Here is a 72,089-nt window from a genome sequence, read left to right as displayed (position 1 = left end):
CTGGAATGGTTGACCGCCCATAACCGTTTGTACAGTAAGGAACCCAACTAACAATTTTAGCTGCAGATTAGCTTATACAGCCGAAAATTGGCTTATACAGCTAATTTTTGCCTGTATAAGCTAGTCTGCAGCTAAAATTGTTTGTTGGGAAGACAACCCAAGTAACCAAAAGTTCCGCATTCAACACTTCCAAGTTCCATAAAGTTCAAATAAAGTTCCGACAGAACATTCAAGTTCCATAAAGTTCGAATAAAGTTCTGACAGAACTTTCAAGTTACATAAAGTTCAAATAAAGTTCCGACAGAACTTTCAAGTTCCATAAAGTTCAAATAAAGTTCCGACAGAACTTTCAAGCCACATGAAGCAATCCGCACAAATCTTTTTTTGTAACAAAATTTAATGTACGTAAATATGAACTAATCAGTGGCCCGAATAAATCATAATTCTTATATTTATGCAACATTCTATCAAAAAAAAATTAAAAGTAATTTCCTGGATTTGAACTCGTGTATTCGGCATGTGATCTGCGTCACAAGTGTGAAGGAATACCATGCGGGCAAACAGCAATTTAAATTCACCAAGGTGTTGTGTTTCGTATTCAAGTCAGTCAGCTGGCTCAGAAAACTCCAGCAATAGGCGGGACAACAGCTCACTTTAATATATTTCAGATGACGTAGTGGTTCGTGCTGAGACTCTCACGCAGAAGGACTGGGTTTAATTCTTCAAACAGTTCCATTACTACTACTAATGCTGATAAATCAATACACATTAATACCTGCCTTTAGAAATAACTTTCATAAAAGTGCGAACTAAATATAGAATTGGTGTAGAGGACAAAAACCTTTTTAAGTTTATTTTCTAAAAGTTCCGTTCAAGTTCCGCCAGAGGCTGCTTAGAATGCTCTTCAATTATGGTGCCGGAACTTTCATGTTCTTATAACGACTTAAAAATGAGGCTGCTTAGAATTCTATAGACCACCTTCAACCAAGGTGCTTAAGCCATAAATAGCCTTTTATCAGAACTTTTGGTTACTTGGGAATCCCCCAAACGCACCCCAGGCGTGGCCAATCGAGTCGTATTGGGCCATATTGTCCCAGTCGGTGTACGAATATGGTTGGGAAGCCACCACAGCTCAACAACTCAAATCCCGTATCATCAGATGCGCCAAAAAAGTGGACCTAAAGGTAGTCCAGACCATAATGGCGAGGGTTCCGGGAATCTTGAGGAAGATTGAAGTTGAAGGGCCAATAAATGCAATGAATTAAAAAATAAACTTTCGTACCAAACGTGATTTTGATTAGTCCCGCTACTTATGACTCACCCGTTATCCTACAAAAGGTGAAACCTATTCCACTCGATTACTGATTTTTTTCCCCTGTAAGAATGAGTACATTTCTTTCAGTTTATTCAGCAAGAACAGGAGTGAAATAAAGGTCATATGCATCAATAGATTCGCGTTTTCTTTGGCTCTGAAATGCTCATTAGAGATTGTATACACCTTTTGATTTTGTCGAACCTTTTTTTTTATCTAGTTCGTTTATTTGGAAGGCTCAATCGCGTTAGCTTTACGGAGCCGATAATTCATTGTTCACTGTGTGTAACAAAATTCACTTAATTCTATGTCTAGAAGGAGTTGGGCCGATTACTCGCGGCTTACTCGAGGTTAGAAGGGTACATTTTCGAAGGATAGGATTAGGGGAGGAGCTTGGGGTAGGGTTTCGTTGTCTCATCAGAGCGTTGTCGCCAGTATGAACGGTAGTGCTGTTCTAGCTTCGTCGGGAGTTCGACCGGCTATGGTGGGTGACCAGTGGGCGACGACAAGACAAACAAAAACTAATAAAGAGAGACAAAAGACAAAAGGAATTAAATTCTTATACTAGACATTTGAAGAAAAACATAAACGGACTGCATATAGCAGAGATCACGGGTTGCCAACACGTCTCTGATAGGAACATAGGGTTGTCTTCCTTGGGCCTCGAGGGTATTCAAAAGTCGCTCTCTGGCGGCGTCATTATCCGTACATTGCCAAACTGCGTGTTCGATGTCATCGTAACCGTTTCCACACCGACAGGTGTTGCTGTCCACGAGGTTTATTCTATTGAGATGTGCATCTAGCGAGTAGTGGTTGGACATAAGTCTACTCATCACGCGAATGAAGTCACGACTTAAGCCCAAGCCTTTAAACCACGCTCTCGAAGAAACATTAGGAATAATTGAATGTAACCACCGTCCAAGATTTCCAGTGTCCCAATCGGTTTGCCAACTCGAAAAGGTACTCTGACGCACTAAATGGTAAAATTCATCGTGTGAAATTTGCCTGTCATACAATTCGCCTTCCTGCGCGCCCACCTTTGCGAGAGAGTCCGCCTTCTCATTGCCTGGGATTGAGCAATGTGAGGGGACCCATACAAAGGTAATCATATATGATCTTTCGACCAGCACACACATCTGCTCCCTTACCTTTGAAAGGAAATAAGATGAGTGCCTACCTTGTTTCATCGACCGAATAGCCTCAATCGAACTGAGACTATCCGTGAAGATGAAATAATGGTCTGCGGGCATGTTGGAAATCATCCCCAATGCGAAGTTGATTGCTGCCAGCTCAGCAACAAAAACGGAACAAGGTTCCTGAAGTTTGCGGAAGGCGCTAGAGTTTTCATTGAAGACACCGAAGCCAGTGGATCCATTGAGACGGGACCCGTCTGTAAAATATCTTTTCATGCAATTGACTTGTTGGTACTTTTCAGTAAAAATACGCGGAATAATAATAGGTCGAAGTTGATCGGGAATCCCATGAGTTGCTTGTTGCATGGTCAGATCATATTCAATTGAGGAACTGCGATTGGTGAAGTGAACACGGTCTGGAGTATAACAAGGAAGACACATATCTGATGATATGTAGTGGTGGTAGATTCTCATAAATCGAGATTGTGTGTTCAGCCCAAGAATTTCTTCAAAATTAGCAATTATAAGTGTGTTCGTCACTCCGCATTTTATAAGTATTCTGAGAGAGAGCTCCCAGAAACGGTTCTGGAGGGGTGTTACTCCTGCCAGAACCTCGAGACTCATGTTATGCGTTGAGTGCATACAGCCTAGAGCAATACGCAGACAACGATATTGAATTCGTTCCAATTTTATTAGGCGACTTTTTCTTGCCGAGAGAAAGCAGAAAGAGCCGTACTATAGAACAGAGAGAATAGTTGTTTTATAAAGCGTTATGAGGTCTCCCGGATGAGCACCCCACCATGTGCCGCAAATTGAACGGAGAAAGTTGATCCTCTGCTGGCATTTTTGCTTCAAATACGTAATATGGGCATTCCAAGTGCACTTTGAATCAAACCAGACCCCAAAGTACTTGAAAGACAATGATTGGGTAATGTTTCTGCCCAAAAGATTAAGCTGCATTTGGGCTGGGTACCGCTTTAGAGTAAACACTACCAGTTCAGTTTTCTGCGGCGAGAATTCGATCCCTAGATTCATAGCCCAAGAAGACAAGTTATCTAAAGAAATTTTGCAATGGTCCTTGCAAGTCCACGGCATGTGGACCTCTTACGGAGACCACACCGTCATCTGCAAGTTGTCTTAGCGTGCATTGTTCTGCCAAACAGTTGTCGATATCTTTGACATAAAAGTTATAAAGAAGAGGGCTGAGACATAAGCCTTGGGGCAGGCCCATGTAACTAATTCTGGAAGTTGTCAGTTTTCCAAGAGAAAAGTTCATTTGCTTTTCTGACAACAAATTGTACAAGAAATTATTTAAAATTCCAGAAAATCCACATCTGTGCAGATTGTCTGACAGAATTTCAATGGAAACTGAATCAAAAGCCCCCTTAATGTCCAAGAATACTGAAGCCAATTGCTCCTTGTGTGCAAAGGCCAGTTGAATATCTGTGGAAAGCAGCGCTAGACAATCGTTTGTTCCTTTGTTCTTGCGGAACCCAAACTGTGTATTTGATAGCAAGTTATTTGTTTCGACCCACTGATCGAGTCTCCGAAGGATCATTTTCTCCAACAATTTCCTAATGCACGAAAGCATAGCAATCGGACGGTATGAGTTATGGTCAGACGCTGATTTGCCAGGTTTTTTAATGGCTATTACTTTGACCTGTCTCCATTCAGGCGGTACAATGTTGTTTTCTAGCAAGGAATTGAATAAATCTAGCAAGCGTCTTTTAGCGATATCTGGGAGATTTTTCAGAAGATTGAATTTAATCATATCGCTTCCCGGTGAGGAGTTGTTCGATGAAAGAAGAGCCATAGAGAAATCCAGCATTGAGAATGGTCTATCCAGAGAGCCGCCGCTAGGAGACGCTTCTCGAAGAATATTTTGTGCTGGAACTGAGTCCGGACAGACCTTTTTAGCGAAATCGAATATCCATCGGTTGGAGTATTCTTCACTCTCATTGAAAGATGAGCGGTTACGCATGTTGCGAGCCACCCTCCACAAGGTGTTCATTGAGGTTTCTCGTGAGAGTCCCTCGACAAAATTGCGCCAATAACCGCGTTTTTTTGCTTTGATTAATTGTTTCAGCTTTGTCTCAACTTTGAATATTCCTCGAAGTAAGTGGAGGTTTTGTGTCTACGAAAAGCTTTGAAAGCATCAGATTTTTCTACATACAATTTTGTGCATTCTTCGTCCCAACCAGGTGTGGCTGGTCTCCTTTTAAAGGGTGCACTTTGAACTTTTCTTTTTTGTGCTTCCAGTGAGCTTTTGTAAATCAAATCGGCTAGGAATCGATATTCTTCCAATGGTGGAAGCGCATCTATTGATTCGACACCGATTGTCACCGCCGTTGCATATTTCTGCCAGTCGATGTTCCTTGTAAGATCAAATGGAACCCGAGATGGTTCTGCAGAGTGAGGGCCACACTTTATTGAAATGATGATTGGCAAATGATCGCTACCATGGGGATCATTAATAACCTTCCACTGACAATCCAATGATAGCGATCTTGAACACAAAGATAGGTCGAGTCGGCTTTCTCGAGCCGGAGGTTTTGCTATACGTGTCGCTTCACCAGTGTTCAAAATAGTCAAATTGAAATCGTCGCATAAATCGTAAAAAATAGCCGCTCTATTGTCGTCATATAGATCGCCCCACCCAGTACCATGGGAGTTCATATCACCCAGAATTAATACTGGGGATGGAAGAATCGAAACTAGATTCCAGAGTTGACTACGGCTAATGGAGGTTCTTGGTGGAACGTACACTGAAGCTATGCAAAGATCTTTGTTCTTCACATTTATTTGGCAAGCAACGATTTCGACGCCGGATAGAGCAGGAAGGGAAATTTTGTAGAAAGGGTAGCACTTTTTGATCCCTAAAAGTACTCCTCCATAAGAATCGTCTCTATCCAGGCGTATATATTAAAATCGTGGAAGTTGAGTTTTTTATCGGAAGAAAGCCATGTTTCACAGAGAGCAAATATATCACAATCAGAATTGTGAAGTTAAAATTTGAACGAGTCTAGTTTAGGCACTAGACTACGGCAGTTCCACTGTAGTACCGTGATAATATCTTCAACCTCGTTCCACGAATTATCCATCGAAAGATATGATTGATGCAAGGAGGGGCCATGAAACAGTCAATTGCTTAAGATATGATTCTAATGTTGGAAGCAAGGCAGAAACTAAGCTTCTTAGAGGGTCTTGTATGTTGAACATGTTTAATATGAATTCCACAATGTCCGAAAAAGCTAGCAAACCTCGTTCGGGCTTGGATTTCTTTTGAGAAGTTTGAGGAGCAGCTTTTTTATTTTTTTTTATCTTTGTTGGGCAATGGCGGAAAATTCTTGCTGCATCCAGGGATTGGATCAACAGGAGCCTTCGGTTTTGTTTTTTCATCCCCATTACCCTGGGAATTTGGCAATCGTCTGGAGGTGACTTTAATTTTCTTACGGTGCACTTTCGGGGAGGGGCATTTTCTTTTTGAGGAACCGTCCATTTTTGAAGTCAGAGTCCGATTCTTCAACTGACAAAACCGAAAATTGGTTTGCATCTTGGACGGCTGATGCAGCCTTCAACATTTGAGCATATGTCTGCTTGGAGCGTCCAGAGATTGAACGCTGCACTTTATCGGAGTACTGTTTGTACATCGGGCACTCCTGCAAGGGGTGAGGATTCTCGCCACAGTAAGCGCATTTTACTGATTCTTTGTGGCAAGAATCCTCTTTGTGGTTTTCACCACATTTGCCACAACGAGTTTTGTTGCCGCAATGGCTGGCCTTTTGCAGTTGGTACAATTATATACCCTCTGTACAAACAGTCGCACCGGAAAAAAGCACCATCAATTTTAACAAAGTTCGTCGAACCTCTTAACGGAATCCCTTTATAAAGAGCTGTTGTGGTTTTGAACACTTTGCACTGATGAAGTCTGCCAGTAGTAGACGAAATACGAGTAAAGACGGCTCATTAATGAAAGTAGACACCTGTTTTCTCAAAGGAAAATATTTATTTTCGAACAAATTCATAAGTTTAATTTATATAAATAAAAATCAACATACATATGACCGATTTCCCGTGAGTTTGAATGTTTACTTCTCACCGCCCATTAGCTTCTGCACAACTTTCTTCTTAACTTTTCGTTGTGCTGCAGACCAAATTTTCTTGAAGTAGTCAACGGAGCTTGCATCTCTTCCATCTTTCTTAAGTTGCCGTATAATTATTGCCTAGTATCTTTCGATAGGACGCAGTTCAGGGCAGTTTAAGGGATTTTGGAACTTTTCGGCAAAATCGATTTTTTTCCTTTTTGGACATCTCCAACGTAGCAGAAGCATAGTGAGCAGATGTCAGATCCGGCCAAAAAAAATGGAGGATCCGTATGCATTCGGTAGATGGGTAGAAGCCGTTTTTTTTATGCATCCTTTTCTGTAATTTTCACCATTGATTGTGCCCGTTGTGAAATACGAAGAACTCTTCAAGCCACAGAAGCAAATGGCTTGCCACACCAAAACCTTTTTTCCAAATTTTTCGGTTCGGATGTATCGCACATCATCATGTCCTCTGCTCAGCGTTGAAAAATTGCGGCCCGGGAAGTGTACTGCACACTTAGAAATTCCTCATTTTTCACGTGACGGAATCCATCTTTGACATAAAGGATGAGACGTAAACAAACATGTCATGTAAAATTAAGTGCTCCGAGACTGAAAAGTTCGTTACTCGATGAAAAAAACGTTTGATTGAGCTGAATTTCGCGTCTACTATGACTCAATTTTATGACAAAATTGACGCTCGTATATGTCAGTCTCAGAGCACCTAAATTTACATGATTTTTTCTAAGTGTGCACGGTTTATGCGATTTCATAAGGCGTACTGCTGCCTGCTCCTTTTTACCGGTCCGATGCCCCCTTTTTGCGCCCAGATTTCGGTAAATCTTCAAGAGAACACGTTTCTTCAAACTTTTTAACAATTTTGAATACTGTAGATTTACTGCACTTCACGCTTTTTACCAATGCTTGAAACGACAACTTTTCGGAAAACCATTTGTGCAGAATTAATCTGCGGGTTGATAAGCTGATCCGAAACATCGTTTGAAATTTCTCACTTTTTTCAAGTGTGTTGCCAAAATAAACAACGTTTTTACACACTGAGTGAAAATTCACAATTTCTCGTTACGTTTTAACCCATTGATTAACAGGTGTCCACTTTCTTTAATGAAGCAATTATAACGGAATTAAAAGGAAATAAATCAATACACCCAAAAACTCTTCATTGTATAAACGTTGTCTAACTTCCTGCTTGTATAGCTGAAGGTTAGTCTAATAATAAACTGAATGTCAGAATCTTGCACCAAAATCGACACTATTATTCGGCTAATTGTATATGCCTGAGTAACTTGCTTATTAGTAGACATCTAACTGAAAACTTTCTAGCTCTATTGTTCCATTTCATTGAATTTCTTAAGAATGTGCTGAATAATGCTAATCATAGTTATCTTATAAGGTCCTATTCTACTATGCGTTCATGTCTAGTAGCATACTTGAGCGGTTCCATATCATTAAAGCAACGAGTAATTTTCATCTTTTTTGATTTGCATGAAACCTTGCATACAAGTTTTTGGGGAAGAAAAACGCCGTTTTGCATACTTGGTTCGCCATTTTGAATCTAGCCTTACTTATGAGAAGGGCCTATGAAAAATGCACATGATATCTTCAAAAAATTGTATCTCGGAAACGGTTTGTCCGATTGGTTTGGTGTCTTGGGCGAAGTTTTAGACAATTGTTGGTGTTATATGGAAAAAATATGCACGGTAAAAAGAAAAGTTTGGTATTTGTGTTTTGAACTAAAATATAAATTTTCCCTTTAAAGTGACATGTCAATAATTTTTTTATTATCCTTATGTTATAGCTGACTGAAAATGCTATCTAGTGCACAGTAGGTTGTTCTGGAGAAAAATAGGTTACAATGAAAATAATTGTTTTTTAAAAAAATACAATTTTCAAAAAAGCTATTAAGAAAAGTCAAAAAAGTTTGTCACCCTAATTTTATGAAAGTACATCAAATTTGCAATTAAAAAGTACTTCGGTAACATTTTTCTAAGATGCACCGTTTAGAAGATATTACTGATTTAATATTGTTTTTTTTTTATAACTTAATAAGTTTTGGCCCTTTTCGGATGTACTCCGTGTTTTTCCAGTTTCAAAAGTATTTTTTTCGGAAAGATTGAAAAATTTTGAGTTAAAATGACACTGACAGCTTAAAGATTCGAGTGAAATTCTCTGCCTTAAAAGTATTTTGAAAAACAAGTTACAACATCCCACTATCAGGAACAATGATTTCTTCAAATGAATTTTGGTGCGTTGTGCTGAAAATGTGCATTCAACTCTTGCATATCGCCTAACAGTTTAATCCATTTAAACTGGATGTGTTTATACTGTGCATATTTTCTCTCTATTGCCGAACATCGCCACAGACATCAAACCGATGAGACAACTCGATTTCGAGATACACCTTTTTGAGAACTGCAAATGTAAGCTCCTCAATTAGCAAGATTCAAAAGAGCGAATTAAGCTTATTTTTCAGGGATGGTGATTGTGCGCAATAAAAAATAACATTATATGTTGGATATCATCAGTTTATTTTTATTCCTGTATTTTTATAAAATTATTGTTTACCTTGAGATGAATCAAATACATTATCTCTTTCCTTTCTTGCATCTGATGCCATATTTCTACTGGTTTTAAATTCGTCTACAATTTTTTGTACTGACCATGATTTTGGCAACAATGATAAAATTGATAGTTTTTCTTGCCTTGTGGCTGAATTTAAAAATTTAATTTTCATATTTTATATGACTTCATCAAACTCGTTTTTAGCGTCTAATTTAAAAAGATTTCTTCGTACACCTTCGACGATTTCAGCGCACTTTTTTTCAGGATAGTGAACATTTTTAACCTTACCTAAATCTATAGGCGAAACACGAATAGCTGCTATTCCTCGGTTGAATATTTCGACGCCTACAGGCATCGTGAAGTTTTCATTTGATTTAATTGTGCTTAGCGTTGACTCTGATGGTATCGTGACCAAACTTTCAACAGTTGGCATCCTTGAGCCGCCGGCTACGCTTTGTTCCTCGTTTTGGGTAAGGTGAGCTCTTGAATCAATATGTAGACGGCAAGACGAATAAACACGAAAATCCTTGGTGTTCAGTGTGGATACCTTGGAAAATCCAATTGATTTTAGTTTTTGGATGATACCATCCGTGAGATATCGCAGCTCTTTCGAACACTGAATGTCTTTGAATGGGCGAATACATCTTATTTTACTCATTTTGTAATATGTAACATAGAAAATATTTTCCAATTGTTAGTTTTGTACGAAAATATCACAAAACATACAATTAAAATGTGTATTTAAAACTTACCTTTGCACCAAAACGTGTTACACTTTCCTATACAATTATTATGTTATCAAACAACACTGGATCTCGTTCAAAAACACAGGATTATGAGCTGAAATTACTATAATCACTATGCTACTAGCAACCTTTCTGCATTTACTGTTTGGTTTTCCCTAGTAGATACTGGATGAATTCAGAGTCAGACATTATTATACAGCTCACGGGTAGAAATCATAGAATGCTGGGTAAAGACTGTTGGAAGATAGGTAGAGTTGAACGCTCAGGTATCGTCGAACCTTCAGGTACGAGTTTGGAGAGTTGGAGCGAGGTAGATTTGCTGGCGTAGGTATATTGTTATTGAAGAAGATTGTAAATTGTATATACCTGGAATGAATAAAGAGTGCGGCGGTTGTTGATTGAGATATCAGTCGGCAGCCCTCTAGTTTGATGGAAGGTGACTACTGCGTTCTTTTTATTTATTATTAAGGAACGGTCAACGACGGAGCTAGCCTCGTTATGGCCAGCGTGGCCATGGTGGACTAGTTCCAACAAAGACCATGTTTACAATCACCAACTGTACGTAGTACAGCTAACTGGTATCTGATTACCTGTATCTAATACTTGTTAGCACGTTTTCAGCACAACGCACCAAAAATCATTTGAAGAAATCATTGTTCCTGATAGTGGGATTTTGTAACTTGTTTTTCAAAATACTTTTAAGGCAGAGAATTTCACTCGAATCTTTAAGCTGTCAGTGTCATTTTAACTCAAAATTTTTCAATCTTTTCGAAAAAAATACTTTTGAAACTGAAAAAACACGGAGTACATCCGAAAAGGGCCAAAACTTATTAAGTTATAAAAAAAAAACAATATTAAATCAGTAATATCTTCTAAACGGTGCATCTTAGAAAAATGTTACCAGAGTACTTTTTGTTTGCAAATTTGATGTACTTTCATAAAATTAGGGTGACAAACTTTTTTGACTTTTCTTAATAGCTTTTTTGAAAATTGTATTTTTTTAAAAAACAATTTTTTTCATTGTAACCTATTTTTCTCCAAAACAACCTACTGTGCACTAAATAGCATTTTCAGTCAGCTATAACATAAATATAATAGAAAAATTATTGACATGTCACTTTAAAGGGAAAATTTATATTTTAGTTCAAAACACAAATACCAAACTTTTCTTTTTACCGTGCATATTTTTTCCATATAACACCAACAATTGTCTAAAACTTCGCCCAAGACACCAAATCAATCGGACAAACCGTTTCCGAGATACCATTTTTTGAAGATATCATGTGCATTTTTCATAGGCCCTTCTCATAAGTAAGGCTAGATTCAAAATGGCGAACCAAGTATGCAAAACGGCGTTTTTCTTCCCCAAAAACTTGTATGCAAGGTTTCATGCAAATCAAAAAATACAAAAAATAAAAACTGGAAAAATTTCCCACTTGTTCGTGGAACCGCTCACTTAGTAAAAACTTTATAAACGTTGCATGAATTCATCATTTCACAACACTAGATCAGCTTAATAACAAGACCAGGCTGAGTAGCTTAGTGGATACCATTTCTGCTTACTGAGCAGAAGGCCGTGTGAGTTCAATCCCAGTCACCTTGCCTAGCTCTACCTCCATCCGATGTAAATAAACAATTGGAATTTGGTTTTTGATCTAATTTCCGTCATATTAAGCACAACCCACGCTTTATCTCTCTTTTATGAACGGGTTTTAACAATAAATTAAATGTTTCATAAATTTATCATAAATGACTTCTAAATTTCTTCCTTTTTCCATAAGTACCGTTGAATTTGATAGAGAGCCACATATTGTTGAGATATTGTTAAAAATCTAACACTGCTTCTTGATTCCAAATTCATCCTACGAGTTTCAATTCCGTCCAAACGCATTGAGACGCCATTGGATATTCTTCGTCCTACGGATGAAGGTAGAAAAATCGAGTTCGCTAGAACCACTTCTTATGTTTTGAGGAGATGAGTGTAAATATTCACACAATACGCTCTAATAGGCTTTGTGTTGTAGCTGGTGAACTATCGCATCAGTACAAACGTATTACTGATTTGTACATGGTGAAATCATTGATTATACTAATGTTTTCTGCTCGATAGAACGGAAATGGACGATTACGACGAAGTAGCGCTCTACCCTTCTTAAGAACTGATTATTGGCATCGCAAATGTCCATAATGACTCGTGGACTGGTTGGGATTAGGCCGAATAACGGGACAACAATCGGTTCCGTAGGATGTCCTGGTTTCTGAAGGAAAATATCCAATGACACATTTCACTGTTTTCACTATCGGATTTCAGCATCATCACAGATACAAAGTTAAAATTGAGATCGGAGCACTTTTGCTGTCATCTATGTTTTTGTATTTATTTTCTAAGCTCTCCATACAACCAAACATTAATGCTGAATAACTGGAACATCAAAAGTGCATACCAAACTATTATAAAGCTAACACACAGCTAAAAGCCATATAACCGCTTTTTGGAAGCATTATTACAGCACTCGGGGTCTTGCTCAAGATGTGTGCTTTTATAGCGGTTTATAGGGTTCCATGAAGCTATTTTTTTCGAATCGAGAAATGTGTTCCATGAGCATGTGTACTATTATTTAGACTCTATTCAGTGATTTCGTTGTAGAAGAAGATGCCGATAATTTTACGTCAGTTAACAGGTGTTGGTGTAGCGAAGTCGGTAGTGTCAAGATTTTCCAATACGATCGTCACGAGTTCGATGCCAGGGGCTCCCTTAGCTCAGGCGGTTAATGCGCAGCTACAAAGCAAGACGATGCTTGATGTGGCTGGGTTCGAATCCCGGTCCGGTCTATGAATTTTTTTCGTGTTGGAAAATTTCTCGACTTCCCTGGACAATAGAGTATGATTGTACTTGCCTCAAAATTATACTAATGCAAAAATGGTACAGGCATCGACAGCTCTCAATTAATTACTGTGGAAGTGCATCTAGAACACTAAGTTGAGAGCACGCAATAAGCTAAAATGCGATAAGCAATAAGCTTGAAATGAGAAGAAGTAGAAGAAGGGGAAGGTAATAATTTAGACTGTTGTCAGTTTAAAATTAATTGTAATGATGGACTTTTCAACGTTTGAAGCAGTTGCTGATTTGATTGCTTATGTGAGTGTGTTGGTGAGTGACCCCAACAGCTTCCGTTTAATTTTGCCAGCTTTGTTTGTAACTCACACAGTTGCGCCTGCTAAGACGAACTTGGAATGAGTGGGCATTGTTTTCATTTTCGTCTGTCGGGTCGCTTTTTCTCATCATCGTACTGCAGAAGTCTTCACTGTTTCCGTTGTGCTTTTCAGCATCAACAGCGAGTGTTACGTTTTGCCTGTGAGCAACGACCATTACTGGTGATTGTTGTTTGCCATGCCTCTATCTCTCACTGCGTGACATAACGTTCTGTCAGCGATAGTCAGTTGATGCGTTGACGAGTGTCGCGTGAGTGTCATGATATTTTGCATCACTGGTTGTAGTTGAACAGATTCTCAAGATTTGTGTGAGCAAAGCTTGAACAGAAGTGGTAATAACAAATAGTACAGTTATTATTCAGTATTCAGCTTAATAAAATCATCATAAAGGCATTTTTTCAATTAGAAATTGTTACTTGGGATGCTCCGGAAAAGCGATAAATTAGGTTTTGTTTTTTGATTCTTCACTCCAGGTGCTTTATACACCACAGTTAGCGTAATATGTATACACAGTTTTTATACTGTTTAAAATTGTAGCTTTTGCATAAACTCTCCAATATACTTATAATGATCACCTGAGTAAAGATGAGTGCAGGCATCGTATATCTTGATAGATGTGACCCTTGAAATTGTTGTTAAATTGAGCTATGTTGGCCGTCCTCAGTCAACACACGATGTTCCTTATATTAAGATTTGTCTCAGGGAGCATTTGTCACCATTGTCCACCCAGTAATCCACAGATCACAGAAATCAGTGGTCTACATTGGCACGATGCGTGGGTAGATCACCTTTTCGCGGTACGTTGCGGGATGTAAGATCTACCATCGATTCCTAGTCCTGACTACTTCAAACTAGGGGCACAGGATTTTTCAGTAATTAAAGGAACACATCTTAGTCCTTGTTACTTTTTATGCCTTGTTGATAGTGACAAGACTCGGCTTTGTCCACCGAGGATGATCTTAAAACAAGGAAAAAATGAGTGAGTTAGTCTTTATCTATGTGATTCCTAATCTTCTATTCGTTGTTCCCTAGTTTGAAGTGGTTAAGACTAGGGTTCTGATGCATGGTCATTATCGGTGTCATTCCTTAATTTGTTGCTAAGGAATCCAATATTGACTGACAAAGAGCCGCGCCTTTGGAGGGTGTTTCAACACTCCGAAGGGTATAAATAGCGGGACCTTTCAATTGAGTCGGATCCTTGCGATGCAGGCAAGAATGACAACTGTAAAACAATCGAATACTTCATCATTTATCAATAGTGACGAAGTAATACGACATGCACTAAACTAAGGACACGGGATATACTACAATAGATCAAATTACTGGTCGCAGTGGTGTTAGGTTTCGAACAGAAAAAAAATAATTGGTACGATTACAGATTCAGGATGAGATTTTTTCATAGTTACTGGCTTGTTTAACTCTTCGGGCACTGAACCATTTTATATACCTCGGAGCCCCAAACCTAAAATGAAGTCGACATTTTTTGGAGGTCGCTCACTGTTTTTGCAATATTTCCGTCATTTTTTAATCGATTTTCGATGTTTTGGTTTTTTTTGAAAGGGTATTAGTTTGCCTTTATTATGTTATAATCGATTATGTCATATAGTTCCGTGGCCACATCGTAAATTCCGGATTAATTTCTGTCGAATCGGTAGACAAGCCGTTTCAACAAGTTAGAAGTGATTGATTTATCCCATCGCAATTTTTCCTGGTAGCCTACAAAATTATCTAATAGATTGCACTATAGTCATTTTTCTATTTGAACTACTGACCAAGTACTAGCCGTAGGAGTATGATCCATGGGACTTTCAAAGGAATATTTATCTTTTAAAGTTGGACATGTCGTGCGATGCATGTTTCGCACAAACCCGATGAAATATAAATAATGTAGACTATAAGATATAATTTTGATCAATCTGGTAATGCATTAACATGTCGCAGATTACATAGGGAAGAGCACTACTTCCGCACAGGACCCATTTTCGTCGCCCCCGCCGTGTCTCGGATGTCCCTCAACTCGTTGAGCTGATTTTCCGTTTAAGTATAACTAGATTATGTTGAACATCACGTTCAAGAAATTAGCTCAACTGGTTGAGGAACAGTCGAGAGGTAGCGGTGAACGACGCAAATGGGTCCTATGCCTAAAGTGCACCCCACACGACAGTTTTTATTGACAATAATCATATTGTCAATACATATTATATTGACGTGAATATATCGATATTGACAATATTTATGTATTCACATCATCAATAATATTGTCAATACTTAGAAGTATTGACAATATTTATTACCGTGTGGGGTTCGCTTAAGCAGTGCTCTTCCTTACTTATTAAAAAAAATGTCTCTACATATATGCATTCCTACCCATACAGCGCAACCAAAAAGGTTTATCAACGAGGAGTTTTTACATGCAATTTCAGAACAAAGAAGAAAACAGCAAATTATTTAAGGCGATTCCTTGTAGAGTCCACAAATGGCCGCCACGTAGGCTTTACAAGCAATTCCACTAAAAATTTTCACGTTCACAAATCTCGGAAATTAATGCCTCATTTCACCTGAAATTACTACTTCGTGTATGCTGCAGTGCAAGAAACGAGAAGTAACAGTTTCATTGTAGTACGTGTCGTGGAAGCTGATATTTGTGCACTTAAAGTTTCGAAGTGGTTACAAAAAAAAGGATCTCACAACAAATCACCTTAATAGAAAGGTGTCCTTGAAAACCCCCTTTCCTCGCTCTACGTTATTCGTAAGACGCAATATGTAGGGGACAACAGTCCAAAATGCACCCCGGGGCAAAACGCCCGATGCGATTTTTCATGGTATTCCCGTTTTAATTCATTAATTTGACAAGCCACAAGGCTAGTTTAGTACTTAAACTAGCATTTCGGCACAAAAAATCCCAGAATTAAGAGTGGAATAGCTATGAAAAATCAAATCGGGCGTTTTGCCCCGGGGTGCATTTTGGGCTGTTGTCCCCTATGCATGCATAGCAGTGGGTGCAACTTTGTTCCTAACGCGTTCTTCGGGGTACTGCCTTCCCCCGAAGAACGCGGTAGGAACAAAGTTGCACCCACCGCTTTCATTCAGTTGTTTTGTAACCAACCGATCTGATTTTTTGTATGTGATTAGTCTAGGGTGGGCACTGATCACATACAAAAAAAAATCAGATCGGTTGGTTACAAAACAACTGAATGAAAGCGGTGGGTGCAATTTTGTTCCTACCGCGTCCTTCGGGGGGATACAGTATACAGTAGCTATGGTTTATTATATGTGTAAGCACGCTGCACAAGAAATTAGTACGCATTTCGAACTTGTTCAAACAAGACGTTGCCGACCTAGCAAGTGCTTCATTCATTTTTTCACAATGGATTCAGACACTGCAGCTGAGGAAGATTTTGAAATCGGCATCAATTCCGATATCGATTTATCTGACGTGGATAGTGTATGGGAGGAAGAACAAGAGGATCCAAAAGAAAATGACATTGTTAGCGCGGAAGAAGAGTTGGAGGATATAGCACTGAGCCATTCACAAGCGTGGTACGAATCAAAAACAGGTAAGTTTTAAGGCTACGTCATCGCAAATCGAATGAATTGAGAAAAAGTTTATCAAATGTTGTTGGACAGGATTCATATGGACGAAAACACCAGCATCCTCTGAAATATTTCGTGTTCGACCTCCCAATAAAGGATTGAGTGCTTATAGTCAGCATGTTACATCTATCATGGATTGTTTTAAATTATTTATTTCTGATGGAATAATTCAAAAAATTATTCGCTATACGAATGAACATGGACGCGACGATCCCAAAGAGAAAGACTGGAAGGAATTAACGGAAAAAGAGGTCTGGGCATTTTTTGGATTATTGATGATAGCTGGTGTACAGAAACAACGAAAAACACCAATAAAAACGCTTTGGACTACTGAATATTTTCTCCGCCAAGCATTTTTTCCGACAGTTATGTCCAGAAGTAGGTTTCAAGCCATTATGAGACATCTGCGATTTGATTGTCGCACTGATCGTAGTTTATTGCTCAAAAATAATGATCAGCTAGCGGCGATTCGGTTGGTTTATGATGAGTTTGTCAGCAATTGTATAAAAAGCTACAATCCATCCCAAATCAGCACAATCGATGAAAGGCTAGTTCCATTCAAAGGAGGATGTAAATTTGGAGTTTACATGAAAAACAAACCTGGTCGGCATGGATTGAAAGTATGGGTTGCAGCAGATTCAGAAAATGCCTACGCCTGCAATCTACAAGTTTACTTCCCAGGTAATAGGTGTTCCTACTTTTGTAACATATATTGAAACTTTCTGGTCTTGTTATAGGGTCACATTTATTGTCAAAGACAACTCAAGGAAGCAGTAAACAGTTGCCGAGTGAAGTAGGAAGCACAACCAAATTGAAGAAAAAGTGTATCCGATCAAAGAAAACCGTCAAAGTTCTAAAAAAACCTAAAATACGAGAAGAGAACCAAGGTCGTCGAGTTGTTATGGACTTGGTACAACCTTTTCTGGATCAGGGAAGAGAAGTAGTAGTTGACAACTTTTTTTCCTCAGTAGATTTGGCAGAAAAACTACTTGAGAGGAAAACTTACTTGACAGGAACTCTGCGTAAAAATAAAAGAGAAATCCCGTTAGCATTTTTGCCTTCAAAATCTCGCAAAGAGCATTCATCTTTAATTGGGCACAAAAAACGGTTAACATTAACCTCATACGTACCCAAAAAGCACAAAGCTGTTCTTGTGCTGTCCAGTAATCCTCATATTCGAGGCATATCTTTCTCTGAAAAACATAAACCAAATATTGTATTGCATTACAATGCTTCAAAAGCAGGAGTTGATACTTTAGATCAGGTCACAAGAGACACGTCATGTGCCAGAATCACGTATCGTTGGCCTGTGCGATTATTTTGGGATATTCTTGATATTGCTCTGTATAATTCGTACATTATTTTCATTACCAAATATCCTGACTGGAACAAAAATAATTCTGGCAGACGAACGCTATTTATAAAATATGCATCTTATTTTATGGTAGAAGATTTCGTTACTCAGAGATTCGAAAAATCTGTTGCTGGTGGAATACCACTTGAATGTCAAGATGACATGCACATGTTATTGCAGCACATCGATGAAGTACGACGAAATCTGCCAGGATACTCACAAAATGCTGAAAATGACGCTCAGAGTTCTGCAAACCCTCCTGAAAATCGTATTTCTTGTGCAATATGTAGCAATCGTCGCAAATCTACAACCCTCTCATGTGAAACGTGCAAACAGTATTATTGCCAAAAACATCGATGGGAAAAGAAAATAATCAGCTGTATAAAAGACTGCTCATCAGATCGTAGAACACACGCCAAAAAATCTAGGAAGACTGTTTGCGAGTGCGGAAAACGAAGTACAGTAACATGTGTGAATTGTAGCTTATGTATTTGTTCAATCCACAGGAAAACAGAAGTGCAATATTTTTGTAAAAATTGCTATGTGGCTTGAACGGAAATGTATTTGGTGCATTATTATTTGTTTTTATCAGGACTGAATGATAAATAAAAATTTAAACAAACTAAACAAAAGCCACAAATCAATTGGTCTAAATGAATGAAATAAAAATTGGGGTAGGCTAGGGGTTAGGAGTTATTTATCTTTTAATAGTTTAAACTATTGGGGCATAAAAAAATAAAATTAAACATTTGACTTCCAAACCAGCTTCTACAACAGTTTGGTAAAAGCGTAACTCATGAAAAATTGTCTGAATTAAAAAAAAAAATGTTTTCTTCACCGAAAAACATAAAAAACTTTATTTTTCCAAATGAACCCCATTTTTGAATTGTATTTTAAAATTTTTATTTTCTGGGAAGTCAATTTAATTACTTACAAAGTTACAATATGGACGGCTTGCATGGGCACTTTTGCAGGAAAAAGTTTGACTAACAATACATTTTTCTGTCTCCTTTAAAAATATTCTAAGCAAATATAATTTTCATGCAGCACCCTCCCAAATTAGAGTAAAAATGTTGTGGATGAGAGGACTTTGAGAACGGGCACCAAAATATTGTATATACCTCCGAGCCACTAACCAGAAATTAAGTCGGCATTTTTTGGAATTCACTCACACGCGCACTCACGCAATAAATTCGATAATTTAAACCATAATAATGTTCGATGATTTTTAAATAATTTAGAAATGATGGCTTAATTCCACAGTATTTTTACCAAGAAGCCAATAAAAATATCGAATAGGAAGCTCCATGTTTACTTTTTTTTGGGTAACTGATCGAGCAGAAGATGGCCTATGGAACTATTAAAGGGACAATCATCTCCAGCAAGTTAACCATAACGTAAGACACATATTTTTGTTCAATCTCATGTGTTATAATATTGCAGATTGCATATTTATTTTTAAAAAATCGACGGTGCCTTGATTATGTACACAGATTGGTTTTCGCCTTGCTTTGCGGCTCGATTTTCTCTCACTATTCTGCGCTCGCTGGACGATGAGCAACAAAGTTTCTTCAATTTACGAAGGATAGTGTCATGTGTAATAGTGACTCAGAGTTAATTGAAATAAAATCAACCTAAGTAGGTTGACTGAAATAAAAACAATCTGCTTATTAAACCCACTGTAAGGGCACGTACTTTCTTCCAGAACATCCTCAAACATTATGAATGTGGTCAATTGGTGGAAAACTGACTTCAAATGTGATGCAAAAGCTATATTTTATCAAGCAGTAGGGAGATAATTTGTCGCTCACCATGATTATCTAGCGGCGCCGGTGGTGCAGTGGTAAGCGTGATTGCCTCTCACCCCAGCAGGCCTGGGTTCAATCCCAGTCGGCGCTGCCGGGATGTTCTGAGGCATAACATTTCTGATCACGGGAAGTAATGTCGTTGGTCCCCGGTTCATGAGTTGATGGGTCGATAAGGAAGGTCCAGGTGTGAGAGCTGCCTCCCTGGCGGCGTCGGTAGCATTGGTGCTCAGCACGGAAAACAAGATCGACGTAAAACAAATCCAAAGAAAAAAAAACCATGATTATCTCACGAAAACAAATGTCATTTTGAGGTTTGCATCGGTTATCTTTCAAAGTCCAGAACTCGGTCAGTAGTACAGTTAAAAATTTGTAAGTGGTACATTCTATTAGATAATTTTATAAGCTTTCAGGCAAAAATACGAAACCCCAAATCAATTCATTTTAACTTTCAGAAACGGCTTGTCTACCAATTCGACAGAAATTAACCCGAAATTTGCGGTGTTTTACATGACCGTGTAGCCTTATCAACTAGTTCACAAAAAAGTTGAAAAAATAACCTTTAAAACGGTAAAAAAACATTTAAAAAAGGATGAGTAGAACCCGAGATACATTATTTTGAAAAAAAGTGTCGACTTCATTTTCAGTGTGGTAGTCGAAGAGTTAATCAGATACCTAATAACTCAAGACTTAGAATGCTCTCAATTAACAACTTCTAAGTAGAGAGCCGGCGTAAAGTTCCAGTGGGGACGTATTACAGCTAAAAAAACAATACCTCACACTATTTAGTTCCCTTGGGAAATGATTTCTTGTACACACTGACCGAAATTTGAACAATCGATTAGTGTACTTATCTAAATCGGTTTAAACATTTCATTATTCCAGAGCGCCACAAATGCAGGTGACACTGGTTGTTCACCATTTTGTTTAGTGTGGATGTGGATATGATTTTCTAATTCTTTGAAGCTACCGGAATAATCGGTTATAGAAAAGGAAAAAAAAATGTCATTCAGATTTACGAAGCTTATTAGTAGCACTATGTCAATTTGTGGAGGAACAAAACCAAAATGAAAGAGTGACATAACTTTATTACCTGCCTTTCTATTTAGCTTGGTTGAAAGTGGCCCAGTAATTAAATTCAAAACCATGTTGATCACTCCAAGATTATGAATTTACACATTGAATTCAAAAATAAGTCTTTTTCACATCCAAAATGTATATTATTTGCCCCAAAAACTACGATGCTGTTCTGTTTACCATTCATCATCTGTGGATCCGTTGTTGGAACTTCGCCACATAACGTTGGACCCATATGACTTCAATGTTTGATTTCACTCACGCGGTCATTCGGGTTTTATCCAACCGAGCACAACCGCTGTCGATGCCCCTCGTGGATCGTAAAAAGCGACCACTTTTGTTTAATTTTCCACAAAATAACAATTAGGAAAGAGGGACGTGCACGAAGCAATGGAATAGCATATTTTTTTCGTTATTGCTGGGTTATTACTGTTGTTATTATTTACTCAAACAAATCTGGAATGGACGCGTTTTCTCTTCACCGAGCCCGTCTCTCAAGGCCCCGAAAAAATATATGACTACGCTTGATCACCGCTGTTTGTCACGAAGTGTCCGAGATGCTGGAACGGTCCAGTAGAGTGTAAAGATGCCGGTGCGTGGCTGAACGGTCGAATGAGCTCTACGTAGAAATCCGTCAAGTGGCGATGACGACGGCGACGACGAAGGCGACGGCGCAACGACTGTGGAGGGCAACGAATTCAACGCCTGAGTGGAAGCAGCGCAACAAGACGGCGACGTGCTTTCGTGACATCAAATGTTTGCGGTAGAAATTAGGAATTTTTTAAGAAACAGTATCATGTTTGAACAAAAATCGACCGTGTTCCGTTTGCCGTGATTGTGTTTATTCGAAGAGGGTTTTGTTGATGGTCCCGTTTATTTTTTTTTTCGGAAAAAAAAAGAGAAAATGCACCGAAAGCACATTTAAATAAGGTCGATTTCGAATGGTCGTAGGTAGGTAGGCAGCGTTACTGTTTTGTTCATTAGCTGACACAAGGGATGGGGTATGTTTTAAAAGCGTTCAGAGGGGAGCAAGAGGTGAGTGTTTGCTGTAAGCTGAGTGGAAAGTGCAGCCGGTTCATCGTTTGATGCGCATTGAAGTCTCTCAGTGAAAATGTTTCTTTCGCTGCTTCGGGCGTTCATTTTGTGTCTCTTTTTTTTTTTTTTACAGAATGATACCTACTGAAGATTCCAAACAACACTAGGAGAACCCTGGAATGGTTTTAAATATCAAGTAGGTATTATTCTTTTACACAAGCCATCGTAAAAATAGTGGTTGCGTCTGAATTGTTCAAACGGACGGAAAAGATCCGTTGGGAAGCTGTTACAATTACAGAACCTTGTCATAAAGTTTTAAACAATTGCAGTCTCAACAAGTATTTGCGTTTTGTTTACCCGAGAAGATAGCCCCGGACGAGCTAGACACGATGAGATGGCTTAGGGAACATCCATACATGACGTGTCTTATTTTTGCCAATTTGACACCCCCTCACTCGTCGCATATTTTACTACACTTAATACAAGGTCGATCACTATTTCTGAAAAAACTCCCCCCCCCCCCTATTTCACGTCATTTATGTATGTTCCCTTATGGGAAGCAATGTACGAAAGAGTGTAGAAAAACAGAAGCCGCAATAGCCGGTTGGAGAGCCAGCCATAATGGTTTTATGATGTCGATGTCCGTCTGGTAGCGGTGAATGAGGCTTTCTCTTTCCCGCCTCTGCGATGATGGAGACGATGGTTTGTGCTCGCATGAAAAGGGGAGTGGCGATCGATCGCTGAGCTGGTTTGTTATGAAGGATGGTTCGAGGTAGGGTTTACGAAATGAAAATCTATTTGGAGATGTTGGAAATAAGATTTCAAGATATTTTGAATTTGTTTGTAAATCTTATCGAGAAAGTCAAACAGGAAATTCCATAGATTTTGTTTCGTTCCGAAACTGGTCAAATGTTGATAAATCAAACAATGGATTATCATTCGCTTAGTTTCATGCATGGCTGACATATTTTGGAGCCTTCCATTAATTCCATTCCTTGTATAAATTCTGATGTTATTGCATACCTTCACACCAAAAAATTCTGAATTTTACTGGCGATGTAAACATCCATGCATGCAAACATTCATACATGTAAACTTCCTTTTCACGTAAACTAGCAACTTGCAAGAAATGTTGCAAACAAAAATGGACAGTTGCATACAATATGTGGGATATTACATGACATGTCTCATAAATTTACACGATCTATAATCTAAACTTGTATGATATATGACGCTCCATTTATGTGCATCATAGTAACGGAAATTTACACTACTTTTTTTTAGCTGTGTTTTCTTTAACAGGCGTCTATACATAGTTTTGGAAGAAAAGGATAAATTAAACAATTTCAACAATCACAGGGACGTTTTTGCAATTTATTCTTGGCCTTTAATAGTTTTTAAATTATTCAATTTTCATATCACACAACCTCATCTAATTAGGTCAAAAATGAAGAAAAGGCGAAGGTAGGGTAGCGATTGAACCGGGAAACCCAACTAACAATTTTCACTATGTAACCCAGATAACAATTTGATGCTTAACAAGTATTGTTTCATCGATTTCAATTCAGCCTTAATTTGAATAACTGCTGTACATAGACCACGTTAACCTTTGTTTAGATTTTAAACATCTAAGTCTGGTGATTTTAATCAGCCGAAAGCTTAACAGTGACATAAATAATAAGCTTTTTAAGGCATTAAATAACAGTGGTTTCCAACCCTTGTTCTGCCTTCTAGTTTTATTTCAAAAACTGGAATGGAAGACCACTTCATATCTAATGTTTTTTTTTATGGGACTGCTTTATTTTGTTGCTGACTAGTTGGATTTACATTGGATATTCATTTTATAAATCTAAAAATTACCTTTGGATTTTGGGATTCGAACCAGTGGTCGCTGATTCACAGACGTCAACCATACCTACTGGACACATATGCCTGAGTGATATGTGTGGCAAAAGGTATGATCATTAACTTGAAGCACGTCAAATTTAAGTTGAATAATAGCAACCGAAAGAGTATTATACAGCAATGCAGAATTGTAAGCAACACAAGTGCGCGAATTATTTTGATGGTCATTTGGAGGCCATAATTGAGTTATATTTTTGGAATACGGTCTGAAAATTCAGTGTAATATAAAGTGACAAACAGTCAAAACACAGACATACATATATTAATACTTCTGACGTTGTAGTCCACAGTCTCCAAGTGCTGGCGCTGCTTGGAATTAGTAAGGTAGGCAGTAAATTTAGGGGAACTAAAATGCCGGAAATGCAATGTGTGACTCTGACGACATTTTACGAAATTCTGCAAAAGATTACTAATCTTATATTAGGCTATCAAAATATGTATACCGCATTGCTGATTTGTGGAGAAGTGTTAGGCTTGAATAAGTATTGTTTAATCTTTAGATCAGCTAACATAATGAGGTTGGATTATGGGGATACAATTCGCTTTATGCACTACTAATCAACTATATATTCAGCATCAGCATAATCAGCATCTGTTCTTACAGTTCAGCTTGAATTGTTGGGAATCGCTTTACTCATTATATTTATACAGCCTCAAGCTGTATTCAAACGTTATACGATATGAGGTAACCTTTACTCAACCTCTATACAAGCAAATCTGGTGATCTTAGTCAGCTACTCTTGGGCTGTTGGGAAGTTTGGGACAAGCTCTTATTGCATATCCATTAACGCTTTTATACAGCTGTTATTCTGCTGTTTAGTTGTGTGAACTTGAAAGGCGCTTATTCAACCTTTTTCCGGTCATCAAATAGTCGCTACACAGCTTTCTCTTGAAGCCGGGTTAAATATTGTTTAGGCTAAACTTCACACGTCCAAAAATAAACCTAGCTGACTGTAAAAATGATTTCAAAGTAGCGCTAACACAGTTTAATAGCTGAGTACATGTTGTTTAGTTGTTGAAAAAACACTTTTGAGGTTTATGTTATTTAGCAAGAGTCGTTGGTTGCGTAGAAGCCTTCAAATGAGTAACATATTCACTTTATTGGCTTTGTTTTGCAGCTACAAGTTGAAAGTTGATTAGCATGTGTATTAGACCTGTTCATTTTAACAGAAATGTTTGGGATGCACCGGGTCAACCGTGATTACTGTTCGTCATGTTAATTTGAACTTCTGTGCAAATTTTCAGCAGTATCAGTGATGATTTAGAGGTGCTTCAAGTTAATTTTATGTGTTTTAGGTAATTTACAATATTTGTATCTCGAGACTGAAACAATGAAAATTGCTGTAAAAATGTTCATAGCGAAGCTTAATGTGTTATCTACCAACTTTGAGACTAGAGGTTGACAATTCAAAGTGATTTTATTGAAGTTTGACTTAGTTTCATGCTCGAAGGTATCTTAAAAAGTGAAGAATTTTAAAGTATTTGTTCTACGAACTTTGCACCCATATGATATAAAAATGTTTATTCTACGGCATAATGTTCCTTAAACTGATCTAGAAATTTCGTTCAAACATAGTTTTCGTATAGATTCTATAGATTGAGAGATAAAAATCAGAAAAGAGGCCGTTATAGCTAAAATTTACAAGACAGCAGCGTCAACAAAAGTTTCAATTAGATTGACAGAACATAGTTGCATTGCTTTTCAATGACGACAGATTCTTGTTTCATCAATAGATGACTTTTTTTTAGAAAAATGAATCCTCATGTTTTTTTTATCAATGGTAAGCACAACGCTGCAAAAGTTGGCTTATAAAGCTGAAAATGTTAGTTGGAAAACTAGAAAAACCGGAAATCGAAAACAACAGAGAAAACCGGGAAATAGCTGGGCATTTGATATGAAATTTAGCATATCAATTGTATTATTCAAAGTATGATGTGTCGAAAATTTCTCTTTGAATTTTTAATACAGTCCCATTATCTTGAAGAGTTGTCTAAGACAAGGTTGCAAAATCTCATTTCAGCTAAAACAATGTTTTTTTTTAATTATGAAATAATTAGATGCCATGATCATATTTTGAATTGGTAGGATACAAAAAGAGGTTGCAAAGAATGTGTTTGACATATTTAATCTGTTTATTTCACTTCATGAGAGTCACAATCAGCGATTTTTCACACACTCACTAACTCACTCACTCACTCACTCAGCGATCAGAAAATCGCTGATTGTGACTCATAGAACGCAAAATTTACAGGTTTTATGTTTCAAACGCATACTTTGTAACCTCTTCTTGTAAGTTACAAGTAAAACATGCCATCATACCATCTTTTGGTTTTATTATTCCGAAAAACATTATTTTAGCTGAAATGAGTATTTGCAACCTTGGTCTAAGACCAGGATCTTGAAATGTATTCTCAACTGAAGCCTTTGAATCTTGAAAATTTTTGTTAACCCTGAATCTTAAAGTTTTGTGTATGGAACCTTAACTAAATTATTTCATTGAAACTTATCTCAGGATACACACTAAGATTATTTCACAGATTTCTATGAAATTTTCCTGAAATCCGAACAGTTAACTCAACGGTTAACAGTTTGGTGATTTTTCATGGCTTTCCTGTATTTTTTCTCGGAATATTGCCTGTGTAAATTTTCAAGATAAATGTGAAAAATCACCGAACTATTTACCGAGCGTTCAGCTGTTGAGATGTCAGTCAAATTTCACAGAAATCTGTGAAATAATCGTTGTGTGTATGTTTTCACATTTCAAAAGGATTTCTTTTTGAAATGAAAATGTCTTCAGAAATACTTTTACTTTAAGGATTCTCCTCAATTATTTTAAGATTTTGTTCGGAAATCCCATAAAAGTCAAAATTTTGAGCAGAATACTTTAAGAATTCCCTCTAGAAAACTCTTGAAACTGTCTTTGCATTCTTAAAAATTCTCGCATAAAATTGATTTAATTTCTATCCATTATTTTCTCTACAATTCGCTTGGAACGTTTCTGAAAATCTCATGGTGTGCCATGAAGATTAAAAAAAAAGTTTTATCCTAAAATTTTCTTGGATTCCACATCAGATTTAAAAAAAAATTGTCCTCAGAATTTCCTTGAAATCCTTTTCAAAATGCTTATAAGAAGGATATCTTGGAATTCTTATGAAACACTCCTTATAATTACCTTGGAAATTTCTTGAAAATCTTCTGGATCACTACTAAGAGTTTCTTTGGAAATATATTCAACATTTTCAATCCAAATCCTCCAAAAGTTTATGATATTTATTCAAAATTCTTATAAATTCCTTCCGTAATTCTCTTGATACAATCTTCAAAGTAGCTTAACTTATGCATTTTTTTTGCTATATTACGAATTAGATTCCCGTGGAATTACTATCCATATTTTGTTGCAGCGCTCCTCAGAATTTCTCTTTGATTAATTGATCGATCAACATTTAAGAGATGTTCAGCCATATGTGATCGTTATGTGTAGTTTCTGGATTGTAGTCATATTATCAATAAGTTTGCCTCATGGTTATATTATTATTAATAATTCATTTGATAAGACTCAATCAAATTAACTTTACAGAGCCGAGGATTTTTGTTCACTATACAATACATCTTAAAATTATAGTCAAAAGGTACAACACAATAAACATTTTATCTTTTCCGCTATCCAATAAGCCTCCTCTACCAGAACGGGAGCCGCTTCCAGTGGTTTACTTGTATGGCAGATTCGCCAACGAGGGTCAGAGCGCTTCCTTTGTAGCAATGGACGCAAAACGTGGTCAGCACTCACACATTCATCACGAAACGGTTGCTTTCCAAAGTCGACGACACATCGACTGAAAGAACTAAATTCATATATAGAGATACCAGACATGTTTTGCATTGCAGTGTCCTTCCTCTGTGAACAATTAACGGAAAACAGATCGTGTGTAGTTTCCGATAGATGTCACCGCAAACAACAACAGTGACATCTTATGGAACATGAATGCAGAAGCTTGACAAAATGATGAATTGAAGTATTCGGAACTTAACTGATTATAATGAAACCACCAGAAAATATCAAATCTTCATTGAAGGTCTCTGGACATTGATGAAATTTCCGGAACTTCTTTATCGCTCTCACAATTTTCTAGAAATTAATGGAGCATCAGCATTGAAGTTCTTTGATCTTCCCGATTTTTTTTTTTAGTTTTTAGAAGTTCTCGAAGTGTTTTCACAAAAATGTATTTTTCTAATGTTCACGTAACTTCACTTACATTTTTAAAATATCCATGAACCTTTCTTAACTTTGCTGAAGTTTTCGAAAAATCCCTGAATTTCACGGAACTCCTTTAAAGTTTCAGAAATTTCCTTGAAATATTTTGATCAGTCTTGTTGTTCTCAGAGCTTCCCTAAAGTTATCTCAATTATCCTGAAACAAATGGAACTGTCCTGAAAACCATTCAATTTCCCTAAAGTTCTTTAGACTTGTGATGTTCCCAAAATATTTCTGTTGTTTCCTTAAGTTTACTGGAGTTCTCTGGATTTTCCTGAAATTCCGGGGTTCTTGAACTTTAACAGAAGTTAATGAAGCTGTCTTAAATTTATCGGAATTTACCCTTACATATTTTAAAACTTACCCAAAAGTCTAGATTTTTCTGAAGCTTCAGAGCTTCTTAAAAGTTCCTGCCGTTTTCCTGAACCTAATGGAACCGCATTAAAACAGTGAAAGCATTCCTGACGTTCCAGAGAAGCTGAAAAAAAAAACTGACTAGAGAAGACGGAAGAGTCTTTCGAGCGAATCGAAAAGAAGCTTCAAAGGGAAGTCGATATAGTTTTCCGCTAGGAATCGGAAAATAAATTACGGGGTTAGGTGGAATAAATTCCCCGGGAAACATGGGAGATGCAAGGGAAGATTAAATAAACTTCAGGGAGTTATAAAGTTAACATTTTGATGGACCTGACAGCTCAGTGAGGGCAGGCAATAATCATTTTGATAATTAAAAAAAGTAAGAGGTTGTATCCAAGACACGACCGTAGATTTGACATAGGATTACGAAAGGTAGTTTGATGTCACAGCAAAAGTATAGTATACACAGTTCGAAAAAGTAGTGTAAATATCTGTTCAGTATGATGCACATAAATGGAGCGTCACATATCATATAAGTTTACATTTTATATCATGTAAAGCTCTGAGACATTTCATGCAATGTAGCAAATATTGTATACAAAAGCCCATTGTTGTAAACAACATTTTTTACAAGTTGCTAGGTTCCGTGAAATGAAATACAAGTTTAAGTGAATGAATGTTTACATCACTATTATTATTCAGAATTTTTATCTGTGTATATTAAATTAATTTCTCAACTCGTTATCAGTGATAAAGTTCGATAGGTTGAAATTCGGAACCAATTTGAGAGTTCTGTTTGTGAGGTGCTCTGTCGATGTCCATGTAGTACAAGGTACAAGCCAATCCTGGACAATATGTCTTGGATACAAGCTCTTACTCTTTAGTTAGCTCTTTTATCAGTCATTTGTGGTCCTAAAAACGAACGATGGGTTGGAAGCTTTGAAGCCAGTCTAGAGCAATGCTGTGGAAATTTGTCCTCGATGTTCTTGGAGATGATAGCGGTGCGGAAATGAAATATGTATGAGGAAAAAAACATCAATCACATAATCTGAGCCTACCGGATGGTACCTACGTTTATGCTTTTTGATGCAAATTTTAAGCGTCTTCTATTCAAAATTCGGCAAGATTTTTTTTAGGCTTAATTCTCTTAATAGGAGGGGCTTAAAATTTACAACAAAAGGCATAAAGATAGGTACAGTATGGTATCCTCAGTGCTTGGTAATAATATTCGGCGACTGTGTTAGGGAAACCACTTTTCCTATCAAGGAAACTCCTCGTTTTCTGATGACAAAATTACGCATCATCGTGCACAGAACTTTTAATTTATTCAATAGATAATAAAAAATTACCTTTGCATTTCGGGATTCGAACCGGCAGGCATCAATCATACCTACTGGACTACTCAAGCATATGTGTGGCAAAAGGTATGACCATTAACTTAAAACACGTCAAATTTAAGTTGAATTACAGCAACCGGAAGAGTATTATACAGCAATGCAGAATTGTAAACAACAATTAGCGACAGTATAATATTCCTCTCATTTTCAAGTGTAGTGAACACAATGTGGACACAAGTGCCCGATTTACTTCGATGTTCATGTGGAAGCTATTTAAGTGCCATAATTGAGTTATATATTTGGAATGCTGTTTGAAAATTCAGTGCAATATAGCAAGAAATACAAATGTTAATACTTCCTACGTCGTCGCAGCTCACTTCTACCAGCAGCTATTCCTAAAAAGCTCATCTACCTTGTATCTACTTCAGCCACTGCTTGGGATTAGAAAGGTAGGCAGTGAATTTAGAAGAGCTAAAATGCCGGAAATGCAACGAGCTATCAAAATATTTGTAGTGCATTGCTGATTTGTGGAGTAGTGTTAAGCTAAATTAAGGCTTGTTCAATCTTTAGATCAGCTAATTTATTGAGGTTGAATTATGAGGATACAATTAGCTTCATACACTACCAATCAACTATATATTCAGCTTGCTGTTAATCAGCTTTGTACACCTTAAATCAACCAATAATCAGCTTTTGTTCTTACTGTTCAGCTTGAATTGTTACTTGGGGAGCAACTGAACCTGATCAACGGTTGAGGGCAGCCTTGATAGCTAGCTGCTTGCGGGGAGCTTTTCGTTGGTACTGGAGAACACCACCACTCATCACACGCGGTGATTGAATAAACAGCGTTCGTTGAGACCGGATGGAATACGATTTTGAAATCTGTGTTAGGGAAAGCGCTTTTCGCAGGCAATCGGTGACCATTTTATGACCATTGCAACACTTGCCCATTCGTGCATTTTGCAATAGTGACATTTTGAAAAAGGTTAAATCCTTAATTTAAACAGATTCGTAGAATAATTTCGTATCGATTTGCGTATTCAGAATTAAACTCCATGATCCCTGGATCAAAATCAGACTTTCATGCCACGATCGACTTTGGATTCTGAAATTGCATTGCCAATGTTGGCATAAAAATATATGGTATGTTAGATTTTAACATATGGGAACTGACATCCGACTGATGACCTTGACAAATGTAAAAAAAATACTCATTATCAAATTTATGGTGGTCCTGAAAAGGGGACCGTTTTGTCGTCATGGTTGAGTAATGCTGAGCAATTAAGGTATTCAATACGGATGAGGCTGGCGAGCTGTATATTGTTTGGAATGAGGGTGACGCCCTTGGCATAGATGGCCACAGCGACTCACGAAGATGGATCCCGATTAGTAGCGGTGAGGCTTCTTCGGTGAATGGACGCTCATGTAGGCAGCAGCTCGCTGCTTGCGGGCAGCCTTTCGTTGTGAACAATGTCCAACACTACGCGCCGAAAGCACTGATGCTGCTGCTGCTGCTGCAGACGACCAACCGGACACAACCACATACAGTGATTGAATAAGTACCAGTCAGGGAGACAGAATCGAATACGATTTTGAAATCTGTGTTTGGGAATGCGCTGTTTGCAGGCAATCGGTGATAATTTTTAACACTATTGCAGCAATTGGACATTTGTGTAATTTTAAGTAGTAACCTATTGAAAATTAATAAAGAGTTTAATTTAGCAGATTTGTGGCTAAATTTCTAATCGATTGGCTTGCTTAGAATTAAAATCCATTCGCTATTGACAGAGTTATATGGGGTCAAAACCTGGCCACTTTTCGTAATGCGGTCAATTTTGGTTTTTTGAAATTGCACCCCCAATATGTTGCCGAAAGACGTAATCCTACGTCAAAAATGTTAAATCGGTTTAACATCTCAAAAATAGGTATTCTGTGTATCGGTATCAAAGCCGAAAATCGGTATAAATGCATATAAGTCGGTATAAATACCGATAAATCGGTAAATCTGGCAACGCTGTATGGAAGGTTAGAGGATGTCATTCATAAGCTTCTGAATTGGATGCGCGTAATTTCCTCACGTAGAGTGTTGGAAGTATAAATGGTGAACCTGCTAGGAGTAAAAGGCCCTTGTTAGCCATTGTACAGTGGCCCAGGATGGGAATTTAGCAGGAAAGATGCATTTAAAGCCTGAAGTTGAAACTTCAGAGAAAAAGTTTCTTGTACAAAGCTGTTCCTTACAGTTAAGTCCTCATTTTCGTGTTAATTATTACTAGGGTGGTTCTTATTTTAATTGAAATAAAAAAGTAACGTTTTTATTTGCAAAAATAAACATAAACATTCTTCGGAAATGTTGTTGCTCAGCTAATTTCAAGCAACTTTGTTGAATAACACTATTTATTTTTCTTGAATTGACTGATTTTTAGCTTTTGAGTCATTTGAGGAAAAATACTCTAAATCGGTCAGTTCAAGAGACAAATAAAAGTTTTATCTAACAAAGATACTTGAAATTTGCTGAGCTACAACTTTGCTCAGGGATGTACACCTTTATTTCTGCAAATGAAAATGTTAAATATTTTATTTCAATGATAATAAGAACCACCATAGTATTAATTGACACCAAAATGAGGGCTTAGCAGTAAGAAACAACTTTTCAGAAGCTACGTTTTTTCCAAATTTTTCAATTTTTGGACCACTGTGCATTGTGTCTGTACTGGTAGAGCAGCTTAAACTACCTGGTCAAATCGTGGAAAAAGAGGAACTCTGCGAGGTACCTCCGCTTCTGAGGGAACTACCTCTACACGGTTAAGACGACTTGCTGAAGGAGGAACTCAAAGTCATCAACGAAAACTGCACTGTTACTTTCATGAATTAGAGTAGGTACAGTAGGTTGGTACTTTAAGCTACATTAGCCAATATATGGCTTATGTACTGAAAACCAAATTCTGATAAATCAATGAAATCACGATACAATCGTGTATAAAGCTATAAATGGTAGAAGTGTCATAGAGTGTCATGCCGTTGAGATTTAAATTTAAAAAAAAATTGCCCTGAAAATGTGGATATTTAACAATTTTTCATTGATATGGCATACCTAGACTTTACGATTTTTCAATACCCACCACTCATAATTTAGTTTTTTAAAAACCTTCTACCACAGAATCATGGATACCTACCACGTGATACTGTTTTTGACGATTTTACATAGGTGGCGTATTTTCCGTTTCTTCATTAATGGGCAGGATATTTATTTCGAGTGTTAGTTATAACAACTCACAATCGAAATAAAAATCCAGTTTTGAGGCAGCGGTTAAGCTGCTATCTGAGAGGTGTTCGTTTACGCTCCAAAATTAAAATTCATCCCCAAATCAAGTTTGCTAAAATGTTATAATAAATGTTATAAGCGAATCCCTAACAAGGTTGAAACTCCGATTTTCCATCGTCGTTGAAATCCCTTTTCAACAAAAAAAAAACCTGCACTTCACTTTGCCCTGATGACGATTCAGCAGTCGCATGTGTCCGATACATTCACGCTTCTTCGGCGCACGCTTAGCCTTAACCCATTTCACTCACTCCTTCTCTGACCGGGTCTGTCAATGGCCGGCGGCGGCGGTGGCATGGTCGCTCTGTTGATTCACAGTACAAAACGACACACACAAAGTTACCCTCTGTCTACCTCTTTCTGGTGCTGAACCGGTTGTCACGAGATGGAAGATCAAACAGAGATCGGCCCCGTGGGCCTGAAGATCATTCCGCAGCAGCATCACTCGTAGCATCTCTTGATGGCACTTGACGTCTACCATCGCGCAAGGGTGGTTGTGTTTCCGTTCACGAGAAGATCGGGTGTTGAGCGGCCGTGTGGATAGTAGCGACGGGCAGTAGGAATTCATTTTCCTTTCTGTGTTTCGGTTTTCTGAGTGAAGTGAATTAATTAGAGGTACGTGTAAGATCAAAAGTCACACCTCCACTTTTTTTTGGCAGTCGTTTGATACGAGAGTAGTGCTACGGGTGATCAAGTGCCGTGTTGAACCTTTTTGGGGATCCAGAGGGCGTTTACCGTATCCAACGAACCGCGGAGAAAAGTGATTTGTGTTGTGTTGATTATTTATGAAACATTTGACAAACCTATACTAATTAATTAGTGTATGTTCATAGTGTTATTATCAGGATTATTATTAAAATTGTCCATATTTGTGTAAGAGATTTTAACAAGAAGCAATTTGTTTGATGTTCGAAAAGTGACATATGTCACTTGTGAGTGTGGGCAAACTGGCCAGTTAGTGTTTGTTAATTAATTTATAACATCAAAAATTAAGACGATGGTGCGGATTCTAGCATGCGTTCGATGAAGTGCGAGTGTCATGATCGATTCTTAACAACTCCGACAAGTCAGTTGGTTAGGACCCAAGATTAACACACATGACACATCTACCAAACCTTAACCGGAAGTGACACAAAAAGTGTGAACGTGAAATTTTCTGCTCTGCTCCCTGTCGTCGTCGGAAGTTGTGAACCTACCAGAGTAGGACAGTTCACACCCAAAGGAGAGAAAAAAGGGGCGCGTTTGGAGTGTGTGCGCCAAACGGTTCTTAAAGAGGAGTTAATTCTCATAATTGTGATAAATAATCTGCTCCTGTACAAAAGATTTATTAACAACTTGGAACGGATTGAGCCGCGTCCCTGCTGCCCGCTGGTCGACGCTGCCTCTCTATCAGGAGTCGTTAGGAGGAAAGTGTGAGCTGTGACACCTAGGTCGATTCACCCGGGCCAGCTAACTAGTCGCAGTGAGTACCCATTATATTTGCGTTTTCGCAGATAGTTAATTTATTGGATTTTAAAATCATCACGAAAACACTAACGAACGTACGACCGGGTGGTTGGCACTTTCATTATGAATTGATGATGTCTTCATCGGAGGAAGGATGGTAATTAGGCGTGGGAAAATTTGCCTTTTGTGTGTGTATTGCAGCAGGTTTAGATTGGCATGCTGAGATTTAGGAATTGAGTTGGGGAGTGTGAAGTGTGCTCTTAAGCAGTTATTTCAGCTTTGTACTTTTTCTTCAGTTGTGTTAATATCTGCCCCTATCATATGAACTGAACAATTTGATATACATATGTAGTGGAAACATTTGGGACTCGAAAAATATTATAAGCAAAGTAAAGGCTGCACATTTACATTGTTAGCAGGTCTAGGAAGTAGTTGTATATAATTTTGCTCCATTACGAGGAAAATCGAGGAAAATTTATCAGTCTACAAGTATACTCATGAGTTGATTTCATCGGCCGTGTAAAAAGTGGGGTTTGTATTTTTCATTTTGAGTAAAGTAACGATAGAGTAAGTACACACATGTCGAAAATTTCATGTAATTTTTATGGCCACAAAAATAAACACATGCAGTAAAAGTAGCGTAATGACAGTTCATGCACTGTATTAATGATAATTTTGTTCTTTTTGGCAAGTATTATTACACCATATTTTCGACACGATTGAAGTGCATCCACTTTTATGCGATATTAATTTTTTTTTGCATGAATACAAACCAATAAATCTGTAAAAACGTATCTAATAAAACGCTGTCAATTCAGTTTTCCCTGAATAAGGCCAACACCCATGACCAATCTTCGGGCAAATTAAATTAAAATCGTTTGATTCATTTGAGACTGAAGAAGCAGTTAACATCATTATTCATCCATTCCCAGTCGATATTATTATTATATAAGTTTTTGAATATCTTTGCAATCGGTCAACTGGTTCCGGAGATGTGCTTAGAATTTATGGATTTAGGGGACAATCGTACATATCAACAACTACTGAACCGAATAGGACACAACAACCACAAAATGAAAGGTACTAAGATCTTATAGAATCCTTTTGAATAATTTTGGAATAGGTCTACTGGTTCCAGAGATATAACCAGATCATGGGCCAGAGATATGATTGGTCCGTCCTAAAACGAATAAAACCCATCATGTGACACCTCCCATTAAATTAGAATTCATAATCCAGTTTAATGGAAGTAATTTGAAGTACCCAGGACCACATCTGGCCATGTTTTAGGAACCCCCGGAGGTACCTATTTTCTAATCTAATCTAATCTAATCTAATCTAACTAATACAAACGCAGCCAGTACGAGAAAGCATCCTGGAAAATGATTAGGTTAGATGAAGTCTAATCATTTTTCTTGTCTAATTGATGTTTACAGCATATCTGAGATATAAACATAATACGGCCAGACCTACTGCGCTGTATTTGCCGCAAAGATGATTCTTGGAAATGAATGGGAACATTTCTTGAATCTACAGGGGTGGAAGGATGCGTGGACATACCGTACCAAACACTCCAAGTTACTATGTGTAGTTGTGTGTAATGTGTACAATATTGAAGAATCATAAAATAATGGCCCCCGGAAGTACCTACTTTCGGTCTTAAAAATAAGCAAAAATACTGCAAGCGATACCTTACATCATGCCAGAATTCATCAGTCAAATCATTTCATATCAAGAGCCACATGTGAAAAGGGCATACAAGCTTTTTTTAAACTAACTTTTGTAGGCCCTTTTCTCACCGAAGGTCACCCACGCAAACCATCATCAGGAAGGGGAAATTTTCCCTAATCGGTGATGTTAAGGGGAAGCATAACGCTTCGAAAAAAAAAATGAGTTTCGATTTTTCTAAAATTTTTGGGAAAAGATATAAAAAAACTAAAAACATCACTTCTTTTGTATTTTTTAAAGAAAATTCACGTGCAAAAATATTTTTTGTAATTTATCATGGCATAAAGTTGGACTCAAAAAACCACAAAACATAAACTTTTCGGTTTTGCTGAGAATCCAATATTTTTTCATGATGAGATAGAAAAACTTTTTCTACATGTAAATTTTTTAATGAATCTAAGGAAGATACTGATTTTCTTGGATTTTTGATAATTTTTTCCAATGTTTTGAGAGAAATAAAAACGTGCCGTAAATATTTTTTTTTATTTTCGGGGTGGTAATCTTCTCCTTAATGGGCTGCGTAGGTGTCATATGAGTGGCGAGAAAAGGGCATAAGAAGGTTTGTTTACAAAAAGCTTGTATGAGCTTTTCACAGGTTGTTCTTGATATGAGCAGACTTTTGGTGGAATTATTATCAGTAAGAAGGGTCATATTTTACCATAGATAGTATTTCATTACAATCTGAGAGGGTGCGGCTAACAACTGGTTGAGTTGGTGTGAAATTCGTCCTTGGGGCACTTTCAAACCAAGATGACTGTTTAAGAGAGAAGGAGAGCTGGTGAATTTTTAATGGATCATTAGTACAAATTGTCCACCCAAGAGAATGAGGGGTTCATAAACTTCTCAATAAATAATCCACCCTTATACCCCGTTCACATTACAGCCTATATCACGTAATATAGGCTGTCTTGCAATGAACACTCATACAAAGGACTTCCAGTGAAAACTAGATGTATGAGTGCTCATTGCAAGACAGCGTATATCACGTGATATACGCTGTAATGTGAACGGGATATTACCTACATATGCAATTTAGGTATTTCAATGCCATTCATACAATTTTTAGACTAATTGTATCAATGGCATTGAAACATTGGTTTCCACCTTTTTTTTTTGAAACAGTCGAAAAGAATCTTAAGGTAAATTTAAAGAAATCATAAAAGCCCTAGTAGCACACTTGTCACAAACCGGTTGAGGTAGCTTCTATAGAGCTCACTTGGCTACTTGAGAAGCAGTGCTGCGTGATTGGAGGATTTTCTATACTGATGAATTATTATTCATTGATTTTTTTCCTCTGTTCGGGACATAACAGCACTGCGACCAGTAATTTGATCTATTGTAGTATATCCCGAGTCCTTAGTTTAGTGCATGTCGTATTACTCCATCACTATTGAGGAATGATGAAGTATTCGGTTTTGATACAGCTGTCATTCTTGCCTTCATCGCAAGGATTCCATTCTAATTGAAAGGTCCCGCTATTTATACCCTCCGGAGTTTCGGAACACCCTCCAAAGGCGCGCCCCTTTGTCAGTCAAAATTGGATTTCTTAGCAACAAAAATAAGCAATGGCACCGATATTGACATGCATCAGAACCCTAGTCTTAACCTGGGAGGGAGAAGCAAATACTACACACAAAATCTAATAAATCAATCACAATATTGCGCAAGAAAATTCTTGGCAAATAAAAAATATCAAGTGATTTGTTCCCATAATGAGGGGTTTCGGTTTTTCGTGTCTCTGTTGTTTACGTGTTACCGTCGGATGACTTAATGCTTGTGAAAAGTTGGATTTGAAAAATCACTTGTAGAGACTCGTAGTGGATCAGCCAAGATGAAGTGTCAGGTGAAATACTGCGGCCGGAACAGCAGGAATTATCCTGGATTGGGTTTTTTGCGCTTTTCTGCTGATTATATCACAAGATCCCAATGGATTAAGTTCTGTCGAATGGATTCCGGAACCGGCGAAATTAAACCAAGTACGCGAGTCTGTAGCGTAAGTGTTGACGGTACAAGTGTTTTGCATTTTATCAATGTTGCTATGATCTTTTTTAATTATATGCAGGCTCATTTCTTAGAGGACTGCTTCCGCGTCGATAAAAATGGGAAGAAAACGAAAAAAAAAGATGCTGTTCCGTCGATTGAAGCTTTCTTGCTACCTCCTGAAGACGAACCGGAACTGCGATTGACGGCAGTTTAATGAATTGTTAAACCTTTAGAGGGGAGTCCTAATCGCTAGGACCCGAACCAAACCCGTACCCAATTCATAAAAATTTCAAGAACCCGAACCCGACCTGACCCCTGTAATTAATGGAATTAATTTAATTACGGCTACTTCCTGTGCCAGAGTTGAAGTTTTTGCGTGCCCCTCGTTGCTACCCGTACCCAAATATACCCCTTATCCGATCCGAACTCAAAAATGTTTTCTTCGTATACTCGTACCCGACACGAACCCGAAAATTTAGAATAACCGTACCTGAATATCTCTACAACCCCCTCCATTTTGAGAAAACTATCAAATTTACGATATAACATGCTTGATACACTACAATTTAGCTTAATTACATACCGATTCCTGAACTGAAGAAACGAAAATTTTGCAGTGCAAATTGTTTTCAAGCAAGATAATACTTTGTATTCGATATCAATACTTCCCATTGATTGATGTTTTGTACTGCTGGCTCCCACTGACAGTTTGTGACAGCTCATTTCTGGCTTCACTTGACATTCACATTTTCGGAGTCTGTTTCTCCCTTCCAGGTCTTAACCACTTCAAACTAGGAAACAACGAATAGAAGATTAGGAATCACGTAGGTGAAGACTAACTAACTCATTTTTTCCTTGTTTCAAGTTCATCATCGGTGGGCAAAGCCGAGTATTGGCAACAAGGCATACAAAGTAACAAGGACAAAGATGAGTTCCCTTGATTACTGAACAATCCTGTTCCCCTAGTTTGAAGCAGCCAGGACTAGGAATCGGTTGCAGATCTTCCCACGTTACGGGGCTTATTAATTGATTAGTTCAATTCCAATGATTATGATTAAAGAATAATGTTTAAATTACGTGAGGTATGTGATTAAGATTAATGATTAATGATCTATCTCTAAACATCCTGATTAGGTATTATGATTAATCATATATTTTAATCATTTATCATTATTCATGATAGATTTTATGTACTAACGTTTTGTGAAAAAATAATGTAAGAAGCAGAAGTACAAGGGAAGATCATATCCATGCCCCTGATATTGAACGGCGAGTTCCTGAGTGATCCGGATTTGACAAATTGGGACAAACAGAGAGAGTTTGTCTAATCTAATCTAATCTAATCTAAACTAACACCAACACAGCCAGTTCTTGAAAGCATCCTGGAAAATGATATATATATACCTACAAAATTTTCTTGTCTATTTCTATCACATCGAAGATGCGTCACACATATCAAAACGACCAGGCCTACTGTCCAACATTTAAGGGGCAAGATGATTCATAAAACATCGAAGATTTAAACACGATGCTTCAGAATCCAATGAATGGATGAAACGTGGACATATAGTACCGTACGTTCCGATTTAGGTAATTATATGATTGGTTGGTCGTTGGAAGCATAACACCTGGAAATGTTAAGTGATGCTCCATTTTCTTCTGACGGTTGGGGCATGAGCACTAACTCTTGTCCTAGCCTTTTATGACTTATGGCTTTAGCGCCATTACTCGCTTTCTGAAAAGAGAATTTCCCTCTTCTCTTTTCAAAAAAAAGAAAAGTTGAAAATGAGCGAAGGGCCATTAATGCGACAGTTTTTGAAGTCAGACTTCTATTCAACTTTCATACTGCCGTACTCTAACGGAACTATCCACCTACCCTCTTCTAAAGATCATTCTCTAGCTAATAAATTATCACACTAAAGCTTCATGTTAGCATTTCCAACCAACTCTGAAAATCGCTAACTTCGCGTATGAAGTAACATAAAAACACTTTGAATGAAAAACTGTTTTTATTTTTGTATTTATATGCACTACAGTGTGCTTTTTTTAGATCATGAAGTATATTGAGTTTAATCTTAGCTATTCTGTAATTTATCTGATATTGTATTAACTGATGCCAAATTTGGGAAGTAGTTCGTAAAAAATCATCAGCATACTACAGTACTTGGAACATGTGACATTATGAAACCACTTTATTACATTTACTCAATCTATGAAATAATATTTTATGATGTTTTTTTCTAAAAAAAATCTATAAGACTTGGTAATTGACACCAAACGCTAATGTTGATGTGATTTATTTAGATGGATTGATGGCAAGCTTTAGATGGCGACTTGAGTGTGAAACAATCGATAGAACTGCTTCTGCACATCGAAGGTATGTGAGCAAATTGGCGATCATCTCTTTGGCCAGTGGTGGCGGGGAGAGATACCCGTCACCATCCCTCCCCAACTGGGGGAATATGGTAAAGGAGATGATCAACCCAATTTGTACCTTCCTCAAAATTGGCGTTTGCTCACTTTCTGCTCTTTTTTCCCTTGATTTGATTTCCGTCGATCTTGTTTTCCGTGCTGAGCACCAATGCTACCGACGCTAGGAAGGCAGCTCCCATACCTGGACCCTACCACCTATCGACCCATCAATCAACTCATGAACCGGGGACCAACGGTTTTACTTCTCTTCCGGGGATCGCGTGATCAGAGATGTTATGCCTCAGAACATCCCGGTGACGCCGACTGGGATTGAACCCAGGCTTGCTGAGGTGAGAGGTAATCACGCTTACCACTACACCACCGGTGCCACTGCTTTCTACTCTGTATATACAATTTTCACACTGCCGTACTCTAACGGTACTATCAACTCTATGCTTTCATCTTCTCGTCTATCGTATAAAATGGCCACTTTAAGTCTGATATATGACGTTAAGCATCTCCAACTATGTGATTTATTTGTTGTTTGACATAGCCCATCACTTAACGGCGCCGGTGGTGTAGTGGTAAGCGTGATTACCTCTCACCCCAGTAGGCCTGGGTTCAATCCCAGTCGGCGCCGCCGGGATGTTCTGAGGCATAACATCTCTGATCACGCCTTCCTTCGGATGGGAAGTAAAGCCGTTGGTCCCCGGTTCATGAGTTGATGGGTCGATAGGTAGGGTCCAGGTGTGGGAGCTGCCTTCCTGGCACGTCGGTAGCATTGGTGCTCAGCACGGAAAACAAGATCGACGGAAAAAACAAACCAAAGGAAAAAAAAAAAAAAAAATAGCCCATCACTTCATTCGAGCAGTTAAAAAATCATTTATAACTAGAACTTAAAATCATAATTTGAGACAACCAAATTTAACAAATCTTGTAATGGGCGCGACTCTCCAGACATCCTGAAATGTGTTACTGGATCTACGGCAGAGCTATCAGCTTCTTACTCATGGGCTAAAGCTACCTTCAGTTCCTTTTAAATGGCATTTCAGTCATGTCGTTGACCCTTGGATTTGGTATCTTTACATATAATATAAGGGTATAAGGGTTCTCGTTTGGTAGCTTGTGTGTGTGCCTAAAAATAAATATCTAATGATCAGGCTCGCATTTAACGTGCAGTGAAATTAATCATATTGTAGAGCAGTTTTGAGGCCACACCTTCTAAGAGTGATTTAAAGAAAATTAACTAACAAATATTAGTTAGCCTGGCATAAATAAGATCCTATTTTCTCGAAGTTCTAGAAGGAAAAATATCAAAATATTGTTCCATGGGCATCGCTAGAGTGGTAGTTATAGGATTGTTATTTTAAACTGCTGGAATAACGGTATCCATTAGAGTGATGCAAAATTTGAAATTTTCGCTCCACAATACTTAAACGATTCCAAATCGGATCCTAACTAACCTCTCAAAATTTGAACCCATTTGGTGAGAAACTGAGATGGCAAAAAAAATTTTTTCTCAGCTACAACTTTGCTCAAGATTGTTTCTATGTAAAACGAGACAGAGCAGCTGCTTGATCATGTCATAAGTTTACTAATCTCTTAAATAATTAATAACTTTTTCCTGTCTCGTTTTACATAGAAACAATCTTGAGCAAAGTTGTAGCTGAGAAAATTTTCTATAAGAATGGCTATCGAACTGTTTCACAGCCAATATGGGAAAAGAGTAGAAGGCAATGAACAAAAAGTTGAGATTTCCCAAAGTAATTTACATGTAAACTTCAAATGGCTTGTGCGAAGTCTGTTTCTAACCAAATGAGTTGTAACTTTGGAAGGCTTATCAGGACCCGATTTGAAACCATTAAAGCACTATGGAGCGAAAAAGTCAAATGTTGCATCAGTCTAGTATCCATTGTAATTGGTGGATCATATCTCCGGCAAAATCACATGGTGCTTCTGATCCTTCGGGTCAAATTTTGAAAAGCGTTGGAAGCTTCTGGTCTCTCGGTAAATCTGATCCTGATTCAGCCATCGACTTCAAGGACAAGATTGAAAGAAGCCTAGGTAAATTATCCATCACAATGGCCAATAGTGGATTATATCAACCTTGTCCTTAAGAAACCTTTCACGCATTTAGAAAATGGGATTCAAGTTCTGCAGCTTACCCTTAATCACATTGAACCGATCGATATTTTTCATCTCTTCCTCAACTTTTACCATGGCCAATATTTAATCACTCAATGGTTTAATACTGCAATTGTGAAAATATCGATTCACATATTCAAAGAGTTTCTGCAGATTTCTATTTATAATCACTAAAGTTCTGGATAACAATCAGGGTTGTTAATCGGTAACCGTGGATAATGTCTCTTATGCAAATTCAGCGTTAGCTGACGTTGAGTTGGCAGTCCAGCGTCGCTACAGCTATCAACTCTTCGAAACCAATAGCTACCATTGGTTGAACACCGCGCTGGAATGTTATTCGTATCATCAATCGAATTATTTACACCTCTGAACTAGACGTCAAATGTCATCTCGTACTGTTCCCCACCACATGATAGCAAATCTTCTCCCTATAGCTGTTGATTTATCTCGTTCAACGGTACAACCCTTGATTTGCCGTAGATCAGCTTCAACGCAACCACTTCATTAGCACTGATGTTTATTAAGATGCTTTTAAGAGGCCACGAAACTCGAATGTCACATCAAATGTTGATTTTTTTTTCGATATACAAAACTAAAACAGTAGATCATGTGTGTCCATTCTTCCCTATTAAAAGTGTTGACATTTGCTGCATGACGGATTCTGGTTGCAAATCAATGCTAGGGTAAATGGGAGTAAAATGCCCATACAGAGAAAAATTCGCCCCCTTTATCTCAGCTGATACACGAAACAAAAATTAATTATTTTATTCATCTGTTTCATTAATATATTTTTGCCAAAACGTCAGCCTCGTACATTGCAGAAGACAAACCACATAAAAATGTATCAACTGTATGTGTGCCCGCATAAACCCAAACCATAATATAAGGATATGCATTACCGCTTTAAACGATTTACTAAGATTACGCTACGTCAACCAGAATCATCCGAAAAATGATAAACGTATCATGCCGTAGATAGTTTTCGTGATTCAGCATATAGTAACTGGCAAATGTACTATATGCACACTAAGAAATAACTAATTTTACACGTAATGTAATCCGTCTTTGACATAAAAGATGAGACGTAAACAAACATGTCATGTAATATTAAGTGCTGCGAGCCTGAAAAGTTCGTTGCTCGACGAAAAGTATGTTTGATTGAGCTATATTTTGCGTCTGTTATGACTCAAATTTATGTCAAAATTGATGCTCGTATATGTCACTCTCAGAGCACCTAAATTTACATGATTTTTTCTAAGTGTGTGGGTAAAGGGCGGTTAGGTATAGTTACTTTACGAAAATGACGGTTTTCGGGAACAAGTTTTTGGCAAAATAACATGGGGAATGGTTAACTTGTCATCCATAAAATCTTAGGGAAAAAGACATGCCTTGTCATTTGCAAACAATTGGATGATAAAAATAAAGTTGACCGTCGTATTGTATGCCTTATCATTACTGAATTGTAATATTATAAATTTATCTAGTATACTTTCAAATAAGTAAAAAGGCATTACAAATTTTATGTCAATGTATTTTTATTCACTGAACTATTGATTTCCACTTATTTTTGATTTTCATTTTGGATTTACACGCGAACTCAGAAGATCTGGCTCCGTTTTGTGTTCATTAAATTGTAGCATCATCGTTGAAAAGGGATGGCTGGCAGGCTGGCTACGTCAAACCGTGTCGATTTTATTTTTTGTCTGAAACTTTTGTTTTGTTTACGTCACTGTTCCGATACCGAAGACTGGATGTGATTCCGGGATGGATTTGGACTGTGATTTCGGATGAATACACGTATCAATTGGATCACAGAGTCATAACACATATCACAGCTTGGGAGAAATCAAACTAGCGTCGTATTTAGGCTGTGAACCATTTGCCAAGTTAATTTTAACTCGTGGTTAAAAGTGACATTTCGAAAGTTATTTTCTATGTTCGAAAATCCCCGTGCTGTCGATCGACCGGTTTTCAACCCACGGTTGTCAAAATTTAACTTCTTTTCTGTCAGAAATACCCATGCTCGGATAGCAGGGTTAATAGATAACTTTCCATCTGTCAAAATTTAACCAAAAGTTAAAAAATTCGCCAAATGGTTCAGAGCCTTAATGAGCATACATTTTCAAGACCGTAAACTGGATACAGGTCCGGGCTGAATTGAGATCGTTATGAACGGCACTAGGATTAAACGGTCGTGAAACGCGCTGCCCGCAAAGGCTAATTTTTCTAGGAATCACATTCACGGCGTAGGTAATTTATGTGCGTAACAAGTGCGGTGTGAATTTGATTCCTTTCGTACTGCGATGATGAGCTCCATGATCCAATTTCCTTGCGTATTCGTCCGGAGTCGTTGCTTCGGTTCAGATGTGAATCGTTTCATGTTTGCGTTTCGTTTTTTTGAATTATGGTCCGGTTTTGCTCCGCTGGACTGGCTGTTCTTCGTTGGCGGTGGTGTTCGCGATTGTTTCGAGAAGGAAGTTGACCCGGGAGTGTTTCGCTGATCCGGGAGTGTGGTGATTGTTCTTGAGTAAGGTGGTCCGGTCTACTGCGGGAGGTCAGTGCATCAACGGAGATGAGGTAAAATTTGGCTGTGCTTTGACAGCGGAAGACTACTTTATTAGTGTATCCCAGGGCTTGTTGTTCCCTGGTATTACAAACCTTCCGATCAAGCATTCTGAAACAAATTTAAGGGAACTTTAATTATAGGTATTTTGTTTTATTTATTAACTAGGAAACTTAGAGGACGATCGAAGTAGGTCGCGCTGGAAAGTTGACACATTTTTAATTTTGCTGCTGATTTTCATTTGGTGATTTTAACTATTTTAATCATGTTAAAAACTTAACTGTCTTAGCTGATGGGCAACGAATATCCCAAGCTGATCACGATGGTGTGAATCCGGCCGAGATATGCCGGACTGTTGCATTTGATGCATCTCTTTCCGAGGGCTGGCAACGAGTAGCGGTTTTCCAAAATCAAGATCCAAGAGACTTTTCTGAACTGTATTCGGGAGTTTCAAGGATTATTCGGTTGAGATCCTTCCTTTTTATTTATTTAGCTCTTAACATTATGTTAACCTAGTTACGGTAAATATAGACACACAAAAGGAAAAGTTTGCGAGTCATTGTGAGTCTTAGCGAACTTTTCATGTAGAATCTACATTGTAGATTGATTAGAGACCCGTTTTTTTTAGTTTATACACATTTTCTTTTCAGAAAGCGAGTAATGGCGTTATAACCTGGGTCTGGCGGGCTCATAATGGATTTCAAACCAATTTGAACTGTCAAAATCGAACCATTTTTTACTGTTCTTATAAAAGCTCATATGGAAGAAACAGATAGGGAGTATTGTAATCTGAGTAAAACGTAGTTGTTATTATTTTTGGAAACATATTCATAGTTTTGATGAACAAACGTAAAAACGCAAAAAATCAACCATGCGCGGCGCAAGAAACGATCCTTCGGAAAGCGAAATAAACTTCTCTTCACCGGTGCACTTGCAGTGTAGCTGCAAAACTTTGCGTAACATCGTATTTTAACTGCTTAGGAACTTTTATGAAAACCAAATATTATTGATACAGTAGAAAACCGGAAAATTCGACACGCGCCAATCGATTTTACTCTCAATCTGTACATAAAACATAACGTCGGACATAGTGCGCTGTATTTGTACAATGATGCGCCATAATGCATAAAATCGAAAGTCGGGTGTGGGGTTTTCCGGTGTCAAACGCGACCGACAATAACAACGAACTACAACAGACTACAACCACCAATCGATATTTCAAGAGAGTCACTCACAATCTTGCACACATTTGCTTTGTTTATCAATTTGACAACCGTTCGAACAGAGTAAAGCTTGCTGCAATGCGTCTTGGATAGTGTCTGAAGCTGGTTGCGATTCGACTTCGCCAGACCCAGGTTAAGACAAGAGTTAGTGCTCATGTCCCAACCACTCGAGGAAAATGGAGCATCATTTAACTTTTTAAGATTAGATGCTCCCAACGACCAATCATTTATAACAACGGAATGTACGGTACGAGATGTCCACGTTTCATCCATTTATTGGATTCTGAAGCATCGTCTTTGATTTAAACAGGCCCGATGTTTCTGAATAATCTTGCCCCTTAAATAAGGCACAGTAGGCCTGGCCGTTTTGATATATTTTGCGCATCTCTGATGTATAAAATATACCAAATAGACAAGAAAAATGATGGAGGTATATCTATCATTTTCAAGGATGCTTTCATGAACTGGCTGTGTTGGTGTTAGATTAGATTATTTATTAACTAGAAAACTTAGAATAAATAGGTGGCTGCCCATTGGTTCCTGTTAAAAAAATTCAGAAGACGACATGGCGAACGAAATGAAACAACAAAATGTGAACACCAATCCATACACACGCCGCACAGTTATTGATTATAGGATCTTCCCAGATATCATACAGCTAATATATCAGTGCCAACATTTAAAAGGGGCGTAATTGCTTTAGTAAACAATGGCTTGAGCTATCGATTTCTCGCAAATAAAAGCCCATCCCTTCAAATTAATAATGCTAGCTGTTAAAGGAAACATTTATCTACCTGCTGGTGTTATTAATCTTCATGAGTAAGCTTTTATTCGCGAGAAATCGATGGCTAAAGCCATTGTTTACAAGTGCAATTACGCTCTTTTGAAATGTTGACACTGATATGAAGATAGAACATGTTAGTGTACGTGTGTCATCTTCCTCCATGATGTCTCAATAGTGGAAGATACATGCCTATACTAGAAGTATACACTAGATCATTATTACTTGTCTGATCGTCCAATTCAAGTTTTTAACGTTTATGGACTCAGAATCGCCATACACGCATTATAAACGAGTATTATGCAACAGCTTGTTTTATAATCATTACATGATACATCATCCTTGTACAATTATTTGTCGCACGCTTTTGGTGGAAGTTTATATGTTTAGTATGAAACGAGGACTACCCTACACGCTATTTCAAAACTACCCACATTTGGGTAGAATCCACCCAGATCGGTCAAAACTGAACCTACCCAAAAATGGGTAACTGTGTTGGAAGTTGCAAGTTGACAAATGAACAACATCGACATGAATCCGATCGACGTTGTTAATTTGTCAACTTGTCACTCCCAACATAATGTACCCTTTTTTGGGTAGCCTCATTTTTGACCGATCTGGGTGGATTCTACCCAAATTTGGGTAGTTTTGAAATAGCGTGTAATAATAACGATACTGCACATGTCGTCAGTAACATTACTACTATAGTGCAGATGGTATTTTATTAAGCGGGTGACCAATTATACATTTAATTTGACACATGACCTTCATTAGCTTTTTGCAAGGTATTTGCATATTAGTTGACTTATGCATTTTATGAATAATCAGCAATAGAAATTTGCCAAAAGGTATAAGGGGATTTCTATCCGTGTAGGTGATATGATGGTGAATAATTGCTGCCATACGTTGCACTTTAAATGGGAGCAAAAATATGTTTATTGAAAGTCATTTGAAATTTATAAAATTGAAAAACAATTTAAGCAGAAAACCACGCAATAATAGTTATTTTATGAAACAGCTGGTATCTCTGAACCTAAGCAATTTCAATTGTCATATCTTGCCAATAGCCCCAATCTAATATTTTTATGGCATTGCACTAAAATATTGATTTATCTTGTCGATTAAACGGGAACCTTCCTTAGCATGGGAATTTCACCCCAATCTCCAGATTCATCGACATTGAAACTACAATTTAAATATTATTTAAATTAATTGTATTTAAAAAATACGAAAAACTAATCGCCAGATGATGATCCAGAATACGAAACCATTTGCTTTGCAATGTATCGGAAAAAAACTAAAACAATATTTTAATTCCATACGCAATCATAACTTATAAGAGGAAAAATAGGAAAGCAGATACTGCTTAATTTTTATTAAAGACAAAATTTTACTTTTTAATTTTTTATCAAAGAATTTTATATATATTTAATAAAAAAAAACTGTGCATGTGGTTGTACTAGTCTATATCGGTTGATGAAATAAATAAAGTTTAAATCTGAAATCTAGTGATTCGAAGGTCATGAAGAAGATTATCAGTTCAAATTCAGTATCCAAAATGCTATATATTTGTTGGGCTTCTAGCACATTACGTGTATCACGATTATCAAACATGACTTCCAAATGACGATCTATGACGCAAAGTGCGTAAACAGTTCGAGCAAGTCGAACCTTATGTTTACTCAACTTATTTAACGAATTGCGCTGCGATCGTGATACCTCACCGTGGAGCTCCAATCGTCTTCATGTGACCAAGCTTCCAAGCTTTGATTTTGTTTTTGAGCTTCCAGTCTCAAACCAGTTTAGTCCAAACCGCCGAGGTATTTCGGTGATTCAAACGGTGGGTAGCTGTACCGTATAGAAGTCTAAAAGTCGAAGCGGGTGAAAAAGTGACTAACCTGAAACCAAATTTTCCCAGCTAAAATGAATAACTGAAAGAGAAATATTAATTGATTCATCAACAAAACAGTTTATGGCTCATCGCTCAGGCTGTGCAGTTAATCGCCCCATGGGCATCTCAACCCATCACCCACATCTCACCTAATTGCCAGGGTCATAAAGTGGCAAACACACCGACGGAGTGAAATGATCAAGTTCGGGAGTTTTTTTTTCGAATGTATTCTGTTATTAATTATGTAGGTCAAACTACACACTTTGACAAATTCTTGTAAATTTAGGTGCCCTAAACTTGACAGAACACATAATTTTCCATGACATGTTTGTTCACGTCAAAGATTAATTCTGTCACGTGTAAAATGATCAATTTCTAAGTGTTTGCCAATTTCAGGCAAATGTAATCAATTGTTTTGCTAAAATAGTGAACTCTGATCGTTAAACCTGTTTCACCTTGCTTGACTTTATTAAAATCCGAAAAAAAAAACCACTTGCCATCCGATGAAAGCCGGCGAATGCGAATCAAATTAGCTTCGAACAAAGACACTGCCTGTTGTACTATAAAATAATAAAAATTAAATGATATTTTCCAATAAAAGAGCGATAAAAAATAAAATATTGATATTGTAGCCTGAACGGCTCACGTTTGGGCGCTTCCACTTTTCCCATAACTTCTTCTTCGGTGGAAGCCTTTCGTTTCCACTCTCCGAAAGGGCTTACCACCGATGATGGATGGTGTGATGATGATGACGACCAGACCAGAGACTTCGGCGCGCTACTCGTTTAGTCCAATAAAAGTTTAAATCTCCCATCGGTGGCGGCGATTTCGTTCCCTCCAATAAAACACCTATGGACAATCAAACTTCGACAGCTTCTGGTGTCCGCGCGTAGCAACTCTTTGAGAGTCACCGACCGACATACTGATGCTGATGCTGCTGCGGATGAGTATGGGCGAAAAACGAGACGAATCCATCTGATGCTCGCTTGAGATCCACGACGTGATCGCGATTGATTAAGACATTTCCGCAGGAGGTCATAAATGGCTTGTATTTCCATAGAGGTTTCGGTTTGGCTTTGGAGTTTGCGCGAGCAAAGGTCACACTGGTCGGGAAATACTGAATATCAGCTGACTATCACGAATTGATAATGTTTTCCGAGTGCGGCTTTCAGATTCGGGGAGAATGAATTATCTCCCAATTGGAATGGTATCAATTTCGGGGGTTGTTGCTAAGTGGTAAAAAAAGACGTGCCACGTTGGTGTTAATTAGGTGTTTATATATATGTAAGTCCACCGGTTTTGATTGTGCCATGACTGGGCGCCATGGTTTGGATTTTTAGGATGACGATTAATACAATTAAGGAGTTTGTGAGAAATATGTCGTGTAATGAATAATAATCGACGAAATGGTTGAATCATTTATCTATTATAAAAAATAAAACTAATCCAGCTCAATTACTTGCTAAATAGTACGAAGCAGGAATTCTAACAAGACATCGTAGGATATTAGACTATTGTTGTATGTTGATATATCATCCAAATAGTAGGTATACAAGACTTAATACAGGCAACCACCGATTCCAAGTCCTGAATACTTCAAACTAGGGGAACAGGATTTTTCAGTAATCAAAGGAACACATCTTAGTCCTTGTCACTTTTTATGCCTTGTTGATAGTGCCAAGACTCGGCTTTGACCACCGAGGATGATCTTGAAACAAGTAAAAAATGAGTTAGTTAGTCTTCATCTATGTGATTCCTAATCTTCTATTCGTTGTTCCCTAGTTTGAAGTGGTTAAGACTAGGGTTCTGATGCATGGTCATTATCGGTGTCATTCCTTAATTTTGTTGCTAAGGAATCCAGTTTTGACTGACAAAGGGGCGCGCCTTTGGAGGGTGTTTCAACACTTCGAAGGGTATAAATAGCGGAACCTTTCAATTAGAGTCGGATCCTAGCGATAAATGCAAGAATGACAACTGTGAAAAAATCGAATATTTCATCATTTCTAAATAGTGATGGAGTAGGTCTTACTCCATCACTATTACTAAACTAAGGACACGGGATATACTACAATAGATCAAATTACTGGTCACAGTGATGTTATGTCCCGAACAGAGGAAAAAAATACAGGCAATTCTCCATTTCTCGATGATCTATATCTCGATGTACCTCGCTATCTCGATGGTTTGAGTGGCCCCTTCAGATTCCCATACATCCAGTTCTCTATATTTAGATATTCTCTCTATTTCGATCGCTCTCTATGTCGATGGCCCGTAGAAAATATTCTGGAACGAATAACTCTCCATATGGCGATGGAAAAATCTAGTTCACTAGTTTTTAGTTCGTTTGATTGATTGATTTATGTTTATTAAGGTTGTGAACCATTTGCCGAGTTAAATTTAACTCGTGGTTAAAAGTTACATTTCGAAAGTTATTCTCTATGTTCGAAAATCTCTGTGCTGTCGATCGACCGGTTTTCGACCCGCGGTTGTCAAAATTTAACTTCTTGTCTGTCAGAAATAACCATGCTCGGATAGTAGGGTTCATCGATAACTTTCCATCTGTAAAATTTTAACCAAAAGTTAAAAAAATTCGCCAAATGGTTCAGAGCCTAAGGAGGCTTTCAGTCTGAGGCTGGTTCGCCTCCAAACTTTGTTCGTTTGAAGTAGGCGACTAATAGGCTAATAAATTACTGTTCTGAATGTCGATTCATCCTATCTCGATGGTCTCTTCAATATTGAGAAATAGAAAGTTGTCTGTAGTAGGTTTGGTATCAGAATAAGAACTCTTCGGTTCCTTCAGCAACATTGCGGACAATTGATAGAAGCGGGAGCAATTGCAGTATGAAAAGATCCTCTGAACACCACAATGCATGCGTCACATGCCTTTTGATGTCCCCGGAAAATTACCAGGAATCAGGGGCTTTCTATATACCACGTAGATCGTTTTGGAGAGATTTGAGATCCCCACCTTCTCCCGTGTAAACAATTATGGATAACATTTTGACACTCACCACTCCCCCCTTTAAGTTGTGGACAGATTGTAAGAAGTTTCAGAGGTTCCTGTTATCTGCTGATGATGAAGGGAAGTTTAGCTTGTTATGACAACCGGAGTCTAGGAGGGAATAAACATTATCACTTTCTTTATCCTACCGATTCGATTGTGGTGGTGTGAATTCTATTCCAACAGTTTCAGTGAAATTGACGCACCCATCTTAACAAACCATCCTGTAGGAAGCTTAATAAGTATTGCGAATCGCGTTATTCGATTTGTTGGATCGTATCGTTGGAATGAGATTCTTAAATTCCCGTGGATTTTGCGTAAGAGCTCTTCTTCGTTATATTTTTTACAGCCTGTAATGTTTCTGGAGCGCGCTAGGCGTTGATTTATCTAAATGTTGCTTGATAACAATGCATTTTTTATTGTTCACTCTATTGTAATTTTATTGTATGGTATTACTCATCGAAATTAAAATTAAACATATGAAGCAGACGAAGCACAACAATACTTAACATTATATGCATATATTTATTATACAGGTACCCTTTTTAGACTAGATGCTACCAAAGACCAATGATTATAAATAACAAAACTTGTTTTTTTTTTATATCTTGCATTTCACTACATATATTATATAAATTATACATTGCATGATATACTATTACTATTAACTTAATATTTCAGTACACCCAAGTAAGTCATCGAAATTAATATGAAGCTGATGAAGCAGAAGAAGTAACATTAAATAATATTATATGTATATATTTATTAAGCAGGTTATTTCTCGTCATGTTAGTTATTCATCACAATTTTTAGCATTATTGTTAGTATCATTCGAGCAAAATATAATTAATTGCTTAATATATCCTATACATCCACCTGCCATTGTGAGCTGAGGAGGTTTAGAGCTGCATCTTATTATATGTAATATACTTCTTCATTGCAGTAGCAGCTATATTATCCATATAAATATATTTTCACTATGTCATATTTTAATGTTCTGATATATTTTATTTCTCCATTGCAAATATTTTCACTATATAAATAAATACTGGGTTGGGAGGGAGCATCAGGGTATCATTCAAACTGAAACTGGACGATGGTATGATTGACAGCTGGAGTCTAGGAGGGAATAAACACTATCATTTTCTTTATCCTACCGATTCGATTGTGGTGGTGTGAATTCTACTCCAACAGTTTCAGGGCGATTGACGCGCCCTTCTTAACAAACCATCCAGTAGGAAGCTTAATAAGTATTGCGAATTGTGTTATTCGATTTGTTGGAGCGTATCGTTGGAAGGAGATTCTTAAATTCCCGTGGATTTCTCGTAAGTGTCTCTGCTTACGGGTCCGCCCTTCCTTTTTTGGCCCTTCATACAGCGATATTGTGAATTCAGATCGGTAGCTCAAATTGATCTTGCTATTAAGTGGAGCTGCATACAAGACAAGTCTTGAAGGGATGGTGGCTACCTTACATACATACACACATACATGATGAAGGGAAGTTTAGCTATAAAAACTGCCAGTAAGCGGTGTTAGGATGCATTTTAGTTTTTTGAACTTTTATCTCATTATCTTGATACGATAAACTGGACCTAGCCACTCAAATTTAATTAAATCTCGTAGGCAGAGGTGATGTAAATTTTTCATCATCTATAACTTTGCAGAAAATCGTTTTTCAGCCAAACGTCAAATTAAATAGATATTAATTGTTTGAGAGATTGATAATCTTATGGCAAGATTAAGCAACTGTATTGTGGGCAACACTGCAGTGTGACATAGTAGCCATGATTTTTGTCCTCTATTCTACGCGCCAAAAGCACCAATGTTGCCTGCTGAACAGTTGATTTAGCATAATCATAAGACCTCAGTGATTTGAATCATTAATAATGTTTTTCCTTACATTTGATCGAAAAGTGGTCTTGAACAAAGTTGTAGCTGAGAAATTTTTAACAAGATCAGCTATCATTTTCTAAAGTAGAGTGAACTGGTGAACTCTTTTGAGATCGATATGAACCGAAATTATGGTTTCTCCATAGTAATTTCCATATAAAAATTTCAAATGGTTTATGCCAAGTCAGCTACCAATGATTTTCAGGGGATATTTACAAGGACAGTGTCCAGCGTATGTATTCAAATTTTTTAGAAAGATTAAGTAATTTTTGTGTATGCAAAGCGTTCGGCTTTATAAAACGTTTATATTCTTTTTTACCCAACTATTGTGTTGCTTTTCTTGTCATGACCAACGAATTCAGCGATGTAAAAATGTTAAGGGTTGTGTTCAAAGCACGACCGCATAGTTGACGTTGAACTACGAGACTAGTTTTACTGCTGTAATCACTCTCTCTAAACTCTCTTGAACGGTGCTAACATTCAATTATTTCTAATGTTTCTTCGAGAGCGTGGTTTAAAGGCTTGGGCTTAACAGGCTTGCTGAAACTCTTCAAACTCACTGGGGGTTTTAAACACTCTTGTCCTGCGAGTTTAGCCAACCCTCACCTCGAGTCAGTGGCGGCAGGAATATGGAAGAAGTAAACAAAAACTCCTCCAAAGAGAGGGGAGAGTGAACTTCAGCGAGAGAATTATTTGACGTGAAGTGCGCTTTTCGAGACTCCGGATGACTTTTTTGTTCGACGCAAGAAGCTCAGAGTTCAAGCAGAGTGAGAGTAAGAGCGTGTGATAGAAAACATGAACATGAATGGCAGTAAACCTCACTCTCATTTTATCCCCCTTCGCTCACAAGCTCTGAAGCCCAGTGGAATGATTTGGCAGTAGGCATTCTACTCCTCAGAAAAATGCTACGCTCGGCTCATTTAAAACTCGTGAGCAAGGCTCCATTAAGCCTGGGGCTTAAGTCGTGACTTTATGTCCAACCCCTACTCGCTGGATGCGTATCTCCATACAATAAATCTCAAACATCTGACGGTGTGGAAACGGTTACGATGGCATCGATCACGCAGTTTGGCAATGTACGGATAATGACGCAGCCAGAGAGCGACTTTCAAATACCCTCGAGGTCCAAGGAAGACAACCCTATGTTACTATCAGAGGCGTGTTGGCAACCCGCGATCTCTGCTATATACAGTCGATTTATGTGTTTCTGCAAATGTCTAGTATAAGAATTTAATTTCTTTGTCTTTTGTTTCTCTCTATTAGTCTCGATGAGTCTCACCGTCGCCTACTGATCCCCATAACCGGTCGAACTCCAGACGAAGCTAGAACCGCACTACCGTTCATACTGGCGACAACGCTCTGATGAGACAACGAAACCTTACCCCAAGCTTCTCCTCTGATCCTATCCTTCGACAATGTACCCCTCTAACCTCGGATAAGCCACGAGAATTCGGTCCAACTCCTACTAGACATAGAAATAAATGAATTTTGTTACATCCAATGAACAATGAATTATCGGCTCCGTAAAGCTAACGCGATTGAGCCTTACAAATAAACGAACTAGATAAAAAAAACTAGACTCCAAAATGAACAATGCATTCAAATTTCTAAAATTGGGCAGTTATTGAAAAAAATACTAATTTAAGATTCATTTTTTTAAATTGGAAAATCAGTTCCTTCATTATTCATAATTAGATTCCAGACTTGTTCACATGTAATTTAATAAATAGAATGTCATTGTAGCATATAACACTCACAATAGAATGAATGCAACCCCATATAAGGACTGTATCGTCAGCAAAAATCAGTTTTAAGCAAAATCCATAAAAAATATTTTAAAATGAAAAAAGGTTCTTCAATTATTTATGTCATGCAATTCTTAAGAAGTTAACTTCACAAAAACAAATAAAAAGGAGTTATTTTCGGTACTTGTATGATCATTGATTGTAGCCTTTTATAAATTTTGGACATTGTAACAAAACAGGTTTTTCACACTTTTTGTACACATCGAACAATATTTTTGAAAGTTATTTTATGATATTAGTAGCTCTAGCAATCATGTAAACGGTTGTGAAGTAACAAATAAACAGCTAACTTCAGAAGCTTTCAGTCAGCTAGAAACTGACTGCACTTCCGAACCACAGCATTCATTTAATGACTGCTTTTTAATTCAATAACAAATCAAAATTGGACCTTAGTTCGTCATCTTTACACACATAGTATTTATATGCACTCATCTGTCTTCTTTGGTCAAGTGTTGAAAGTTGGAACATTTTTAACTGTGGAAATTTGCATAAAATCGTTCATATCTGATGTTATTAATATATTTGTTAATATCAGTGAACTGCAGCATACTTTAAAAAAAAATTAAAAACAGGTTCTATCAGCATTCTTCAAAATCAACACAATTTTACGACCATTCGAAGCCATTCGTACTCTTGCCCCACTCAAAGTCTCCCATAAATTACGTCTTTCCTATGTCGTCTACTGATACATACTATAAAATTCTTTTCATATAGACAGTCCTTATAACCCCCTTCTCCTATTTCCTTCAGAAATTTATGTTGCCTAGGAGTATCTGAGTAGATCATCTTTTCGTGGTACGTTACGGGATGTAAGATCTACCACCGATTCCTGACTACTTCAAACTAGGACAATAGGATTTTTCAGTAATCCAAGGAACACATCTTAGTCCTTGTTACTTTTTATGCCTTTTTGATAGTGACAAGAATCGGTTTTGTCTACCGAGGATGATCTTGAAAAAAAGGACAAAAAATGAGTTAGTTGTCTTCATCTATGTGATTCCTAATCTTCTATTCGTTGTTCCCTAGTTTGAAGTGGTTAAGACTAGGGTTCTGATGCATGGTCATTATCGGTGTCATACCTTAATTTTGTTGCTAAGGAATCCAATTTTGACTGACAAAGGGGCGTGCCTTTGGAGGGTGTTTCAACACTCCGAAGGGTATAAATAGCGGGACCTTTCAATTAGAGTCGGATCCTTGCGATAAATGCAAGAGTGGCAACTGTGAAAAAATCGAATACTTCATCCTTTCTCAATAGTGATGGAGTAATAAGACATGCACTAAACTAAGGACACGGGATATACTACAATAGATCAATTTACTGGTCACTGTAGTGTTAGGTCCCGAACAGAGGAAAAAAAAATCTGACTATAGAATTGCTTTCGGATGATTCTTACGGAATATGGTAGATGTTTCTTCTTATGAAATCCCTTCTAACTTACGGTAGAAGATTTGTTCGACATTCTCCAGAATGCCCCAGAAGGTTTCTTCCAGCACCCTTCGTGACCAGTAAGCTTTTCTAACTTCAGGATATTTTTTTCGTATTCGCCCAGATTTTGTTTGTACTTCATCTGGAATAAAAGTTATTAATTGAGTTGTCTGCAGATTACTCACAAGAGCAAAAAAGGGTGATTATTTTTCAATTAATTCCACTTGGTATATTAATATCCATGGCAGATACGTATTTCGACTACAATGTGCTGTCTTCATCAGTTTTATTCCCATTGGAAAGGACGACACTGATGAAGACTGCACATTGTAGTCAAAACTCGTGTCTGTCATGGATATTAATATTATTAGATAAGTGGAATTAGATGGAAAGTAATCAATAATTCATCCGATATCACTAAGTAAGAAATTAAAAATATGCTCAAAAATGTTTTTTTTTCTTTAAGGGGTTCAAACGGTTGTTCATTTCTACACAAATAATCATAAAATGAGTAAACTTTCCAACGATAAACAAATTATAAAACCTTCACTGACGACCACATTGCTTTAAAAATTTCCTGTAAACCGCTATACAGCCATGTCATGGCCAATTGGCCCAGTTTTAATGCAATAATTAAACTTGATATTCGAACTACCTTAGGAGCATAGGTTTTATGCCAGTTTTATGACATTCATAGTTTAGTGACCTATGTTTTGGCGATTTTGAATAATCTGAACTCAACATTGGGTAGCATTTTTGCCCATGTGCTTTAGGATTGGAAAGTATTTTTTCTAAATAATTAAAAATAAACTCACGCCGACCCACGCCGCCGCCACCGGAAGTAAACGGCGTAACGCCGCAACGCCGTCGCCGCCGGCAGAAAATAACATGTCACGCCGTCGCCGAAAATATTTTGATCGGCGCACAGGTCTAGTTGAAACATCTTTCACCGAACCGATTGCTGACCATCAAGCTAAGATATATTTGCACACTATCGTATACGTTCGAGAGCATGGCAGCAAGAGTGACGCAAAATTTGAAATTTTCACTCCACAGTTCTCGAACGGCGTCAAATCGGGTCCTGATCAGCCTTCCAAACAAATCAAAATTAATGTAATCAAACTTAATTATGAAAATCCTAGATGAAGATGAAATATATCATCGAAACGTTGGATAATAGACGCAGAATTTCGTTGTAGCTGCCCAGCGAATCCAAACACATAAAGCAACCAACGATACAGACAAAACGGTTGCTACGACTACCATGACAAACTCGCTCTGTAACAAAGCTCAATCCGAGTGGTAGAAGGATAATGATATATTGCTTGCCTGCTTTGTTGCAATATACACGGATGAGGACATAGCTTGATATGAATCGGGAAAAGACATAACAAAAAAATTCCCATTAACACACGTGTATCATCTTCGGCTTTACTTCGTGAAGCAGCTTGCCAACAATTTGCTCGTTTCCTTCTACCGCCCCGAATGAGTTGTGTCGCACGGGCTGCTTGTCATGAAAAAGTACAAAGAAGATTATATCATTATTGCTTTCCACTTCTGACATAGCGTTATTATTCGGTTCGTTGATCGCTTGTCATTTTTTCATTTGGAGATATTTTTGATTCCTTGTAGCTGCCTATTCAAGACTGCAAGCTCCGAAAAGTAACCCCAAAGTTTAATAAGTATGAATGTTAATTCTGATAGGATGTTTAGGAACAGTTAAAAGTTGCATATTTTATCACTTGCACAAAATTGTACATTTAGAGCGGTAGAATGCATCGGTTGTTTGCAGACAAATTTAAAAAGCACTATTTTGAACTACTTAATGAAATACTAAACAAATTATCTTACAATGATATAATGAAAAAGGATTTTTCCGAATAGAAAATTGAACGGTGTTGTGAACAACTTCACCCGTTTTACGGTACCTGCATACAACCATCCCCAGTAGATCAGATGAGTTCAACATCGTCCCAAACACACATTCGTGTTGCATGTTTACAGACTGACCGGTTCTGTTTTTGAAGCGTTTAAAATTTGTTGAATTAAGCAATTTTATCTCAAACTTTACTTAATCAACACCGCACACCTAACTAATTATTCATTTGTCATTTGTTTATTTTCTTTCGTTTTATTTTTTCCTTTCCTCCAGAATGCGCTCGGTGGACGAGATGGCAACGTCCCACATTTTATCCGCCATCGATCCACTGATGACGGCATCGAGTAACGGGGGATCGACGGGAGCGACAACGAATGGTAGCAACATGTCGCAGTCGGGTGGGGGCAGCAGTGGAACGCTCGGTGGCCATGCACGGGGAGGTAGAGAGCAAAACCTCGCGGTCACGCTGGACGATCGTGATCTGTGGATGCGATTTCAAAACCTCACCAACGAGATGATTGTCACCAAAAATGGAAGGTGGGTTAGTCGTTAGTCACAGGGGGTAAAATGGCAGCGATTGTGCTTAGATTCTCGAGAATGGTGCCTTCCTAGTTAGTTTAGATTGACTCAGCCAAACGGAACTTGGATGAGGGACATTCTGGTTTCTCAGTAGACAAATATTGGTTTTCATGATCGTAGTCAATATGTATAGGATACAGGCAATCGCTTTTGCTGGGAGACGTTCGGGTGACGGTCTTACCGACATCGCACAGCACCGGAATAGGCATAATTAATCTTCTCTTCCTTTTTTTTACATTCCCGCCGGTTTCAGACGTATGTTTCCCGTGGTAAAGGTAACCGCGAGCGGTTTGGATCCCACCGCTATGTACACCGTGCTGTTGGAATTTTCTCAAGTTGATTCGCATCGCTGGAAGTACGTCAACGGTGAATGGGTAAGATATTGCTAATAGCTGAAAAGAAATTCAAAGACGCGGCAGGAGATAATCTGTAAGGAGAGTGTGTTTCAACCGGCCGCATCATCTGATCTATGTAAATGTTCCGTTGCCATTTTTCCACGCACGAATGCAGTTGCCATGTGTGCAATGGCGGACCTTGAGAGTTTTCCATTTTTTTTCCCTTACCTCGAGCAGGAGAACCATCAACTATAGTCACAAGTTACTCCGTCAGCGGCGTGATCGAAAAAGAGACGCTTGTTTATTCCGTAACGTTGCAAACTATTTGCATTGCGCTAATTAATGCACGGTGCACCGCTTGGAAAAACAAAGTGCATCAACGTGCTAATTAGGACGGACGAAACACCGTGGGTGCCGGCGCGAAGGTCTTGTCTTGGACGATCGTGTTCTCTGAGTTATTGGATAGTGAGCGGAATCGGTAATTTACATCCAAATCAATTTTTACATGATGATTTTGATTGCAAATTTGCTTAATATCATAGCATTCAGGTATTAAACATGCTGTATTTGCTGGATTAGCAAATCGAACCGGAAAATCCTATATTCTTCGGTTCAATTTTTGGGCACTCGCAAGAGTCTCGGCCCATCTACATCTACAGGGGTTTAACTGGTGTCTGCGACAGGTTGGAAGGCCGCAAAATATCAGTGTCCAACCAGCTAAAAAACTGTTTTAGTTTTTCTCTCAACAAGTTGGTAAATCTTAGCCTTTAGCAGAAAGACGCTTAACACTTTTTTCGGCGAATTTATGATCCTGTTTCACGTCATGGCTCTTCTCTGTGCCTGTTCAGATAAATAAGTACTTTTATTTATTTTCTCTACTGTGCTAAATCAAACGAGTAGAAATAATAAGGGATGTCCGTTATGCGCTCGAATAATTGAAAACGACAGGATTAAGGGGCTTAGAAGCATCGATTTCCTCTTTTGATGACTATGGCTCCACAAACCTATTTCGCACTATTTTTGCTATGCTCTTCTGTCATCCAGATCAACAAACGTATCAATGAATGTGTTTGCCGTCGAGTTATTACCGAAACAGAAAGTTCATGAAGATAATCGATCAAAATCGCTTGCACCCCTGCACAGTGGTGCAAAAGGCCAAATCCATAAACTTTTTTCATTAGCACCTTTTACAGTGGTTTTTTCAATAGGGTATCTTCAGAAGAGTTTTTATAAGTGACAAGACCCATTGAATGAAGTTAAGTTTTAGTTCGAAACTTCACCACAGGTGGTGCTGCAAAATCTAACTTTTTAGTTTGACCAGATAGAGATATAAAGTCTTCAGCGAAGTTGTAGGTTGCTTCATAACTAAAAACTTGACTAGAAAACGCAATGTCTCTATCTGCTTGAGATTTTGAGTTATGAAGCGTTTTTTAGAGAAGGGCCTCAACAATACGTTTTTTTTTTATAAATATTTCCGAAATTATTTGATTTAGATGACTATAATATTCTGCTAATTTTTAATAATCAATAAAATACACAACTTTGCTCAAGACAAAAAGGTTCTATCTGCAAAACAGAAAATGTTATAGGCAATATCAGCTCAAAAATAGCCAAATTTTAAGAATCCACAAACTTCAAAGAGGCAAAAAGGGGCAGACGGCTCCTCAATATGATGAAACTATAGTGAAAATACTATCATTTCATCTAGCAGTCATTTGTTTCCCGTTGTATCCATGTGAGCTGACCAATGTTTTATTAACAGCATTCTAACCACCCACCATGTTTTGAGTGTTTGTTTTTGACATGCCAAAGCAACCCATGATTGCCAGTTTTTAACTGTCATTCGAGCGTTATGGTACAAAACGTTCGTTGCATTTGCGTTCATCAGAGTAAAGCCGGATACTGTTCAAAAAATTCGGATTCACGGATCTAAAGTTGTGGAAAGCTTTCTAGTTCCAATAGGTCAATTGTTGGAACAGGCGCAAGAAAGTCGTAATAAAGACTTATACCGAAGACAACAAATCAAGAAGACTGGCAACTCTTCCAGTTTCTCATACAAACGCTATGAGACAGGTACAATCGCGTCATCTGCCGCTCAAAGGTAAATGCTTCGAACGAATTTGATAGCAAAGATTACATCATCAGAAGAAGGGTTTGTGTATTTGCTCATTTTTCTATGCGTTGCTTCTACTTTCACTCAAGTGTAGCGCTACTGTATCTGTCGCTTGGATTCTGGCAACGTTGCCAGTCTTTTTGATTTGTTGTCTTCGCTTATACCCTGTACAGACTATGGCATATATCATGTAATATAGGCTGTCTTGCAATGAGCACTCATACATAGGATTTCCAGTGAAAACTAAATGATATAATCCGTCTGTACAGGGTATTAATATTTGCTTCTATTATTCTACGGCTTGTGTGTCTCAAAAGAGCCCCAAGTTTTACTTCAGCTGAAGTTTCTGAGATCAGCAAGGATTCTTTTACGGGGTAACAACTTCTCTTTGCATCCAACACTTTGTCGTATCAAAGATAAAGGTTTGCGTTGCGCTGAACGGCACCTTTACGCAATCTTTCATATTGATTTTTCGTCAGATTCAGATCCATGACAAGAGCTTTATTATTTGTAAACGGAACAAGAGATTTAGAAACTTAACGTTGCAATGACGACACTTGCGTTGCAATGACGACACTTGCGTTGCTCTTGATAGACTCCTTTGTGTAATATCTTGCACAACAGTCGCGGAATCGTGTTTACCCTCCTCTCTTAGTTTCATTTGAGTATCATATGCTAACTCAACCGTTGGATATTTATTCCTTAAATCCGATGTCTTCCGTCTTTTTACAACTTCGCTGCTGCTGTCTTCGAATGCCAGTAACTTTCTGCCACGTTTAGCAGGTGAGGATGACGAAGGAATGCCATTAATACTTTTCGAAGGGGTAAAGTAATCGTTGCTATATACTTTTTCTTCGGTTTGGTTATGTTTTTGCCATAACTTTTTTAAATATTTACACATCGATAGTACAATTTGTTTAGCTTCTATGACAGCTGCTACCATGAGCTCAGGTTCAATTCCATAATGAGTGAAAACTTCGTTGCAAACGGAGGCAACCTTTTCATCTCCCAAGGAGTTTTCCCAAATTGAAAACAGCTTTCGTTTATCTATTTCAACTGAAATAGAGAATCGATAACCTCATTTTAATGTAGTTCAGTATATTTGACTTGTAGTTGCTCAAAAACCATTCCCTAGCAATAACAGACAAAAATTACATGAATGCAGGATATCCAGAAAACAAAACGCAATACCATTCATATAAGTAAACAATATTTGACTTACCTTCTGTGCAGTCATAATTTTCAGAATGTTATTTGCAAACGAATTTTTACTCTGATGAACGCAAATGTAACGAACGTTTTGTACCATAACGCTCGAATGACAGTTAAAAAATGGCAATCATGGGTTGCTTTGGCATGTCAAAAACAAACACACAAAACATGGTGGATGGTGGTGGAAAATCAACAATTGGAGAGCATTGCAATCGATGCGTAGAAATATTTCTGATCGATTGGTGATAAGATTATTTAAATTGGTCCAGGGGCAGCTGAGTTATTAACGTTCAAAATTTTTCATAATTTCGTTACATAGGGGAAATGACGGCTTCGGCATGACAGACTATTTTCGGCAACCCAAATTGAAACACTATTTTCACTGGATTTTCTTACGAAAACACTTCGCTGAATGCATGCAAACGATTCATTATGCTTTCAGCTTCAATTTGCCTATATTTTTACCACTGAGAAAAAGCAATCTAGCAAGGTTTTCTTGAAATGAAACACACGCACTACAAATTGTAGCTGATTTCGAGTTGCCGATAATAGAACAGCAGATTTACATGCAGTTCAAATGGAACGGTTGCCGAAGAAAAACTGGTTGCCGACAATACTCGCTCTCACTAGAGAAGATTGGAGCTTTGTAAAAGCGTTTCAAAACAGTTTTTGACAATTCTTTCGACTGAAATTGTTAGAGCAGCTGGCAGCAATAGATTGTAAACAAACCAATACTGCATATGTGTGCGTTCCTTAGAGAAAAAGGCTATAGAAAGAAGGTCGCTGCTTAGGTTGCCGAGAATACGTAAATTCCCCTATTTCATTTTCGGTTTTCACAAAGTGTACCCCCATATGGAAATCACAGACGTAGTCCTACGTCAAAATATTTCGTTTTTATTTTAGATCATTTGATCAAACTCTTGACCTTTGGAATAATCTGTCAAAACCTCACCTAAAAACCACTTGTTCACAATTATCTTTTCATACATTGGTTTCTCGCAAAAACGTTGTTCTAGACACTTTTAGAACTTTTGATGGCACATATTTTTTCTCGAAGAAATTAAAATACTGTCTCCTTTATTTGAAGAGTTATGGCAGTTTTTTGCATACATATATGAATTTAAAAAATTAAATTAAATGCTTCAAACAAAAATCGCTCTTGCAGTTTTCCCACCATAAGTGCACAAATCAACGATATTTCGAATGGAATTCAAAGTTTGAAAATCGGTTTGCTCCTACTAGAGATATTGACAATGGAAAAGTACAGTTTTTTGAAGAAGACCGCCTATAACTTTCCAATAAAAAAGATAGAAACTTGTTTGCTTCAGCAAAAATATTTGTCATTGAAAGTTCTAAAAGTGTCTAGAACCTCGTTTTTACGAAAAATGAACGTATGAAAAGATATTCATAGAAAACCATTTTTCAGAGACCACCCTAACCAGCTTGTTTAAAAAAATCATAACTCATGAACCATAAGAGATGGAAATATAGTGTCTTGAGCAAAGTTGCTGCAAATTGATTGTTCTGCAACTTTTTGAACATTGCATTGGTCTACCTCAAACAATAAAAAAAAGTTCGCATTTTCAATTCATCAATTTTATGGACCACCTAAATTTCACTACAATGAAAAAATCGGCCGAAAAATATGAAGAAACTTTTCCGAAGACACCATATGCCTAAAACCAATGGTTGTAGCGCAAACATTTTTGTGTGTGTGTGTATGTGCATGTATTCAATCTAACCCCCACTGGCCGGTAGTGTTATTATGGAAGAACTCTCTCTACAATGTTGCATTTATGGTCATTGTAGACAGCTTTAGTCTGGGAGTTAGAAAGTGATAGCTCTATTGCAGATCCAGCAACCAATTTCAGAATGTCTGGAGAGTCACGCCCATTCCGAGGTTACTTTCGCTTACAATAAGCCCCGCATGTATGCATCACCGTTATCAAATGGATATTGGTATGACATACACGCTTCCAGGTTCGAAAATATTCTTTTCAAACCAGGCACGTATTTAGTTTGTTTTTTTTTTTAAATTGTAAAATGTATTTGGACTGGTCTCACCATGTTCTTTTGATCCTCCAATCCATGCGTTCCGTAGTTTTGAGTTTCTCTAAGCTTTGCAGCTTATTTCGTGATGCACCTTTATCATAATACTTACTTCAACGAACACAAATTTTCTTGCATTGCCATGGTCATCTGGGAGGTGGTTCACGGCCACCAGCTACCACCCGTCCAGTCTTGGGCGTATCCAGCGAGGCATCTTTCATATTGCCCGCAATCTCCGGAACCAGCGAGAGACCAGCAGCCGAGCACTTCTGCAAGTGGAAAACTTGCTGATTCACGGCTGAATCACGACCAAAACTCGCGACGGACACATTATCAACACGTTCCCGGGCTAATTCACATCTCTCAATAGAACTACACGCCGAAAGTGTGCCATCCGAACTCGAAGAATCGGGTTCCCGGGAGGCAATGAGCACCTACACCTACAGATTCAAGGTCAACCGAGTCACTCAAGGCAATCACAGGCAAAACACGACACATCACTAAATGATAACTTTATGAACACTTGAAACTAAATTTCAGCACACAAATTAACAAATTTAAAACAACAAAATGTTTAATTCGCTGTCGAAAAATACACAGCAAAAAAAACAGGTCAGCTTTCAAGCGCAGCCTACTGTGTCATCGGTTTTAGCGCAAACATTTTGGCTTCCTAAATTCAGCTTTGGGACCATTGTGCAATGTGGTCTATTTTTCATCCCAAGACTAATTCATGAAACCATGAAGAAAGAGTTGTCCAACGGCATGTTTTGATGCTAAAATACAATTTCCGTTGGTTCTAGTACTGTGAGCAGTCATTGGTCCATCCCAGCACTAAGGAAAGCCTATTCACTAGCAAAATCCACGAAGAAAGAGCTGAGAACCATTTCAAGTCTATAGAAAGCCTATTCACGAAAATTCATGAGAATTCAAATTTTAGAGAATAATAAATCTGTCCACATTCAGAAATCTCGATCGGAACCTATTCCGGGGATTTCCTTTTAAAATCATTTAAAAACCATTTGACCATATCTCGGTTGATTTCATGTCAAATTTAGTTCTTGGAGTAGCAGTACCCCGAAGGACCCAAGAGCGTTTAAGCGAAGACTACAAATCAAGAAGACTGGCAATTCTGCCAAAAATCAGGAGACAGTAACGGCAACGCCTCTTCTGAGCAAAAGTGCAACCCATGTATGATGGTGTGTGTTAATTCACGAGTGCATTTATACACATAAGTATAAATTAATATCTGTCAATTATTGCTTTTGTTATGATTGTCGTAAAAAGTGAAGCGTTTCTTTCTTTGCTTTATGCTGCCAACGAGTAAAATTCCAGCTGATGTTCAACTTGTGTGCGTTAATAAATTTGTTTAAAAATTAAAACTATGGCAATGATGCCATTCACAATGATGGTGGGACCTTCCTCGACCATTAATTTGCTATCTCAGAATTGTCTACCACTTTTCATAAGCCCTTTAGTGATGTATTTATGGTCATTCGTATGGTGCATTAGTAAAATGCATGCTCGTTCCTCTCGGATTTGGCACCTAACCACAGTGTGTCGAGGGGGGGGGGGGGTTAAGTTGTGACGCTCGGAAATTTGGCACAGTACTCGCTGACCATTTGAATGTCACTGGCCAATCCGACATTGTTGTTCTGGAAGGGTTCGGTCGATTCCAAGAATTGTTAAAGCATACAGAGGATTACTATCCTGTGGTTTCATATTCGGACAACATCAAAAATGGAAATATATTCTTTATCAATACCTACCGTTTGGGATTGTAGCCCTTCAACCTTTCATTTTTATTTTCTCCAACATTAGATCCTGCTACGCCTTCCGTTGGATCGTAATTTAGGTACCGGATCTTTCTTCTTTTTGAATCCTTGAATTTTCAGCAGCTTCCAAATGACGGTAGTTCACTCAATGGTGGTGGAAACTGCCAATTCCTTATAATTGATTGCTTTCAACAGGCAAAATAAACAATATTTCGATTCCTCGTTCACAAGCAATTTAGTTACTTCCACTAGGTATCGATCCGAGTTTCAATCATCTACTTGATTCACCATGACAAGTTTTTCGGTTTGGAGTTGGAAAACCACCGGCGTGCTGTGATTAGGATACAAATTGCCGAGAAATTTTGTAGAGCAAAACAAAAACAAAGAGTACCGTGTTATGATTATTCGTTTCGGTGACATTAGGTCACACACACAGTCATTGTTTATGAGCAGTCTCACTAACACTTGTGCTTAAAAGTTCCACCTTTGATTGAGAGAGGCGCTGCTATCAGTGACGTTTGACATTTGTATGGGAGATGGGAACAGTTACCGGTCTTCTTGATTTGTAGTCTTCGGTTTAAGTGACTATAAAACAAAACTTTGGAAATGGTTCTGCTTTCTAAGTGTTAACTAAAAATATAGATTTTAACCGGTAGGGTTAACTACTCCATTTCTGGCCTATTAAGCACAACCCGCACTTATTCTTTCTTAATCTAGCGCAGTTTAGCACCAAACGGAATATTATTACTGATGGCTTCCAAATTTATTTACCTTTCCGTATGTACCGTAAGATTTGACGAAGAGAAACCAATAGTTGAGATATTGTTAAAAGTCTAACACTGCTTTTTGACGACAAACTCGGCCTATGGATTCTAAACTCGGCCTAACGCATTGAAACGCCAATGAATTCACTTCGGCCTATCGGATGAAGATAAAAATGGATTCGGTCGCTCGCTTCTTTTGTTTTTGGGAATAATGGGTGCAAACTTTCATATCACGCGTTCTCATTGACTTCGTTGCGTAGCTTATTAACTAAAGTATCATACCAAACGCATAATTGACTTGTTAACTCTGAAATCATGGATTTATTTGAAGTTTTCTGCTCGATAGGCCCACAATGGGCGATTAGGCCGAAGTAGTTCTCTACCTTATCCTAAAAAAAATCACATCACATGCTCTCCGGAAACCAGCAATATCTCGAATGCTTCTGAAATAATTGAAATCGAACCATATTTGACGAAGCTACGACACTTGCAGGCATGGTTATTTTTTCACAAATTGCTTTTTTGTTAATAAATTTTCACTCAGTTGATGGAACTTAGAGTAGTTTAATCACAACATTTGAATTCCCACCAATGAGTTTTTTCATTGAAAGTCTCATTTCTAGTAGTTGCTTCAAGAAAATCCATGTTTCGTCAAGAGAAGGCACAATTAAAATTGAGCATGCCAACCCTGGACACTAGTTGGCCTATATCTCTCTGTATTCTGTAAGGAATTGATACATTTTAAATTAAATATCATGCTAACTAGACGGCCACTAGAGCCACACTTACCTTACCAATTGACAACATGATAATCAATTGAAACACCTATTCCAGCTAATTAAAAGATTACATACCAAGGACCTGTTTGGAATATCATGAATAACAAAAGATGACGTTCTCAAATTTCTTCCAGGTTGCCGGGGGTAAAGCAGAAGCTCCCCCGCCAAACCCAGTATATGTCCACCCGGAATCACCGAACTTCGGTCAACACTGGATGAAGGAACCAATTTCTTTCGCAAAAGTGAAACTTACCAACAAAACCAACGGAAATGGGCAGATAATGTTGAACTCCCTGCACAAGTACGAACCGCGAGTCCACCTGGTTCAAGTCGTTTCCGAGCAGCGCGAGCAGAGAAACGTCCACACCTATCCTTTTCCCGAGACTCAGTTCATCGCGGTGACGGCCTATCAAAACGAGGAAGTGACTTCCCTCAAAATCAAGTACAACCCATTCGCTAAGGCTTTCCTCGATGCGAAGGAACGTCCCGATTCGGTATACTCGAGGGAAAATTCAACCTACGGATGGTTGAACTTTCACCCATCCTACGCGACTGCTCAGTCTCCGCTTGCAACTGCGGAACGTTATCAACATACCACGCTTCGGACGAACCGGGTCGCACCGTACACAACTCAGCGATCTCGAAGCACCAGTGGGAGTACTTCACCACAAACACCGTATCTACCGCTGGAACCGGTCCCGTCTCCGGTTTTCTCCTCTTACCCTACGGCATGGCAATCGCAACCGACGGCTGCAACGGGATCCTACTGGACCAGTCAAACCACCAATCCTGGCAGTCCCAACTCGATAGCTCCAAACATATCGCCTACCCACTCGAATGGATCACCAAACTATGCGACCTCGTCACCAACCTACGCCTCACACCATCTGTCGTCTCACAACAGTCAGTACACTCCAACATCCAGCTCTTCGGCAGCCGGTTCCGCGTCAATCGATGTCTACCAACCGAATGTGTCGCCTCAGCAGATCTACGCTCCTGCAGGGCATCAGGTATTACTTGGAATCATAATGTTAAAAAATCGATACTACCCAATATCCATTTCATTTTCAGATTTATCATCCTACGCCAACCGTATCCCCTAATCATCAGTTGTACGGCCAAGTCCTGAATCCGCCATCCATCTCCAACATCGGCTATTCAACGTCCTGGCACGGTGCGAGTGATTACAGTGTTTATCAGAGCACTTACCATTATCCGACGGCGGAGTACATTCCCATGATTGGTGACATTGGGTAAGAATGGGTTAGCATTCCGCGTTAAGATAAATTTAGTTCTAAATTTGAGGATTTGCTTGCAGCACCTACAATCACCCGACGGAGATAACCGAACTGACTCCAGTTTCCGCTTCGCACCATCACCGGACACACCAACCGGTTGCAGCATCGTCGCCGGTACACATCCAGTACCACCATGGGCATCATCCTGCGGCAGCTACGGCGGAAAGTGGCCTAATGAGTAGCAACGGTGCTGGTGCAGGCCACCATCATTGTACCATCGATAACCATTCGCCGGAACCTAATCATGCCAGTTCGACGGGTGCTGGTGCCGGAAGTGGGAGCGCTTTGCCAGGATCGCCGGGGGTGGTTTCCGCTGCCGTTCAACAAAGTCCGTCCAGAAGTGGCTCCACGGTGGCGTGGACACCCCTAACGCCACCACAAACTTCACATATTTGAAAGTGTCCGCCGCCGTCGTCGATTCGGTTTTGCAGAAGTAGTTTGTTTTAAAAATGTTCATTAGTATAATAGAAGTATTTTTTTTTGTTAAGAAGAAGTATAAATTCATACGCATCCTGGAATGTTTATGGAACTTTTATGAAAATTGTTGATTATAGAAGAAGTGTAAATAAATAGCTTTCACAATTATTGACTGCATTTTGTGATGGGATGTTTGTTGTGAAGTATCATCGGATTTTGAATGTTAATACACAATTCTGTTGATTCTATCGACCGAACTTAACTTTAACTAAGAACCTAGGCACGGCCATCACATTTCTGCACAATCCTGACCCTTCGCTTATTGCTAAGTGATTCTCGTACCAGAAGTGTTGGGCGCACCAGACAGTAGTAGAGTAAACAGGTATAATACGCCCCCCTTAAGAAAAACGATTATATTTGTACCGTTTTCACTTCAATCAACGGAGTAATCACGATGATCCGTTGGTTTGGAAGTTAGAACTATTTGCGATTTATCAACTATGCGGGGTAATATCCCGAGTAGCACACTTTCATCACAATAAGTTACAGCAACTTGTTTATGACTGAAATAAGTCGTATATAAGTTTCTACAATTGATTTGTGACAAGCATGCTACTAGGGATCATAGAGGTAACTCTAAGACCAGAAGGTCCCGAAGAAACGTTCGCAACTTTTTGGCTCAGCTCTGGTACTCTCGTCGGTCCCAAGCTAATCGATGCACCCCTCGAAACATAGGAAAATCCACGAACCCCTCATTTTATCTGTCAAACTTTCATAGCGAATCAAAACAAACATAGTGTAGTAATAGAATTTCAACTAGAATAGGGTACGTTAATCGTTTCCTTGGGACCAATAGGCTACTAAAGTGGTGAGCCAATTTAAAATCGTTAGTTTCGTATTGATTGTTGATACAACTAAGTTGTGACATGTCCCAGAGCGTCAGTATTAGATGTCTCAGACCGCACAAAGATGGAATAAATTATGATTTAAAAATACCTTTTTAAATGTTCAACCAAAATGATTTGACTCCCAGACATGGGCCCAGAATAGGTCTGTATAATGACACAGCTCGCGTTGAACTTGCCCGCATTTATTCGGGCTGTCAAACCTACCTTGACCAAAGACGAGCTTATTGGACTTGCTTGTCTCTATGAACACCCATTTGAACCGATTTTCAATTTTCTTTAGTTTTGTTGTGAAATGCTTATAATAAATACCAACCACAGACAAACAGACATAACACTCGTAAGTTGTTCATCGAACAAGCATTTAACGAACAATTTAAAAGTATCGTAGTTGGTAGTACCGCCACCTGTGGCGCGCATAGTCAATTCCCTTGCGTTTGACGTTTACACACTACCGCCATCTGTTCAACGTAGTGCCCACCACTGTGTACTCAATAGATGGCGGTAATGTTTTAGTGACGATGTTTTACAGTGAGAAATGTTCAATGTGTTATGTATGTTTGTCTGTGTACCAACTATGTGTAGATTTGG

At 38.1% G+C, this 72,089-nt stretch overlaps 1 protein-coding gene across 1 annotated transcript; it reads left to right on the top strand.

Moving 5' to 3' along the window:
- Positions 1-33,582: 33,582 nt before the first annotated feature.
- On the top strand, positions 33,583-70,574 carry byn (brachyenteron). Its single transcript, XM_065227930.1, has 6 exons — positions 33,583-34,564; positions 59,549-59,812; positions 60,108-60,228; positions 69,013-69,888; positions 69,950-70,131; positions 70,197-70,574. The coding sequence occupies exons 2-6, from the start codon at positions 59,550-59,552 to the stop codon at positions 70,570-70,572; spliced, it is 1,818 nt and encodes a 605-aa protein (XP_065084002.1). The 5' UTR covers positions 33,583-34,564; position 59,549; the 3' UTR covers positions 70,573-70,574.
- Positions 70,575-72,089: the final 1,515 nt, after the last annotated feature.

The sequence above is a fragment of the Ochlerotatus camptorhynchus genome, unplaced genomic scaffold (genome assembly GCF_037179485.1).
Source record: "Ochlerotatus camptorhynchus isolate MF236.1 unplaced genomic scaffold, CSIRO-AGI_Acam_v1.1 ptg000277l, whole genome shotgun sequence".
Taxonomy (NCBI): Eukaryota; Metazoa; Arthropoda; class Insecta; order Diptera; family Culicidae; genus Ochlerotatus; species Ochlerotatus camptorhynchus.
Note: the sequence above shows the minus strand (reverse complement) of the source record. Positions and strands in the feature narration are given on the sequence as shown.

Excerpts from the sequence above, each read along its gene's own strand:
- byn (XM_065227930.1), top strand. The coding sequence starts at position 59,550 with ATGCGCTCGGTGGACGAGATGGCAACGTCCCACATTTTATCCGCCATC. Across the intron at positions 59,813-60,107 it reads ATTGTCACCAAAAATGGAAG|ACGTATGTTTCCCGTGGTAA; the intron begins GTGGGTTAGTCG and ends CGCCGGTTTCAG. Across the intron at positions 69,889-69,949 it reads ACGCTCCTGCAGGGCATCAG|ATTTATCATCCTACGCCAAC; the intron begins GTATTACTTGGA and ends TTTCATTTTCAG.